Genomic DNA, 60,948 nt, shown 5'->3' on the forward strand with positions numbered 1-60,948 from the left:
TCACATATTCACTCTTCACTCACTGCTCAGATAAAACTGTACAGACTGTAAAATATGTATTTACATTGGAGACAGTGGGATACTTCCATCATCATGTAGTCCATTAACTGTCAGCTGCTGTTTGTTCACTGCAGTGTTGATTTTGACATCTTGTTACAGCATTTGAATATGATTCATGGGCCATATGGTCATAAAACTTTATTTAAAAAAAACTAAAAAAAACTGCAGTTCAAGTAAACACACAAGTTTCACCATGACAGCAGCAGTAACATATCTTACAGCCTTGTCCACAGGAATTGTTTGCAGTTTGGTTGATCACAGACACGTGGCATCTGTGCAGATACGTCAGCAAGCCGCGCTTTATGGGTCATGAAGCCCAACTGTTGTGGTCACCAGGGAGCAATGGAGCCACCTCCCTTTTCTTTGTCTTCTTTTTTTTTTATTATAATACATGTACAACATTTTCCACACAAAACACATGTTCCATATTACCCCCAAGGCTTCTGACAAAAGATCAATTTTGGAAAATCTCAGTTTGGTACAACTGCTTAAACAGGACCATGACGTGGTCCAGAACAGTTTGTGTCAATAGGGTTTGTATCTGTTGACACAAAAATTAAAATTTCCTTTCCAACACCCATCAGGTCTGTGCCACACCACTAATCTCCACATCTTACAGGTTCTACACGAGTAGTTCCCAACCTGTTTGACCTGTGACCCATTGATTGATCAAGTAACTATAAAGTCAATAAAAATGCATGGTTAGAATGGATCCTCTACCACACTGGAAGAGGAAATTTGTTGCTGTAAATGAGGAAAAACTGGGCCTGTTAATTTTTGTAATACAGGCTTTCTAGCTTTCTAAAGGTCGTAGCAGCTCGACCTGGCTTAACGCAGATATAAGCAGGTAAAAAGATTGAGCTCTAGGTGTTGCTCAGTCCGGCACTGTTATCAGTGGAGGAGACGAGTTTGATCGGACACATTTATCTGACCCCTGCAGAGTTTTAGGGGCTGCTCAGCTGAGATAGTGCAGCTAGAGAGAGACTCTGTTGTTAGGACACATTCAGTCCCATGTGTCAGTCTGTCTGAGGCTGAGATGCAGCTGACAGCCACTGAATGCCACAGTTCTACACGTCTATCTTATAATGTAGTGTTAGGTAACATCACCTGAAAACTATCTGTATGGTATGAAACGCTCTGTTGGATATAAGGCAAACAGTGTTTTTGCTCTTGTTTTCCTTTTGTAATCCTCATGACTGTGTGACCATTGGTGCTGCAGGAATGAGTCTTAATACCCAGAAAATTTGTTAGCATTTTAGCATTTTAGCACCTCCTGTTCCCTCGTCCTGAAAATCATGCTTGTGAATCAGTCGTGAGTTTTTACATCTTTTATGAAAGACTGGTTACTAACAAGCAGCTAAATGAGACTCAGAGGTTGTCAGTGATGTTAAACATCAGCATATCAAACATGAAAACTGATCTACTCACCAGTCCACCTTAAAGCCTTGTTTTTGTCAGAGGAAAGGCTTTTGTAGAGGAGGTCAGAGCTAAATCAAGATACAAGTTGAAGTTAGTGGTGGTGATGTTGAAGTCATGTGACCTTGGTTGGTTTATAGCCTAACATTAGCTTTTTATTTCTGGTGATTGTATTTAGGCTTCAAACATCATAAAGTGTTTTTTATTAGTGAAGATGATCCTGCTGAACAAAACTTGTCAGGATCATAAACTGTTGTTTGTCACAGAGTTTATTTTCTGCATTAATCCAAATGTCAGTGTAATGTTGAGGGAACCAAGGTGACGCTAATGTAAAAAAAAAGTTTAAAGTAAAATGATCACCAGTGAGAATATTTCCAAGTCTCAATTTAAGTGTCAGTTCATTTAACTTCACCTTTCCGTTGCTTTATGTACAACACTGTGGATGCTCTCTTGGAAGCGCGTGCCGCCTGCGGCTCGTATCCACTGACATCCCGCTCTCCATAGATTGTGTGACAGGAAATGGAGCCGTGCCACGACGGCACCAAGCCCAGAACGGGTACATGTTCAGTGGTTCTCAGCCTTTTTAGCTGGCAGCCCACAAAGTGAACTAATTCCTTTACTTACAAGGTTGAAGGCCTGAATGTGCAGAGCCATGAGCTGTGACAACCAAAGATCTATTCACCAATTCCAGCCTGTGTTACTGCAGGTAAATTCACAAGGTACTGACCCCAGATCCTACTGTTTTTTTTAATAACTTTTGTTCCCACACGTTCATGTTCTGCAACCTGATACCAAATGAGATGAGATGATTTTTTTTTTTTTAAAGTTTCTGAGTCCTATTTCTCTCTGGCTGAATTTTGTGTAGTTAAGCCGACAGCGTGTATGTAGTTCTTCAGTTTGTGCTTTACAACATGGACACGATGATCAAAGCCACTGCCAGCATTTCATTTTGCAGAACTGGGTGAATCTACAGCTTCTCTTCTGCAGTCCTTCTCAGAGATTAGAAACTGGGCATGTTTTTGTATTAAAACATAAAATCTTGCACAGTGAAGCTTTAATAAATGATCAGAAAGAGGAAACGACGGCATTTACAGTGTTCATGCTTCCTCAGTAAAAAGATTTTTCAGCCATCTGTTGCACCTCCTCAACGAGTTGCTGCACAGATTCAAGTTAATGAGGACAAATTATCAGCAGCCTGGAGTGTACTGATACTGGCAGGGCAGTAAAAAGTCCAACTCATATCCTTTAAGTATTGACAACACAACATCAACACGACAGTCTTGCAATCGCTGTACACATGAAAAACACATGATCAAAAATGCTGCCAGAAATAGCACTAAGCACGTCCCAGCTGTCATGTTCAGGTGCTTAGAGTCAACATACTGTAAGAGCATATTCCTGTTGTTGCACACAGGATATGGTATCAACATTGAATTTTAATGTGCATATACATTATGTTCCTGTGCTTTACAATAATTAAACTCTAAGATGAGTCTCCCAGGTTCTGTGGGAGGTGCCTGTAACACCAATGAAATACCTGCTCTCACCAACCCTCCCCACCCCCCACCCCCACCCGTACATCCACATCAGATTTCTACTCCAAGCCTCATCCTAGATTAATGGCCCAGGAGACGGCCACATTAGATACTGTGTCTCTGCAATCAGCATCACACAGAACTCAATAACAGCATAAGGTGAACAGGTGAAAGATGTGATGCCTGTTCCTATATGTTTGACAGCTTGGAAGATACAAAAATAATGTTGGTAAAGATTAGCTAATTAACCAATAGAGAATATATTGACAATTGTTTTAATTGTTGAATTGTTTAAAGGCCCTGAAAACCTATTTTCTCTTGTAAAATGTGATGTGATAGAACATGAAAATACATTTTTCTGCCAATGTTGAACATTTTCTTTACTTTTCCGGCTGATTTGAAGTGGGCAGGGCTCAGTTGGAAAAAGGTGATGTTACATATTTCTGGTCATCAATCAACATTTTTCATCAAAAGTTGAATGACTGTCAGTCAAGTTTGTTTATTAAACCCAGTGTTACAGACAAACATTAAAGGTCCCATATTGTATAAAGTGAGAAGTCCATGTGTGTTTTGATTATAAAGCAGGTCTAGGTTCTATATTAATACTGTGAAAGTATCAAAGCCTCAGTCCACAGAGAAATGCACACAGCCTGTATTCAGAAACTGAGGCTTAAAACCAGCCATCGGGACTTCTGTAACTTTGTGATGTCACAACAAAGCAGTCTGGAAGCCCTGTCCACCTGGACCCACCATCCAACCTTGCAGGATTTGGTTTTTCTGAGTGTCATCCTGAAATGTACTATATTTCTATTTGATCACTCAGTCAGCCAATCAGAAAAGAGGCTCAGAACCTCTCTTCTGATTGGCTCACTGACCTGTTGTTACTAGAGCTCCAGAGAGAAGCCTCACTGCGATGGTTTTTGGTTCTTAAAACCACAAATATTCTTGGATATCAAAACTTAAAATAAAACAATGGTTAAGTGTAAAATATGGGACCTTTAAGAAATATGACAATTAGCTGCTTCTGTTTGTTTTCTGTTGCTGTAAATCTTTGGGTTTTAGGCTCACACAACACAATGCTCATTTAATTACTACTTTCTAACATGTTCTAGAACAAACAATTAACCACAAAATAATCAACATGTTAAACTGATATTGAATTAAAGAAGTAGTCCTGGTTTTACTGAAAAAAAAGAGCAAAAGTGGACCATTCTGAAGGCTCACTCCTTCATTAGCGCCTGTTTTAATGAGGTAATGTGTGATGTAATACACAACACTGAAACTGAACCATGATGAGCTTGGATCGCCCAGGGGACCATCACACAATGTGTCAAGTCTAAAACACGAGGTGCATAGTTTGAAACCTTTAACGATAACCGAGGAAAAGGCCTGGCCACATTCAGAAAGTGTCCTGAATGATCACGTCTCTCCTCAGGCCTTTACCTCCAACTTGTTAGACTCCATACCATCATGTACTGGACCTTCAGCTTACCTAAAAATGCTTGTTTGTTCATAAGTGAGCTGCCTGACTATAAAACAGATCAATCGATAAATTGATTCTAATGTAGCTGTCATGACTTGTGTAGAGGCGAAAGGAGCAGGTTTTGGCACATTCAACACAAAGTGACACTGACAAAAATAAACAAGCATCTTCGAAAGATGTAAACTCATATCAGATACAACAGATCATCAGAGGAAGTCATTTGACCTCTGAAACAGCACAGCTATTGACTTGTGTACAAGACTTTTTACATGTCAGTTGCATTTTCATCATAACTTTTCATCCACGTGTTACAATGATTGTCCAGTGAAGCAACATTTAGAGGCAGTGAAAAAAAGTGTCTGTGATAATTATGGACACAAGGTGAATACATTTGGTGTTTTAGCCTCATGGGCCAATTGAGCTCCAAGAACTCCTCCATTTTTCTTTTTTTTTGTGTAGGAAAGTTTTCCTTTAATTAGAAAATGACCGTCCATAGTGGCAGCAGTTGAATGTCAAGCTCCACCAGCTTTTGTAACATGTACAAAAGACTGTTCAGCAGGGCGGCAGGACGGCAACCATTATTTCTGTTGTTGGACTTCACCGTGGCGGCAGTAACAGTTCAGAGGCTGTGAGTACGATGATAACCAGCAGCAGCTACTATTCAGACAGTTTTATTTCATCACCGGTGAGTTCAGCCTCCCCACCATTTCACTCAGTCCTCAGAATAAAAGATTTATAGTCTTTTATTCTATAAAGGCCTCTTCTGTTTGCCTTCAGGTGCATCCATTTAATCACAGCCTCCTGCCTCTTGTCGCCTCAGCATTCATCACACAATTTTAGGGAAATAAGCAGTCTGACAGTGTGGCTGTCTGAGTCATGTAGTCTGAGCCCCACTGGGTGTTTTCCCTGGTGGTTGTCTCTGTCAGTGTCTGCAGAAGAGCCGCAGCTTTACGCGTCAGCGTCTGGCTTCTCCACCAGTTTCAAAGCCTCGTGCATGCCAGCCGCAGACAGCTTCCGATTGATGTTCCTGTAGCGGCACCGCAGGAGGTTACTGTATGTTGTCCTCAGATCACGGTTGAAAAATGCATAAATGAAGGGATTAATGAGGGAGTTGGCGTACCCAAGCCACAACAGAGTCCTCTCCAGCCAGAGCGGCACACAGCTGCACTCCACGCCGCAGACGAATGGCCTGGCGGTGGACACCAAGAAGAACGGCAGCCAGCAGAAGCTGAAGGCGCCGACCACGATGCCCAGAGTGGCCGCAGCCTTCTGCTCCCGTTTGAAAATGGATTGGTTTTTCCTTTTCCGGCGTTGGTGGTGCTCGCCGGTCTTGAGAAGGCGGGAGACACGCGTGCTGCACTCCTCCTCCACCTCTCGCTGGAGCTTCAACGCTGCTGCCACGCAGTCCAAGCTCTCCTCCTCTTCCTCCGCCTCCTGCTCAGCCTCTGTGCCTACAACGCTTCCTGTTTCTCCCAACTCTGCCAGATGGTGAGGATCATGCCCTCCTCTCCCCCCTCTTGGAGCCACCCCTGCACCATGCTCCCCTTCCCTGGGAAAGCCAGTGATTGTGTGCTTGGCTGCACTGAGTTTGGCCGCCCGGTAAATCCTGTAGTACATGATCAGCATCACTGACATGGGGATGTAGAAGGCCACGGCTGTAGAGTAGACAGTGTAGCCGAAGTCCTGACTGATGAGGCAGACTCTGCCATCATTGACGTTCTGCGCCCAGCCGAACAGAGGGGGGAGGGTGATGGAGGCAGAGAGGAGCCACACTGACACGATCATCTTGGCCATACAGCAGCCGTTTTGCCGGACAGGATAGGTCAAAGGTTTTGTGATGCCCAAATACCTACAGAGAGAAATATTTCTGAATGAAAGACATCATAAAAGGTGGGAAAAAAACCATCTTATCTTTTTTTTCTACAGTATTTTCCTGCCTTATTCAATCCTGTGTAACTCAAGCAGGGTGCTTAGCAATCTGCGGTTGCCATATGCAGCCCCCCAGGTGGGCAACAGGGTTTTTTTCAATGAAAGCAGCTCAGAAAAACCATATGTGACCAGCAAAGCATTTGGTATTAAGTAAAGCCAAGAGACCCTTAGAACAGTACAGTGCTGCACCCAAAAACCTCCCTGAAAACATAACATTTAACCCAATATATAGACATACAACAGTACAACACATATGCAGGCATGTGTGGTGTTAAAAGGTGGTACAACTTAATTAATTCGACTTAATTCTGAATGCGCTCAACTCCCATTCAGACCCCCTTATGTGATTCAAACAGGGTATTCTGTTAGAAAGGAATCTAGTGCACGGTGGTCACAGGTTCGATCCCCACATCAGCCTCTTTGTCTCACCAACTGCCCTTGAGCTAGACCCTAAGCCACAGTGTGCCTCCGCGCTCTGATCTCCCTCTCACAAATCCCATGTTTCAGCGTGGCGGAGGGCTGAGCGACAAAGTAGGGCTTCGACTGAGTAATGGGATTTTAGTAAGAATATTACATGTGCACAAGAGGATGTCTCCAAAAATGATTTTACTTCTGCATGTGGAGACTCCGGCCATGCGTAAAAGTTCAATAAATCAATCATTTAACATTAAAGGTACTAATATTTTCTAAGTTTGACATCTTTCCTCGTGTCTTTTCTGGCTTGTATAATTAATGCTGTTTAGTGCCGTGATAGAATATGGATGTTTGATATATTGTTTTCCTGCGTTCAGAAAAAAAATCTTAACTTTCAGCCATAAAAGAAGTTTATCTCACCTGTCAATGCTGATTACACACAGAGTCATGATGGACGCGGTGCAGCACATCACATCCATGGCGATAAAAACGTTACAGAAGAACTGTCCGAATATCCACTGACCGCCAATCAGGTCCGTGATACTGACGAACGGCATCACGGCCAGAGCCACCGACAGGTCCGCCACGGCCAGAGAGACGATCAGATAGTTGGACGGCTGGCGCAGCTTCTTGACGAAGCACACGGAGATGACCACCAGTAAGTTCCCGCAGATGGTGGACAGCGTGAGCATGGTGAGGACCCCGCCGATCAGGACCTTCTCCACCCGTCCGTAGCTCAGGATCTGCTCGCCGCACCGGGTCCCGTTCGTCTCCATGACCAGCGGCTGACTGGAGGTGGACGGAGAAGTCGCTGCTGCTGCCGCTGCCGCTGCAGCCTCTGCGGCGCCCTGCGCAATCTTCAGTAGCCGGGGCGCAAGAGCCTCCGAGATCATCATGTTGGTGGAGCCCCCGGGATCTCCACCACCGACTCTGTCCTCTATCATGAACGACGACCTCATGTTGCCGCCACTGAAGGTTCCGTTACTTGCTCCCGCAACAACCATTCTGCTGCCTCCTGTTCCTTTTTATCCATGGACTTGGAGACGTGTCCGGTGGTGACATAGACGCGCACAGATGTGCCGGTGTTGGTGTGAGAAATTAGTAATTCCTTTTCACGGCCCCCCTCAGGGTAACCTACTCTGACATGCTGTCTTTCCCTCCATGAAGCCTCGACTCCTTAATTCTTATATTTAGAGCCACACTCGTCATTACGCACGTGGCGCGCCGCAGGCATATTCCCAAAATACCTGACCTATAAAACCCTTTCTTTATTTCCTGTTATCTGTGGATGCCTGGGATGCCATCCCACTTTTCAGCCCGATGTGCACAAAAGCTGAAACTTAAAAACCGCAGTGCGCGCACATATATCACAAAAAGTTGATGTATGACGTCAAAGGACGCGTTGGACAGCCTATAGGCTGCCGGGTGGTGTGTATCTGAAAGCACGAATGGTGCACGAAGAACAAAATCTCCCGGGCCCAGTTGGAGTTCATGCAACGGCAAATATCTTGGTAAGGACAAAGTGTGTGCATGGAGGACCGTGCGTAATTGCGCAGAATGAAGAACGGTTCTGTCGATTTCAAATGCATTTTGGCATCGCCTGTGTTATTGGACGCTTCTCCCTCCATAAATGCACGCACATGCACACAAACACAAACACAAACACACACACACACACACACACACACACACAAATGCACACAGGAGAGAGAGGAAGACAAAAGGTGAGATTACAAAGAAGGTGAATGGACAATAAATGAAGGCATGGACGAGTGGGTCATCACCTGACAAAATTAACTACTACTATACAAATAATCAATACAGAAAATGCGTGGAAATTTTTGTCATATTTTTGGATGATTACAGCTGTTGGGTTGTATTTGTGATTTATTCTAGAGTTAACTTTGATCGTTCCACTTTAATGGGAAAAGACACTAGATGGACTTTTTTAAAGCCACATTTAATTTCAAAGATCGGTTGGTCCTAAGGTGACCAAGGAGAAGGGGCTGAAGTGCTTTCAATCATTTCTGCTATTTACAGTTCAGGCGGAGGCATTAACTCATGGGTGTTAAGACAAGATGTGCGATCTGCCTTCATCTCGCTTCTAAAACTTATCAGATTTATGTTACTGGAGGTGAGAGCGGGAACTCAAACTGCTCCCGAAGCCTTTTCATCATTTTCTAATCTGAACCCAATTATGCTATGATAACGCCATACGTGGCCTTGATACTAATACCACGGGTATCCTTGGATAGTAGCGCCCTCAAGTGGTCCTCCGCCTCTACTGCATGTTGGTGCTTTTGAGTTAGGACTGATGGAATTCCCTTTTTCTCAGTAAGAGATTATGTTTTTCAGTGTTATAATTTTAGTTTTCAAAGTGGAAAGAAATTGTACAGTGTAATTTGCATTTTTATAAACCCTATAATACAATAATATATATTTTTTAAATACACATTTGCACAGGTCATTAAGGAGTTGCCTGGGGGGACCCTGGCAAATGGTATGGTTAAATTTCATATGAATTTATCTGCTTTCCAGCCTTATTGGTTTGTGATTCCTTAATATAAAGCAACATGAACAGATAACTACACATCACAGATTATAGCAGGTCAACCAACAAGTGATTTTACCATTTTATATTGGTTTTTTTTTAGGATTTTTAGAGGCCAGAAATTTCATTAAATGAAAGTAAAAAAAAACAAACTATAAGTCAGCTCCATAAAGAACCTGAGTGGCCTGGACAGAACCCCGACTTCAACCCCATCCCACACCTTTGGGATGAAGTGAAATGTCAGTTGTATGTCAGGCCATATCTGCCGGCTGCAGTGGCCGAATTCACTGCGGCCAAATGGGAGCAAATCCCTGCAGCCAGATTCTGAAATCTGTTTGGAGGCCTTCCCAAAACCAGAAATGTCTGTCATAGAAGGAGATTAATCTTCATTGTTAAAGAGTGACATATTCAGCTATCAGATAAGTATGCAATGCATGTGTCCACATGCTTTTGACTATGGGCAATAATAGCCACCATAAATATGGGCCACCACAAAAAACATCTGCTGGGGAATTATTATCCACTAAAGGCAGATGGGGCATTAACAACTCACATTATAACAAAAATGGAAGAATGTGTCTCCGGTTGCTTTTGCCTTGGCACTCAAACACCCCTTTCTCTCCACAGACTGTGTATTATGTCCATTTTGTTCTCTGGGTCAGCATAAATATCAGATATTTATCTGTAACTTGGCTTTTAAAAACTTTAGAATTCTTTGCAAGAATTAATCATTAATTTTATAATCAAAGTCAGGTTTGGATGTACCAGAGTAAAAACCTGCCAGGTTCACAGTCAGATTCATCACTCTCATCCCGCTGCAGACCTCAGTTTATTGTTCAAGCCTTTATATTCTCCTTCAGTTTTATACACCTGCTGGAAGTTAACAGAATAACCTTTTAAGAGTTGTTCTTCACCTACCATCTGTGATTCTTGCATTCATTTATCGTCTTTTTTCCCCCTTTTGTTTCCTTATTCTTTTATCGCCCCATCCCATGCTCCTGATAGGAATAGGTGGATGAAGTCCATGAATAAATGAATACACAAATGAATGAATATAAATCATCTCCCTCCCTCTTGCACAAATTACTTACCAAGCACATTAAAACTGTATTTATGAAGGTCATGTTTTTGTTGCCGTGGTATTGGAAATCTTTTTGTTATGAAACTTTGATTAATATTACTGTCTCACAAGTAATTAGAAAGAATTAAGAAACAATTAAAAAAAACATTTTAGGATAAATTTATGATTTACTCAAAAGTGCAGCACAAGTAGGCCTATCATCAAAATCGATAAGTCACACAGTCCATATTCCGCAGATTGTTAGGAATGATCTTTACTTCAGTTCTGTCCTGATTGTCATATAACTTGTGCTATTAGCAGCTCATGTAGGGTCATGAAGATGGCTACATATGTTCATGTCAAGATGTCGAGATAAGATGTTAAATTTTACCCTTAAAAGAAGACAAATTCCTATCAGCCTTTGAGGTTATCGCTAATATAACATGCTAATGCTAAATCTTGCCAATAATGTTGCCATGCTAAAAGTTACATGATGGGAATTAGCATATAATAGCATTAAACTTAACTTTATACATTAACAACCTGTTTTTCATGTTAGCATGTAGCTAGTTAGCGTGCTAAAAATTTCTTTACAAACACACTAACACTGCCATGCAAACATGCTATGTTACATAAGTACCACTTTCTAATAAGGTGCTTATAAAAGGTTTGTAGCAGTAAATAATGGCTCTATTCTATTGGTTAATTAATAATTTAATAATATTTAATTATTTGAACAGGTTTTTATTAATAAGAACAACTTTTAGGTTGCAAGGTTGTGGAAAAACCTTCTCCCAGCATGGCACTTGTGTCTTTTTAGCTCTTTAATTTATTAGGATTACACCCCTTCAATGGACTGTTGGACCCCTCACCTTCTGGAAAAGGGCTGCAGGACATCTGGACCAAAATCTTTTTAGAAACAACCTATTAGCATCTCCAGACTTCATGCATTATTACATTAGGCCTACCCTTTATGGCATACAGACAGAAAGTGAGAGACATAGTAGGCTACCACTTGTTGATTACTTTCTAACATTTCTGCAGACTCCCTATTAATCAATTACATTAATTACAGCTTATAAACCCTTTAAAAAGGGCACCTCCAGAAAGTGGTACCATTGTGTTACAAGGTAAATAAATGTCCGGCTAATTATAAAAACCTGCTCAACATTAATTATTGAGCTTCAGTACTGGAACATTATTCATCAAACACTACATTCTCTTTCTCATGCTAACATTAGCTAACTCTAATTTTCTTTGTTTTGTTGTTTTATTCTTTTTTTCAGGCTTCTACATCCTATGTTCCTGATAGGAACGGGCATAAACAAGTCAAACCAATGACTCTGTGTGTAAATTAACTTTATTTAATCTTTTACAGTCATATAATATCATAACATCTAACATACTAATAGAATGACAGTGATTTTAAGTGTTTACACACATGGACAAATTGTGGCTCTGTATGAAATTATAGCACACCAGAGATGTATTTCACTTTAAAATGTGAAGTGCATAAAATTAAGAATATAACATAGAATTAAAACAATTAAAATATGAGTTAATCAAAAAAATAATAATTTTACTTTATAAAATCATGTGGTGTGAAAAGGCCTTTATTGTGAAGGCTGCCCTGTGGGAGCTTCCTCCACCTGTCGCCCCGCTGGGAGGAAATCCCGTTCCAGTGACTCCACCGGTTCCTGCCGCAGTTTCAAGCTGCCCCACAGAGACGCGGTGTAAACACTGTGTTGCCAGGTTGGAGTGACATCCTCCTTTTAGCGGACGGATCTCTTCATGTGGCGCTGCCGTGTTTTCCTGTTCGTATGCGGGATGGAAGGAACCGGATCTGGATCCGTGCGGAACTCAAGTATCAGCTGGAACGGATTTTCAAAACACGGTGGTGCTGTGGAACAAACGCCCGACGGAAGATGAGAGAAGGGCGTTTATCCACGGAATGAATCCGCCGCTGGATGGGTGACAGTTTACGCTGAGCAGCTGTCAGCTGTCGGGGGATCTCCGCTGACCCGCCCGGACGCCACAGCGGTGGATTCAGGCTGAAACCACCGGCGCTTCCTCCTTCCACCTTCAGAGGATTGACGGCTGGCCTGACATCATTGGCTGCTCGTTGGGAATGAATCATCGCCTTCATCAGGGGGGGTTAAGAGATGCTGTCACTGTCACTGCACCCTTAAAATACAACGCGCAAACCTACGCGGACACACTCTGACCACCCAGCCGGCCGTGCGTCTGCTCTCAGAGATTATTAAGCCGTTTGCTCCCCGGTGCCGGCATGGAGGAGATCCTGCGGAAGCTGCAGAAAGACGCGTCCGGCCACAAGCACAAAGGCATCCGCGACGCCTGCGTCTACGCCTGCGGTGAGTGCACAGCAGCCCCCCCGGCTCTCCGGCTGCAAGGATGAGGGGGGAAACATGCGGCTGTATTCACCTGCTAGCTTTTAATGAAACAGAGAAGCTGCACTGATCCCACAGGCCCAGAAATATTCAAAGGCACCGCAAGAACTTGAAGGAAATCATTGTTCCTCAAAGCTGAGAACTGATTTAAGGTGATCGATAACTGAAGGGAGGGGGGTTTCATGTCCATGTGGTGGTGGGAAGCACCATCAACCAGATCAGGAATACAACCTGCAGCTGTTTTTACGCACAGTCTCTATCGTGCACAGCTGAAAGTGAACCCTGGTCACTGTAATTTTAAATTCACTATTTTTCTTTATTTTATTACTTTATTAACAAATATACAAAATGACATCAGGTTGTTCAGCATCTTTCTGAATGCAAGAAAACAAGGAACAAGGAAAGTCCTGTATTTTTTGGCCACATAAATGCATCAGACTTTTCAGTTAGTCAAAACTTTCACAGAATATAATCTCACCAGTTTGTACTGACTGTAAGCAAACATCCCTTAAACAGCTTAAAAGGACAATGTAAGAAACTGCCCAAAACCCGACTTCAGGTTGCAGGTGTAGGAGACAGTGGTTAAATGTATCTCACATTATGTTGTCAAAACTTTTTAATCATAAATTTGAACTGAAAAATAGGCAAGATTTAGCATCCCGTTCAACTTGAACGGGATGCTAAGGTATAAAATAAAATGCAAATAATAAAAAGTGACCTGATGACACTTCAGTGTCCTGCGGGACAACAGTGAACCACTGATATCACAGAGAACATAAAAAGTGGGATACAGGTCACTATAAACATAGTATAAAGACATGCAGCTCAATACAGGGATATTTCTGAAGTCTGATGAGGATTTCTAAATATAGACCTCTGAGCTTTATGTGCATCATGTGTTTAAGTTTCAGAGCTGCAGCACGGTGCTGACAGATGAGAGAGCAGACGACAGGCTGTTTGTCTTCTCTTTAAACGGGCCCAGTTTTACAGCAGCCTCATAGAAGAAAAGCATAACAGCAAAACAACAGACATCAGGACTGATGTTTTTGCTGACTCACATGCTGCCAACAGGGTCGTTCAGATTAAACAGGTTCTCAGCACCATGCGTACATGGAAACCATGAGGAGCCTTTTTGTTTTAGACCCTCCTCCAATTCTCATCACTGACTGTCTGTACAGTTGAGTGCTTTCCAGCAGGACAGCCTCATCTTTTATAACGGCCTTTATAAAAGATGATTTAAATATGTGGAAAAAAAGTCGTGTCCCCTGACGTCAGTGCGGATATTAATGGTCATGATGGGTCAGGCTGACCTTTCGCTGGTGGGTGAACTTTGTGAGGCAGCGAGGAGACAGTGGGTTCAGATTGTGCTGATGAAGGGAGAATCACGTCATCTTGCACACAATGTATTAATGCACACACATACACACACGATGACCAAAGTGGACCTCAGACCTTGAACTCGTGCTTGTGCCTGCACGCAAAAATTCAAGGTTTATGTATAAACTGTGTCGCATCAGAAACAGACGATATCCCACCGCCTGTATTTGAGTGGTGTCTGACTGGACTGACGGGGACGGACGGTGCAGCTGAGTGCAGTGTCCTGAGTGGACCTCATCGGCCAATCAAATTATTTACAGACCATCCTGAAACATCTGGAGACACGCCCGTAACATCAATCAATGTGAAACTCATAGTTGTCTCTTAATGAGAAGGATGTCAGGCGTCCACCTCACACACACACACGTAAACACAGGTATGGAAATAGTCAGTGCAAGTGCAAGGCCAGTGCACACTAAACCTTGAGACACGTATGCATTATGACAGCCTGTGCAGAGTAACAGGAGATTCATGCTGTGTTTTTCAGACGTCAGCAGGTCTCGTGTTTCAACTCTCTGCTTTAGGAAAATGCAGCAGTTTGTCGCTTTTTAGTTACAAATATGAAACCGAGGTGAAATTTCTCAAGGTTCCTGACTTACAATTAGCTTTGTTAAAGGATTCAGCTGCGGCCAAGCTGCAGTTCTCTTATTTGAAGACATAAATCTTTAAAAATGAGTCATTAATTCATAGTTTGATTATTGTTTTTTTAATTCTTTTCTATTTTTTAAAGGCTCAGCTGTTTGTGCTCTGCTGAGTGTTTTTGAAAGTACAGTGTGTGTCGTTTCACTCTAACACCTCTGGGCTAAATTATTAATCATATACATTTGAAATGCAGCTAATGATCTGTGCTAACTTACTTTCTTAAATACTGTTTTGTTTGGAACCAAATTTTCTTTGGGTAAATAAAACCTCATGTTTTTCCTCTGGTCTTTCTGAGCTCAACAAACAGAATAAAAGTTGTCTTATGGTTTAAGTGAATGTAATTACAGTGTAACCGCATCACAGTGTTTCTTTTCTTTGTCCCGTTAAATTGCAGAAACCCTCGAGTCTCAGAATGGATCAGCTAAGATTTCCCCTTCTCAGCTTCGGTGAGTTAAATGACTTGGATTCATTTCAGCTCAAAGCTTCGACGGCATGAAGTCAAAACCTGTTTTAATCACTGTAACAAAAACCAACACACCGAACTAATGTGGAACTGATAAAATGTGATTATTATAAAATTATAATAAAGTTATAATTAAGAACAGTTGATCGTTTGTTACCAGAATCTTAGTCAGACCAGCTGAGATGCTTGAATTAAGTGGTAAAGCTTTCAGTTTGTAGTGGTTTGGTCTCAGCTGCTGCTCGAACACAGTCTTTGCATTTACTCCACCAGGGAATAGATAACTGATTATTGAAAGTCAAGCTCTTTGAACCCTTTACACTGTGTGTGTGTATGTGTACGATTTGAATGAATTTGAATTATTTCTGGGCTGATAATGCAAATGTGGAACTTAAGCAGTGAACTCAGGCTGCACGGGCCCTTTAAGCAACAGCACCATTATAATATATATGGATTTAGACAGCAGGAGGTGGAGACAGTGACGTCTGTCTGTCCAAGACCAACTGCCCAAGATTTTGCAACCAATGCACAAACCTTGTAACAGATATTAACTTTGTGAAGCTTAAAAAATGTTGAGACTGAGACAGAGAAGCAATGAAGAGGAGAGAAGACCTTCACACTCACACACACACACACACACACACACACACAACAACTGCACAGCGACCCATAAAAGTTGTTATTTTCACTTTTTAGTTTGGCTGAAACTGATTTTCACTCTTTCTCCCCACACACACACTAGTTGAGAGTAAATGAGGCCCTAGTGCAACATGTACAGTTCATAAAATAGTAATACTAATAGAAAGGAAAAGATATGAGCTGTTGATCATCAGGGAAAGAAATTCAGCCTTGGATTTCTCTGCTGGGACCAATGACAGGCAGAGAGAGAGCAGCTGAAAGACTCTGACAGAGCCGGTAAAAACTTAAAAAACTTCATGGATGTTTTGACAGTTCACCGGCTGACCAGGTTTTATCCATAGTAGGAAGCCCTGAAAGGAAAGTGAGTGATTTTTTTGTTTTTTTTTCCAAGCTCATTTTCAACATTTTAGTTGTTTTTTCATCTGTTAAAACCAGCTCTGAGAGGCAAGGGAAAAAAGATATTTTTTTGGGAGGGGTCACATTCCTATTAGTGTATGATTTTTTTCTCTCTCCACAAAAAGTAAAGTTAAAAGTTAAAAGTGTCTGCTGCTGCTGCTGCTGCTGCTGCTGGACTGTGATGAAGGTGCCATAAATTCTGGATCCTGTTGCAGCTCAACGCTCCATAAATAATTCATTCAATAACCTCTTTTGTTTTATTAGAGATTATTAGATGAAATATTGATGACAATGTCTCTGTAATGCTGTGCGATGGTTCTCAGCCAGCGTGCTCCTCTGTCTCTGCAAAAAGGATTTCAGACCACTTACCACAGAATGGGCTCGAACACAGACTCGTACAAACTGGCTGACAGAAAAAACAGGATAAAATGAATGTTTTTATTAATTTTGTCATAGAAATCATTTGAAAACCAATGACTTTGGTGTTTCATGAACATTTCTGATCAGTCGATGAATAGGTTATGAGCCCTCTTTGAGTTGTTTTTGTTGTGCTTAAGATTCCTGCTCAATTTGGTCCATTTTTTTCCATATGAGTTTCCATATATTTGTTTGAGGCTAGATGTGCTGTCTCTTTGTCATTTTCTTTGTTGCTCTCTTAATGCTCATGAATAAAGTCTGAACTCACAGAAAGTGTTGGGAACTGCCGGGTCCCGTGCCAGCCATGGCTGCTCGGAGCTCATTTGAAGCAGTGTAGTAGTGACAGCTCAGAGCCAGCCGCCTGTGAGCGCAGAGACGAAGCCCAGTAGCGTGTTATCAGCAGCAGAGCCCGGTGGTGACTCACTCAACTACAAATAATAGGAGGGAGATGGAGACAGAGCGAGAGAAGGAAGGAAAGTGTGAAGAAAGTTTCAGCTCTATTCTAGAAACTGGTCAGAGGCTGAAAGGTATCTCTTGTAATTTGTAGCTTTGTTAATTTGCAGTGATATTTTGTATAATGTATTTATCTGTTTCCATGTTTAACTCTACTATTGCTGCTCCTGACTGTTCCTGTGTCAGAGCCCAATTAGAGAGGCTCTGCTTGACTCGGTGGTCGATTACATGTGAAGTCAGAGGAGAGAAGCTCACTCAGTTGTGATCTGATATTCTGAACTTGAAGTATTCACAGTTTCACTCAGGAGTTCTCGACGGAGGTCAACACTGCTGATTGGTTTTCCCTTCAGTCGTCCAAAATCTCACTTCCTATTAAATATTGAAGTTGTGGGACAAAAGCAGCTCCCACAGATTTAAACATCATCATATTTTAAGGGTGAACACTTTCTACTGGCTGCAGTTTTCTCTGCAGAGGTGAAGCTAGGCTGTAGTTATATAACACATGTGCAACAGGATGAAGAACAGGTTGGCGCTGGGACTCATCGTGGATTGATATGATTAATGTAATTTTTAAAAACCGGATCTGAGCTTGTGATGTACCTGTTTAGTGGTTTGTGGCTGGATTACGTCCAGACAGATAAGAGCTCCAGTGTTTTAGACCACAAGTCAAATGAATGACCGATTTGAAAACAAAGGGCAGTGGTTCTTTGTCTCTGAATTCTGATCTGAACTTAAAGGTCCCATATTGTATGAAGGTAGATGTCCATGTGTTTGTGATTATAAAGCCGGTCTAGGTTCTATATTAATACTGTGAAAGTATCAAAGCCTCAGTCCACAGAGAAATGCACACAGCCTGTATTCACAAACTGAGCCTTAAAACCAGCCGTCAGGCCTTCTGGAACTTTGTGATGTCACAACTATACAATCACCCCTTGCAGCTATATCCCAAGCCCACCTGGACCCATCACCCAGCCTTGCAGGATTTGGTTTCTCTGAGTGTTTACCTGAAATCTGCAATATTTTTATTTGATCACTTACAAAACAGTCAGCCAATCAGAAGACCCTTTCTTCTGATAGCCAACCTGTTGTTACTAGAGCTCTAGAAAGAAGCCTGAGAGAGGAGATGTAAAACTACACTGAGATGGTTTTTGGTTCTTAAAACCACAAATATATCTTCTTATGGATATCAACACTTCAAATGAAACACTGGAGAAGTTCAAATATGGGACCTTTAACCACTGAGATAATTTCTACCTTCATTGTAATTCTAGACAACTAAAACTATTGCCACACAACTTTGTCACAATGACCATTATGATAAAAACACTAGTCTACTAATCTACTGTAAGTTGCACTGAAAGCATTAATGGTAACACAGTTGTTGTAACCAGTTTGTGTTTCTGTTTGTGTGTCTCCAGAGAGCGCTGCCTGCTGCCTCTTCAGATGGCTCTGGAGTCCAAAAACAGCAAACTGGGACAGACGGCACTCACTGGGATGCAGGTATCACAAGATGCAGCAAAAATGTGAAAAGATATTCATGTGACAGCTGTTTTATTTCACCCTTGTTCCTTTTATTCTTCTTTACTTTAAAACGTGTGGTTCTGCGTAGAATCTGTGGAAAGTAGAAATAACACATTCACGAGTGATCGCGTGATGTTTCGACACAATGCCATGACGTCTTTCTCCCATGTAGAAGCTCCTGTGTGAGGACAGGTTCGTGGGCGGGGTTGGCATGGAGGTGGAGGTCCTGGAGAAGCAGCTGCTCAGCCAGATGTTGGAGGCCATCAGAATCACCCCCTCCCTGCATGAAGACCTGCAGGTGGAAGTCATGAAGGTGAGAAGTGGGGATGCACCGATTGTAGCTCCTACACATCAGGATCGTCTGCAGCGTCTGCCACTGGAGCCTGAAGTGATGTATATTTTAAAATGTTGACTTTTATTTTTATATTTCAGTGCACGATCAGTCTGCAGCAGGCCTACATAGAAATGAGTAAATGAGTGTAAATATGCCTTGAAGCTGAGAAACTCTGCATGAAGCAAATAACTCCTACACTGCAGCTTTTCCTTTGATTGTTTCCTCTTCTCTTCAGACCTCACGTTGCTTTGTCTCTCTTCTATTTGTGCTCAACTTAATGTGGACTAAAGACTAATAAAACCGTGTTCCTGTCTGCTGTGTGCAGGTCCTGCTGTGTATCACCTACTCACCAAACTTTGACATTAATGGAGACTCCATCCTGCGGATTGCTAAGGTAGGACAGCCCGAGTCGAGTTTGATACACAGCAGTATCATCATCAGATATTTGATATTTTACATCTAGAAACAAACAGGGGTTTCTTGTTGCTTCAGTGATGTGCAGAAATGAATATTTTAGACTCCTTGTTCAGCTGCTGTTGAGAACGTTAGAGGCAGGTGTATTTGAAAATGCAAATTTCTGTTGATTTAGACAGATGTGACTGTTTGTATCCCCCAATATATTTATGTCATGCACCTGGTACTAGACTGGAATGATAAGATAGACTAGATGGACTTGACCAAATGAAAATTGATTTAAACTATGTAAAAATATTCTGCTATGATTAATATTTTTGTTTAACATGGTTTTTATATGAAGTGAAAGAAAGAGAAAATTGGGGCTGAAAGCTCATCTACTCTTACTTCCTCAATCTGGATCAGGCCTTGTGCCCCGCCCACCTCCTGTTTGCTCCAGGTCTCCAGGGGAAAGAGCAGAGAGATCAAGATGATTAGAGGAGGAAACGTCAGAGAGACTCAGCCACATGTTTGAGCCTAGCAGACATATCAGAACAGTTACCGTAGTTAGCATCTTTTATTTGTTTATGGTGTTCGTTAGCTTGTAACTGGCAGTGGCTGACACAGTGTTAGTAGCTGTGCTAATGCAAACTCTCGCTCCCTGTACTGACAAGGTTTTGGTTTTAGTTTGCTCCACCCCCTGTCCTCATGAGTTGACAGGATTGGTTTGTTAGGTCATCTGACGTACGAATTCCTGTCTGTCTGAATCTGTTTTTATGAGTCTGTCATTGGTTCACTGCAGTTCGAGGTGGAAATACTCAGCCATTGTGTTGACTGATTATTTCCCTCATGATATGTCTTGTATTATATAAAAAACATCATATGGATGTTAACAAGGTTTAACACTTGATTAAACCTTGATCTTAAAACGCTAAATGGTCTTTAATCAGATATTTTACATCCTCTTGCCTTTACCTGCACAACTGTTTGCTGTCCTCAGTTCTTAACTTTCACCTGATGACAAAGCAAATCCGATGCATATATTTCTTCATGGTCACAGTATTGTTTGGCTGTGGATTGACTGTCGCAGACTGTACTAATGACAGCTAACAGGGAACTGTTAGCAAACAAGCAGCAGATGAGCTCAATCTATATTTAAAGACCCATATTGGCTCAGAGCCTCTCTTCTGATTGGCTCACCGACTTCTCGTTACCACAGCTCCAGAGAGAAGCCTGAGAGAGGAGATGGAAAACTACACTGAGATGGTTTTTGGTTCTTTAAACCACAAATATATCTTCTGATGGAGATCAACACTTTAAATAAAACACAGAGGAGTAAAATAAGTTACCTTTAAGATGCAGAACTGCCACCTGACCAACAACCAGCCACCCCTGTTATCAACAAAGATAAAACTAAATGTGGGAAGTTAAATCACTTACTCAACAGCAGCAGCAGCAGCAGCAGCAGCAGCAGCTCCTGAACCAAGGTGATGTTTGATGTCCATTAACAGCTCATAAAAACCTGGTCAACATGTTGTATTAATGGGCTCTGTGCTGCCAGGCCCAGCCATCTGGTGTATGGGTGTGTGTGCGTGCGTGTGTTTGTATGTGTTTCTGTTTGAGTTGGGTCATAACTCAGGGTGACGGGAGAGGTTGACAGCACCACTCCATTATCAGTAACATCCCATACAAACCGTGCAGCTCTGCACAGGTTTTAATGCAGGGGTTGGCAGTGCTGAGGGATTTATTCAGGAGCTGAAGGCTCAGACGTTACCTTTAATGCCGTCATATTAGTTACATGAAAACACTTTACAGCTATAGACACTAGAGAGCCACAGATCCAATCCCTCCCTCAGCAGTTTAATCCCTAAGATTTCATAATGAGGGTTTGTCTAAATGCTATATCTATATTATGTCCTCCATTGTTAGACACAAGATTGATCCAAACTTATTTGTCAGAAATCCCATATCTGAACCACTAAAGCTAGAAATCACTGTCTTGGTCTTTCCCACTAAATCCAAAGGAAAACTGTTTGTGAAGTGTCCCTTTGTTTCGAAGCTGAAACTTGAAAATTAATCATGAACCTAAATCAAAACTAAACCAAACTGCAGTCTGCAAGTTTTCAGTGCCAGGAAACGGCCAGCTCCCATAGACTGTAAATAAAGATGGACCTAGCCTTTAAGGCGCCACCAACAGGTTTCTGAAGAGCGGTTTTGAAGCTCAGAGTGGGCTGCTCCGACTTCGCCATCTTGGCAGTGCCTGACTCCGCCCCTGACTCCCGGCTAATCAAAAAGTGGGCAAAGAGGTGGAGCTTGTGTGGAGCTGGGGCTCCGGTGCATTCCTGTTTGTGACAAGCATACAGTCACCCACCTGTCACTCAAAGAGGCCACACCTTCAATTATACATAACTTTAAGCCTTAATAAAATATATAAAAATTCACCCGTAAATTAGCTGTAGAGTCCAAAACTGTTTTTTTGTACCAGGCTGTAAAACTTGGTATATCTGCTGTAAAGTTGAACATTTTAACATGAGTCTATGGGGACTGGCTCACTTTTGTACCCAGACTCTAGTGGTCATTAGAGGAACTGCAGGTTTTGGCTCTTCACTGTTGCCAGAGGTTGCTGCTTGGTGGCACCAAGAGCAAAAAAAAGTAATGGCAGCAATGACCTGCCGCGTACAGCCCCTGAGTGCTAGAGCTGCAGGTTCTTCCATTCAGAATCAGAAGATAAATTTTCTAGCTGCTTCTTTCATTGTGTCACGTTTTACACTCAACACTCAATAAATGTGTAATTTTCTCTACATCCACGCCTCTTTACCATCAGATGAAAAATGGTAAAATCAAAACAATGATTGCAAATCACCAGCCTGTTCAGTATGAAATACTCCAATCCAGAGTCCAGGTCAAATGGGACCTTTAATAAACCTTGACCTTAGTGTCTGTGGTCTTCCTCTTCAGCTGTGTATCGATCCCAAAGAGCTCCAATCATTTAAATCCCAGCAAACCACCTGTAATCTTTCGCCTAAACTAAACCATCTTTAAACTACTTTTTGGAGCTAGTTTGTGTGGAAGTGGCCTGTGAGGTAAGAGCTACCAGGGCATGAAAGTCCCATAAGAAGGCTGAGTCTCCAGTGTTTTTAGATTCCTGCCACTGCTCACATTTACTGTGTGTCAGTGTGTGTGTGTGTGTGTGTGTGTGTGTGTGTGTGTGTGTGTTAACTCTGTTGTTTTCTAATCTGTCTTGAAGATGTTCACCCTCCTGCCCCATCCCTCTCCTTAGTCTGGTCACCATGGTAACGTATGACACCATGGAAACCTCCCATGACTCTCCCTGATAGTTCAGTGTCTGGGCTGCTGTCTCGGGACTGCGCGTCACGACTTTCAGTTTTTGTGACTCAGACATAAGAAAGACTACACGCTGACAGATGTAATCGTGTAATGTGTGTGTGTGTGTGTGTGTGTGTGTGTGTGTGTTCAGGTGTGCATCGAGACCTACGTGTCCAGCTGTCATCTGCGCAGCATCAACACGGCGGTCAGGGCCACGCTGAGCCAGATACTGGGAGACCTGACGCTGCAGCTGCGACACAGACAAGAGGTCACACACTCGTACAAAACACACACACATTGCAGTGTATACACACATAAACATTACACAGCTGTATGCACACGTGTAAAGTAAGGGAAGTACGACTGCGGAGTGTGGGCAGAGTAGTTCAGGGAACCCGGGAGATTGAGACATTCACAACAAAATCCAAGCTGAGCAGAAGTAAACTAACATTAACAACCAGTTAATCTTGAAATATGTAATTTATTAAACAGACATGTCAAATATTCTCTTTTCCTGCTCATTAAATGTAAGAATTTGTGTCAAATATCATCATGAATTCAATATCTTTTGATTTTGAACTGTTGGTTGAACAAAACAAGCAATTTGAAGATGTATTGATTATCTGATACTCTGCAGCCACTGAGGTAAAAATAAGCTGCTCTCTCGTATTGGCATATGTTTATGATGCACAATATACACAATACACACACAGTGTACTGTACATGCACATTACACACATTAATCAGCTAATTCCCTAAATACCCTACAAAACTGGCAAGCAATAGCAGATCTTCAGCTTTGTACCAGTTCTACCTCTTTGTTATTTTCTGTGTGGATACAAACCCACAAACGACACACTCACAGTGAACACGCCTCCTGCTGTGTGTTCCTCCCCAGGGTGCAGATGGAGAGGAGGTGACTGCGCTGCCACTGCAGAGAAGAGGTACGTCACCACCAGCAGCTCCACTCATCATCAGGACAGTACTGGATTGCATTAGATTGTACAGGTGTCCCCAATAAAGTGGCCAACCTGTGTAATAGTTTCCAACGAGCACTATACATGAAAACTTTAAGGGTATGATTCTCCAACCAGAGTCTCTTTATCCAGGTTAGTTTGAGAAATCCTCACAGGTTAAGGGAATATTTCAGTACTTTCATACATTTTTTCTGAGAACAGTCTGAAGTCTTTGAAGATCCACCTCTGACTTAACAAGCGCACACTCCCAGGAAGTCTGAGCAGTTTCATTTAGCCTGTGTCCAGCTGAGTTCAACAAAGCTCAGCTTAGACCAGTATGGAGATGAACCTGATGGGGAGCTGGGACGTTCCAAAGTGGGCACCCATGGCGGATTGGGTGCCACCTTCAGGGCAATCTTTACATTTTTCAACCCAGTAGTGGGGCAGTAAAGCTTCATATATCTGCCAGGGGCAACTGTGTGTCCCTGCAGTAACTGAGGCTGCAGTTTTAGCTGCCAGCGCCACCTAGTGAATAGGAATGCAGGAGGCTGATATGAGGACCACAGTTTCAGGACAGTATTTCTAGGACCCAGGACCACAAATCTGCCTAGCTGCAGTTTCAGGACCACAGTTGTGTATTATTAATCATAACATATAATTTTATCAGTATAAATATGGTCAATTAGTAAGAGCTTTCATACTCACTTCGATTGTCGTCCATCTTCTTACTTCTAGTACTTCTTCGAAATGTGGTCCTGTTGTCCATTTGGCAGTGTCACGAAAAATTAGGGCCCTGAAACAGCTGCAGGAGCGCCCCACTCGCTAGTGGCTGTGGACTTTCATTCATGTTTAGTGTGCAGCACAAACTGTTTTATAGCTGTTTTAAAGCTACTGTAATCACCAGCCTGTAGTTTGTACGACAGAGCTTCACAGAGAGATGGGCTGGGATTCTTTATGATGCTTCACACACAAGTGAATGATGGCTGCCTCTGCAGGCAGAGAGCCAAACAGGTTCACAAAGAAAAGTATTGATTCATTTTATTTATTACACAGAAATGGGGAAGTGAGAGAAAGCAATAGGTGAAGGAAGTGATGAGAAGAAGTGGGTGCAGGGAATTAACCTTGTTATTGTGTGTGTGTGTTTGTGTTACAGATATTTCCCCGACCAGCCAGGCTCTGTGTGAAGATGTGGTGACGGTTCTGACAGTTTTCTGTGAGAAGCTGGAGTCGGTGGACAGGTAACACACATCAGCGACACACATCAGGCGTCGCTGCAGCATCACTAATCGCTTCACATACCACACAGACAACGTGCAAGATAAATTTAAAGATGAACAGCAAATTAAAAAAGATGTGCTAACTGGAGTTTACAGATGCCAAGTGACACAGCAACAGCTGTACACTCACTGTGTAAAAATAGACGGGGTTTTGAAGTGCTAAAGAACAGCTGCTTGTTTCTTTCACCTGCTAATTAGATTAGACTGATTAAATCTCACTGGTGAAGATTCCTGATGAGACTGGACTTACAAACAGTGAGATTCACCAGAGGCTGATTTCTGATTCTCTTTATTACTAAAAGCATTTTTAATTTTGTACATTTTCACCTTCCAGTGACAACCAGCTCCTGCAGCTGCTGTACCTGGAGTGCATCCTGTCCATGCTCAGCAGCTGTCCTCCCACAATGCACCTGTCCAGAGGCTTTACCGACCTTGTGTGGTAAGACTATAATCCTACGCTAATGGCTGCCAAAACTATGAATAATCGCTGATCTTAATCCCCAGAATTTGTTTTCAGATTGAGGATTGAAATCTGAGAGTCTCACACTGGGCCTGTGGAGCCGAGCGTCCTCCATTTAGAGGCTGCAAGGAACAAAATGAGTCATAACAAAAAGATGATTTTGATAGTAATTTATTCTGTTTACCCTGCCGAGCTTTCTGATATTCATCTGTACTAAATTGTGGAATTAAGAACAAGATTCTGGCACAAAAAGTAGATGAAATGGGGTCAATGAACTTATTTAATGGGAAGATTTACCTGACATATTTTGAGAGCTCAATGTTCAGGTATTGATAATTGATTTGATTTTCAAAATACCTGAATTCACCTTTCCCCTTTTTTTGTAATTGACTGTATATATTGTGCACACTGATTATCATTTTAAAAACCAACAACAATCCTCCCTCTCAGGAAGCAGCTGTGTCCGTCGCTCGTGGCGATCATGGGAAACCCCGTCAATGACAAAACCATCGCTTCGCACCACGGCTACACAGGGGCACCAGACCGAGACCGGCTCTCAGATAGACTCAGCTTAGGTAACTGGGGGGGGGGGGTGTTTTGTCACAGTTTTTTGCATTTAAACGCTTAAGTCAAAGATAAGCAGATAAGCAGTTGCAGTTACAAGGCTCATGTCAGCTTTGTTAGAATTACTTTGGAACAAGCTCATTAACCGAAGTTAAATAATTAACCAGGTTCACAGTCTTTGTCGATTTTGGACAAAAGAAATCAGGACGAGGTTATTTTTATCCAGAGCTTCCTGCCAGCAGTCAGCCTGATGGAGTCTTTGTAATTGTAATTCAGAATTTTTTTATTTAGACATTAGAGATCATGATCATTGACTTTAAACTGTATTTCGTTCTGGCTCTGAGGAAAATGTCAGAGGTCAATATGATTTTAAGGTTTCAGTTTTATATCACTCCTGATTTTTCTCTGCCAGGACTCAACCAGGAGGTGGACTCCAGCAGCGGCGGGGTGTCCGATCAGGGTAGGGGGTCTGGCTGCTCCTCCAGCGCCCCCGCCAGGATTGCACCAGTAGTGCGTACGGTGTGTTACATCGCGGCAGAGCTGGTGCGTTTGGTGAGCTGCGTGGAGTCAATGAAACCGGTGCTGCAGTCGCTCTACCACAGGATCCTGCTGTACCCGCCTCCTCAGCACCGCACCGAGGCCATCCGCATCATGAAGGAGGTGGGAGGGGGGACACGTCGTTCCTCACCAAACATATTATACGACGTTAGACAAGTTACTTCATGTGTGACATGGTCTGACAATGTATTAAGTTTCTGAAATGAGAAACCAAATGAAAGTGGAATAAATGTTTGTGTGTCTCCGTGTGTCAGATTCTGGGCAGTCCCCAGCGGCTGTACGACCTGGCCGGTCCGTGCGTGGCTGAACCTGAGACCAGGAAACGCTCCTTCTCAAAGAGGAAGTCCCACCTGGACCTGCTGAAACTGTTCGTAACTCCTCTCTCTTTGCTCTTCATTTAAGTCGCTGGAAAGTTAGAAACAAAAAATAATCAGAATTATTACAGCAGAATTATTGCAGTTGAGCTACGAACTCATGTAAAAGTGCACATATGCATGTTAGCCGTACAATGACTGAAATATCCACAAGTGGATTAAAGGTCATAGAAAAAAGAATCCTTGGAACCCAGACCAAGTAAGGTTGAGGAAGAACCAAGACGAAGGCCAGAAAGCCGAAATTCCGGGGCACAATACAGTCTGATATGATTAGCTCCCAGGTCAACGCCTCTTCTTCCCATTATGTTCAATGAATGGTCCCAAGATCTTTAGAGATGTAGGGTGGTCACTGGACAGAATATACTGGATGTTTTCAATGTCTTCCTGTTGTAATGCAGGGGGAAGAGTCAAGCAGTAGCTGGAGTAAACCAATTATTGGCTGTCTGCTGTATATGTCGCGATTCAAATTAAAGGTCCCACATCTTACACTTTGCTGCTGTTTTATTTGAAGTGTTGATCTCCATAAAATTATATATTTGTGGGTTTTAAGAACCAGAAACCATCTCAATTGGCTGAATGTTTTCTTAGTGATCCAATAAAAATATAGCAGATTTCAGGTAAAGCAGTGACTGCTTTGTTGTGACATCACAAAGTTACAGAAGTCCTGACGGCTCATTTTAAGGCTCAGACTGAGACTTTGATACTTTCACAGTATTAATATAGAACCTAGACCTGCTTTATAATAAGAAAAAACATGGTCATCTCACTTTATACAATATGGGACCTTTTAAGTAAAAAGCTACATTCACACTTGAACTCTGACAATAATGAGCACAGATAATGATCGGTTAAAAAAAAATCAAATAATTAACCAATATAAAGTTTGAAGCAAAGCAGTTGAGATCCAATGGATTGTATGTTTGTATGTTTCTGCCTCCTCCGGCAGAGTGATGGATGGGATGACAGAGGCCTGTGTGAAGGGAGGCATCGAGGCGTGTTACTCCTCGGTCTCCTGTGCCTGCGCTCTCCTCGGAGCTCTGGATGAACTGTCACACGGCCGCGGCATCCAACCTGAGCAGGTACGCTTCTGAGACACAAACATTAAGAAGGCTACTCCAGTGATTTAATGCTGCAGTTAAATAAATAAATGAATGTGCAGGAGAGATGAAATGATGCCCCTCAGTGAGCCAGAGCTGATTTGGAAGAACCAGTGGTTTTCAGGATAAAACAGTAACGCAGCAGCTGTGTTTCTCAGGCTCGACTCCTCCTCAGACGACTGGACGATCTGAAGGACGGCACTGAGTCCACACGCGAGTCCATGGAGATCAATGAGGCCGACTTCAGGTGGCAGAGACACATCCTGTCCTCTGAGCAGGCTCCGTGGGACCCCAGCTCTTCTTCCTCCAACATGGCTACCACTGGGGCCACCGAGCGCAGCCCCGACATAAGCATCAGCATCACCACTGAAACAGGCCAGACCACCCTGGATGTGGAGGCGGCGGGGCTCGGACTGGGCCTGGGCCACACCACTCCTGAGGAGTGCGGGGAGGATGCTCGCCTCCCCTCGCCCTCATCCTGTGGAGCCGAGGAGGGGACCACAAGTGAACAGACTCTGGAACCGAACCAGGTGAACCAACGGGAGGAGGCAGGAGCTACAGGGGAGGGCGAGGGAAGAGGAGAGAAACAAAGAGGAGGAGGAGGAGGAGAGAGAGGAGGAGAGAGAGGAGGAGGAGGAGAGAGAGGAGGAGAGAGAGGAGGTGTGGTTCCCCCAGATGTAGTTCAGCGGAGTCATGGCCTCGTCTACCCTGACATTACCAACTTCCTGTCTGTGGAGTCCCGGACCAGGTCACACCACGCGGGAGGGTCACGATACAGCGAGAGCAACTTCAGGTACTGTGTGTGTGTGTGTGTGTGTGTGTGTGTGTGTGTGTGTGTGTGTATGTGTGTGTGTGTGGCATGTTCTGTACTTCAGGCTGTTTGAAGCCACATTTCTGACCTTAACTAAGTCTGGAGGCAGAACCCAAAATGACGCTTATCTTGAAATTGTGATAATATTCTAATAATATTCTAATAATTGATCATATTTTCCTGAACGCACCACAGGTTTTTAGATTCATTCCCTTCTTCCTTAGAGGCAGACATTAACTAAAGATCTAAAGATAAGAATGAGATAGAAATGACCTGCTGACCCTACCTGTTGGTCCACCAGCATGGAGGAGCAGGACCTGTCGCGGACAGAGTTCGACTCCTGTGACCAGTACTCCATGGCTGCTGAGAAAGACTCGGGCCGCTCCGACGTCTCTGACATCGGCTCTGACAACGTCTCACTGGCTGAGGAGGAGCAGCAGACGCCCCGGGACTGCCCAGGCCACCGCTCCCTTCGCACCGCCGCCCTGTCCCTCAAGCTGCTCCGCAACCAGGAGGCGGACCAGCAGAGCGCCAGGCTGTTCGTCCAGTCGCTGGCAGCGCTCCTGCCGCGGCTGCTGGGATTGGCCACCGCCACCGATGTGGACCTGTCGCTGCAGAACTTCTCCTCCACCTTCTGCTCCGGACTGCAGGCTGGTGAGAAAGGGAGAGCGGGGGAGTGTGTGTGTGTGTGTGTGTGTGTTAGCTAGACAAACACAGGTTATTTGCTGAGGGTGGAGTGGTCTGTGCAGCAGCCTCCTCTCTCTGTCTCTGCCGCTGGTCGAGTCTCAAAACGAAACTGTTTGAACAAGAGTTGTTGTGTAGAACATCTTAAGTAAATATATCACTTTGTGGGGATTTCACAGGCTGAGTGAAAAACACAATAACATGGAATAAAAGAACAAAACAAACGACTAAAGCTGGTTGTGCAAAGAAACTGTTGATTAAAACCAGAATTCACATGTGAAGCTGAACATACAGATGATTTAAATCAAACCAACTGAAAGATAAATTAAATTATCTTCTTTGCTCTGGATTATAGCCTCTTATGGTTTTGATCTTTGCAAGTCAGCAGCTCATTTTTAATTTGTTAATTCCTGATGACGGTTTTTTTAAAATTGTATTAAAGGTCCCATATTGTATAAAGTGAGATTTCCATGTGTATTTTGATTATAAAACAGGTCTAGGTTCTATATTAAAACTGTGAAAGTATCAAAGCCTCAGTCCACAGAGAAATGCACACAGCCTGTATTCACAAACTGAGCCTTAAAATGAGCCATCGGGATTTCTGTGACTTTGTGATGTCACAACTATACAGTCACTGCCCTCAGCCATGCTGGGTTGGTGGGTCCAGGTAGGTCCAGCATGACCCACCTGCTAGAGCTCCCACAGCAGTTACCCACAGAATCACTCCACTCCTTTTTAGCAATTTAGCCTACAAAATAAAAGTGTGAAGAAGTTTTTTTTTAGATATAAATAGCAGACATAAATTGTGTCATGAAAAATAAAACCACTGCAGTAAATCAGCCAAATGTATAACGTGTGACAAAGTAAATTCCAGTTGCATTTTCATCAGTCAATTTCTCAAATTAGCCTCTGATTTTATTCTGGCCACCATTTAATGAATTAGAAAAAAATTGGCCTGAGGTCAAACTTACTTGCTGATCCCTGCTCTAGACACACAAACAGGAGGCAGTTGTCAGCCACAACTCCCAAGATGCATTTCAGCCAGAAACATCCAATTAAAGAGAATAAAAATCTGTTGCAAGTGCAGCCAGATGTCCCCTGAAGCTGAAGTAGAAACCTGATAGAATATTCAGCCGTTCACTTTCAGATTGGATCAATTTTCTGATGAATTTAGTTACTATGGTGATGGGACTTGTTCACAAAAGCATCATCTGGGCTTTCTGAATTCAATACAGCTCTGATTCCGACTTCCGACTGGGTTCGTCTCCATACCAACGTTTCCTGAGGCTCGTGGGTATTGTAATATTTTTTTAGCCATATACTTTACCAAACTCTCAGAACTGACGTTAGAGTTAGACATGCAAATGAAATAATTAAAACCGATGACCATTTTGCAAACCTGAATTCTAAATGAACGTCTTTTCTTACTGTGTTGAAGAAGTTTGGGAACATCATGAAAACAAAAACCTTCATATGGGAATTTACAGTCTGAAAGTCTCCACCCTGCTCTATATTCAGATCATCACCTTGGAGCAGGAACCATTTAATGAGACAGTTTGCCTTCAAGGCATGGCCCATAATCCATCTGTAAAAACAGAAGGCCTGCTGGGAGATTTTACATCAGCAGAGAAAAATTAAACTGTACGGTTAACTTGAGTTAATTAATTTGGTGGACGATGTAAATCTCCAAGGTGAGTTTCTGACTGAAACACTTGACTCCTCATCAGCTCACAGATCATATCTCACCGTCACCTGTCACCTGTACACCTATCTCCTCTCTCCACCTGTCTCTCTGTCCTTGTTTCACCTCCTCCTCCACCCCTCCCCCTCCCTCTTTTTCCTGTCTTCCATCCCTCCTCCTTTCCTTGCCTCTTCTTCTCTTCCCTCCCCTCACACCCAGTCTCCCTCTCTCAATCCATCACTTCCTCTTTCCCTCTCACCTTTCCCTGTCATCTCTCCATTTCTTCCTTCTCTCACCTGGACTCAGCTTCACCCTTTTTCTTTAATATTTTAACTGAGTTCTGGTTGATACATTTTTTAATGTCAAAAAGTGCAATAAAACCATAAAACACACACAGTTTTTAGCCTGAAGTGTTTGTAGTTGTGTGCTTGTCCAGTGTCAGTGAATCCCATTAAAAACCAGGTTTGATTCCCCCCCTCCCTCTGTCCCCAGGTGGGATCCACTCCCCGGGTTTCGAGGCAGGCGACACTCTGAGCTGTCAGTCTCTGATGAACGCAGACGGTCTGTACCTGGTGTCGTACTACGCTCTGCTGCTCAATCTCAAACTCTGCTGCTGCGACTACTACAGACGACGGACACTCGCTCCCGTCCTCAGCCTGGTGAGTGTCACTTCCTCCGTGACATCAGATCCTGCAGGTGTTGATGACGGAGGCTCAAAGGCTCTTCAGGTGCTCCGTGCTTCTTTTTCCCAACCAGTTTTATGCAAAACAAGTTTGTACACCCCAAGGCAAATTGCATATTATGTTGTTTTATGAAATGTGAAGAAGTACATACAACCCCTGCAGCAAACAGACATAAAAAATGCGCCTTTCGTTACCTTATTGTCAAATTATTACTGTTGTTATTTCATGATCTTAAAAGATAGAAAAGATGAAAAAGTAACTGTGGCATGTTCAGATGTTTGGGTCTCAGTCAGTACTTAGACCTACAGCGAGCCCCCATCTGCCAACTGTAAATCACTGGGGGGGAAATATTCTGCTTTGGGGGGTGTAGCAGTCAGTGACACAGGAAACACTATATCAATATCAGCAGAATCTGGAGGCAGACGTCCTGCAGTCAGTCAAGAAAGTGACAGTGAGAAGAAGCTGGTCTCTACAACAGCACAATGATCCAAAGCAGACCTCATAATCGACCATGAACCACTTCAAGAAACACAAACTGAGGCTGCTGGAATGGCCCACACAGCCCCCTGAGCTGAACATCACTGTGGGTGGATCTTAAACCTGCTCTGTGAGCAGGACAGACCAAAATATCCCAGAACCTGAGGTGATCTGCAGGAAGAGGCTGAAAATTCATCAATGAAGATGATACAGGAAATCTCAGAAATGAAGAAGTGGAAGAGATACAAGGTTAATTAATTTAGGAAATTATTTAAAGGTCCCATATTGTATATAGTGAGATGTCCATGTGTTTTTAATACTGTGAAAGTATCAAAGCCTCAGTCCACAGAGAAATGCACGCAGCCTGTATTCAGACACTGAGCCTTAAAACCAGCCGTCAGGACTTCTGGAACTTTGTGATGTCACAACAAAGCAGTCACCGCTCTCAGCCATGTCCCAAGCCCCGCCCACCTGGACTCACCATCCAACCTTCCAGGATTTGGTTTCTCTGACTGTTTACCTGAAATCTGCTATGTTTTAATTTGATCGCTCAGAGAACAGTCAGCCAATCAGAAGAGAGGCTCAGATCCTCTCTTCTGATTGGCTGACAATGTTATTAGAGCTCCAGAGAGAAGCCTAAGAGAGGAGATGTAAAACTACATTGAGATGGTTTTTGGTTCTTTAAAACCATAAATATTTATGGATATCAGCACCTAACATTTGGAGATGTTTGCTGCAGGGGTTCAATTTACTTTTCATTTCAACAGTCAATAAAATATACAAACTTTTGCACACAACTCTCAACCTGACACAGAACAGTTGAGCATGCAAGAACATATAAACTTGGAAGTTTAGACAATAAGCAAAGAGAGATGCACCAAAAGTGAAATGGAGCCAAGAGAAATAGAAGAGACTGATGAGACAAAAAATGTGGCAGAAAATTAGAAAATCAAAGGGGTAGAGCAACACAGAATACAATGCAGTTCAGTCTGATACAGTGTGATATGTGCTTGTGTGTGTGTGTGTGTGTGTGTGTGTGTGTGTGTGTGTGTGTGTGTGTGTGTGTGTGTGTTTTCCTGTTGTGCAGAAGGAGTTTGTGCGTCTGATCCAGAGCAGCGGGGTCCTCGTGGTTCTGTCCCAGGCCTGGATCGAGGAGCTGTACCACCAAGTGTTGGAGCGCAACCTCCTGGCCGAGGCTGGGTACTGGGGCTCGCCAGAAGACCACACCCTGCCGCTCATCACCATGCTGACAGGTACACACACACACACACACACACACACACACACACACACACACACCTAATATAATCCAAATGTTAGAGTCACCTGGATGAGTTGGTTGCAGTGGAAACTCTAAATCTGTTGACATGGCAGATTATCCGCAGACTAAGAACACATGTTGACCCCCCCCCCCCACCCTGTCGTCTTCCCAGATATTGACGGTCTGGGCAGCAGTGCGATCGGCGGCCAGCTGATCAGGCGGGCGTCCAACCAATCGCCACTCAGCTACAACAAGGTCGGCAGTGACACCGTGATGGCAGGTCAGTGCGGCTCGTTATCATCACTGCTCAGCTCCTCCTGTCAGAGGCTCACTCAGCCTGTCAGAGCTGCTGGAAGGTGAAGCATCCCAGAGCCCTGCTACACGCTCAGGTGCTCCAACCTTTTTGTTTTTGTGGCGCCTCTGAGAAGGACACAGATGAGCAAGGCCATAAGAGGGAACATGATCTATTCTCAAGTGAAATACGGAGCTGTGCAAATGTTCGAGGCTCTGAAAGTAAAGTGGGGATACTTTGCTGTCTTGTTTGGTGGGATTTATCCTACAGATGAACAACTGTGTCAGAGTTTTTAGGGCTTGAAACATGCATCTCAGTTTAACATATAAAATCTCAACACACAGCTTATCACACTCTCAGCCACACCCTGTAATTTTGTTTATGTAACAGCTTTTGTGTCTGTGCTACACATGATATTTACTTATATATAGGTCACTATGGTCATTCATATAAGAGCTCCTGTTATAGCATGCTACATATTGAACAGTCACCTTTAGAACTATAGTACTGTGAATAATGCTGTAAATAATTTTAATTCATCAGTTAACTTCTTTAAAAAAGCAGGAAAGAGGAAAAAAACTGAATCAGATCAGTTTTTGCTTTGACCCACCTTTGGTTTTAAAACGACTCCGGTTCTCCTCAGTACATTTGCACCTACCTGCAAACAAGCTACCTGCCAAGGTTCTTGGCATCTTGGAGAATCTGCCACAGTTCCTCTGTCTCTTCATGTGATCCCACACTGACTCCATGATGCTGAGATCGGGTCTCTGTGGGGGGCAGACCATCTGTTGCAGGGCTCCTTGTTCTTCTTTTCTCTGAAGATAGCTCTTAGCAATCAGTCTTCAGATGCATCCCCTGAATTGGGAGACAGCCCTTTATGACTCTGGCTATATGTTTGGGCTCATTGACACCTCTCTGATGGGACTGTGAGATGGATAAGAATCGTAACATCCAAAGTGCCTAAAACTTTTCATAGCAGTGTATAGAATAAAAAACATCCAGAAACCCTGGAGGATGAGGCCCTGTAAACTGAAATAATGTTAAGTATCATATGTTAAAGCTAAATCCAGTTGCCATGATCATACAAAATAGTCAAATTAGTGTAAATTGGTGGATTTGACTACATATTTATAAAATAGTGAAGCACTGAGAATAAAGATTAACAATTGTTATGTCACTAATTCTGACTTGGTGTAACTGCGCTGAGGAAGCAGAGAAAGATGAGGTGAAAGGAAAACAAAGGGTGAGAGAGGACAGACACAGAGAGAGAGAGAGAGCGAGAGAGAGAGAGAGAGAGAGCGAGATGGAGAAAATGAGTCAGTGACCACCTGCGCTCCTTCTGTATCCCCCTGAAGGACAACAGGATTGGCCAGCATCTCCATGGTAACCGCTGCTGAGTCACCCCTGATGATAGTTAAGCCCTTTGTGTGTGTGTGTGTGTGTGTGTGTGTGTGTGTGTGTGTGTGTGTGTGTGTGTGTGTGTGTGTGTGTAAAACACCAATGCTCCTGTTTGACTTGTCAGTATCATCAGCCACTTGCTGAGTAAACGCTCAGCTACAGACTGAAACTCTTGGGTTTTGCTGATCTGATCTTAAAGGTCCCAAATTGTATAAAGTGAAACTTCCACGTCTATTTTCATTATAAAGCAGGCCTAAGTTAATACTGTGAAAGTGATCAAATAAAAATACAGAAGATTTCAGTTAAAAACTAAATCCTGCAAGGTTGAATAGTGGGTCCAGGTGGGCGGGGCTTGGGGCATGGCTGAGAATGGTGACTGCTGTATTGTGACATCACAAAGTTCCAGAAGTCCTGGCGGCTGGTTTTAAGGCTCAGTTCCTGAATACAGGTTGTGTGCATTTCTGTGTGGACTGAGGCTTTGATACTTTCACAGTATTAATACAGAACATAGACCTGCTTTATAATCAAAAAATCACTTTTTATACAATATGGGACCTTTGACTTCTTCCAGCAGGTGGTGCTCAAGATAACTGGCTACTAAAAATTTGATTTTTAGGAGCTGTGTTCTCGCGCTTCATCCTCACTGGCGTCTGGAAGAACCTGATCGACGTGCTGTCCACGCCGCTGACGGGCCGCATGGCGGGGAGCTCCAAGGGCCTGGCCTTCATCCTGGGAGCAGAGGGGGTCAAAGAGCAGAGCCAGAGGGAGAGAGACACCATCTGTCTGAGTTTAGACGGCCTACGCAAAGCTGCTGCACTCAGCTGTGCCCTGGGTGGGTGAAACATGTCTTGTATTAATAAGAAAAGTGAGATGCATCACACTTCCCTGCAGGGAACGAGAAATGCAGATTCAAGTGTAAACTGTATGAAAGGTAATGTGCTGTTTGTGATTTCAGTGTCATCACTTCTTTTCAGCAGCTTCCACTAGAATCAACCATGACTCCTCAGACCTTTTTTCAAAGCTTCTTTTGTTGCGTGTGGAATTTCAGTACAAATGACAAAAACCTTTCATCCTGAATACATTTTTAATTAGTGGATCTTCTGAACAAGCACTTCTGTTAAAGCCCCTACTCAGCGCTGTTTCACCCACACAGGAATTTTCAGTTTTTGTGCTGATTAGACCTTTTTGAATTGTTTGGCTGTGCACAGATTGTGTTTAACATTTCTCTTTACTCTCCTTTTGCTTTTGTTGACGGTAAAGGCAGCTTACAAACCTGTCCCTTTACCCAATCACTAATTCAGCTGTTGGCTTGTGTAACATACTACCATCCCATAATTGCATAAAAACCTCCCAGAAATATCAGCCTGAGTTGTTAAATAATGCAGCAAGAAGCAGCAAGAGAGCACTTAAAGTCTGTGTCATGCTTCCTACGTGCAGCGCTGTGTGCATGAATCATTGACTGGACATAGCCTCCGTGACGTCACCCACAGGTTTCTGAAGAGCAGTTTTAAAGCTCAGAGTGGGCTGCTCTGCTGTCGCCATCTTGGCAGTGCTTGACTCCGCCCCAAACTCCCAGCTAATCCAAAAATGGGCAAACCCCCCCCCCCCCCCCCCCCCCATACAATTCAGTCATGAAGGAGGAAATTAGCTCTAGAGACTAAAACAGTTCTTTGTACCAGACTGTAACAGGAGAGTCTATGAGGACTGACTCACTTTTGGAGCCAGACTCTAGTGGCCATTTTCAAATCAGTCACCACCCTCAGCCATGCTCCAAGCCCCGCCCACCTGGACCCACCATCCAACCTGCAGGATGTGTTTACCTGAAATCTGCCATATTTTTATTTGATCACTCAGAAAAAAGTCAGCTCACTGACCTGTTGTTGCTAGAGCTCCAGAGTAAATATGGATATCAACGCTTCAAATAAAACACAGAAAAAGTGTAAACTATGGGACCTTTAAACAATCAGCGGGGTTGGATTGCTGGAGGTAAAGTGGACATTACACCTTTGAGGCGTTCACAATAGTTCTGGTTTGCCCCAGATTTTACTGAATATTGTTGCTCTTTCTCAGCTTCATTCTGCTTCACATTAATCAAATCTAACACTTTGTCCAGTGGCTGCTGCATAATAACAACCTGAGCCAGCTCCACAGGAGGTTAACAAACCTTCCTACAAAGTGTCAACTGCAGACTTTAGAAAGAATATCAGGGGAAATTTAGTTTTATGATCAAACCCCTTTCAGAAGCCTGAATGTTTCAGTTACAGGCACAACGGCATGACCGACCAGGGAGGAGTTCTGATTGAAATTATCAGCACAGAAGCACTAATGAATATAAATGGGCACATACTGTACAGCCTCAACTGTGGAGAGATGCACAGAGAGATGATACAGTTTTTTTACTGCCAGTTTAAATTTAAATCCCCAGACAGTGTTTAAATGTTGTATCAGAGTCAAAGTGATGAGAGAATGAATGAAACGCAACAGCACAACCTTACACAGTGTGTATATGTGTGTGTCTGTCAGGTGTGGCTGCCAACTGTGCATCAGCTTTAGCGCAGATGGCTGCAGCCTCGTGTGTGCAGGAGGAGAAGGAGGAGAAGGAGGTGGGAGAGACGGGAGACGCCATCACACAAGGTACCAACAGCAAACAGTACAAATAAACCTTAGATAAAGATGAGGAGAAATGTCAAGTAGCTGATGAATACACACACACGCACAAAAACACACAAAGAAAGACACAGATCATTAAAAACATCATTTTGAAAGACAAAGGTTGTAATTGTACTGTCAGTGCTCACAGAGACTCTGATGTAGAATTGTTTAACGACAGGTTAAAGGTGCTTTCGGTGAGAAACAGGCCTTCACTGACATCTAGTGGCAGCTGCAGGGAAACTACAACCACATCTTCTCAATCATCTTCTTTTACAGTCCCCATGTTGAGATTAGACACAGATTTAATCAATAATAGTTGAACGTCATTTATTCTCATTACAGACTGAATCTAGATTTGTTTTATTGTAAGTTTGTGAAGTTGAATGGTTTGTTTCTTGTACTGTGTTTCCTTGTGTGTATGTCATACTTCTGGGTGTGCATTTGTGTGTGTGTGTGTGTGTGTGTGTGTGTGTGTCCAGTGAAGCAGCGGGTCGAGCAGCGTCTGGAGCAGATCGGACGTCCTCAGGGAGTTCGTCTGCACACGGCTCACGTCTTGTGCATGGACGCCATCCTCAACGTAGGACTGGAGATGGGGAGCCACAACCACGACTGCTGGCCACATGTCTTCAGGTAAACACACACACACACACAAACACACACACACACTACAATATACTGCGAGATGTACTTGTCAGTTTGTATGTTTAGGGCATTGATTACTTGAATCCACTAAGATAAATATCCCGTCCGTGTGACACAGCACTGCTCTGTTTCCCAATCTCAACTCTTTGAATAATAAAAAAAAAAATTATATTAACTGTCCAAACTGTCTCAAAACCCTAGGGAAGATTCAAAAAGTACATTTTCTTGTTCTGGTTTTTATAAAAGCTCATGTTTTTTTTCACTTGAAGAAACAGTGAAGAGACGCCGTCTCAAAGGCTTTGAATACAAAACCCTTTAAGTCAGTTCTGTTTCTGTTCACGTTCCAACGAGAACAAAAAGACATTATTACATTTTGAGTAAGTTCCAGTACCTCTAGGCTCTTTAAAAGTTTTTGAAAATTATCAAAAAAAACATGAAAACAATCTGAAAATAAAGTTGTTTTTCTTCTTCACATGATGGGATTCTTTCTTGAACTCAGCTGTTCTGTTGCACCTCCTTATTGTTTCTCCTTCTGCCTCACCTCCTTGTTCTCCGGCCCCTCTATCTCCTTCTCTCTCTCTCTCAGAGTGACCGAGTACATCAGTTCACTGGAGCACACCCACTTCAGCGACGGCTTTTCACAGCCGTCGTCTTTGACCACCATCACCCAGCACAGCCAGCAGGCGGCCGGCGTGGACCTGGGGCTGGAGCTGAGCTGCGAGCCCACCCCCGAGGCCTCGGAGCTGGCCCTGAGCCAGCCGGTCATCCAGCCGCTGTCCATCCAGGAGCTGCTGAGGGAGAGCAGCAGAGGAGGCCGAGGTCTGGAGCTGAGGAGCGGAAGCCTGATGACAGGGACCAGCGCGGCCAAGGCTGTGTGTACACTGTCAACACAGGCGGACAGGTAGGACAGAGACATAATAGGCAGTAGGCAGACACAATAATATCATACATTTAACTCTATCATCATAAGTATCATATGTATTTCTAAAATGTGTAGAAATATCTTTCTGCCTGTTTTGTTGTTTCTGCCTCCGCAACCTTAAACTCACTTTAAATGCAGATAAAACAAAGGTCCCATTCAGACCTGATACTGACATCTGTCTCAGGTGAGTTCAGGTGTGAGATCCAATCACTCAGACCTAAGAGGTGATCTGGGCTACATGTGGCCACTTTGTTTTAGCAGTGTGAACACAAATGCGCCCTGGCCACATTGAAGGACCGCCTACTCTACTGACATCATCTGCCACAGTCTGATTAGTACCAACATCTTCATAATGAACCAAAATTATTTCACTATTTCTAATGGCTAAACTCTTATTTCACTGTAGAGTCGTGCACAGCGCATTGATTCACTCAACCTTTCCGTACCACTCAGAACAGCACCACATACCTGTTTATTTGCCTGTAAAGCAGGGGAGTGGTCACTCGAGACGCATGTGGAGACGCATTTTAAAGCCAGGTGTGACCTGACGTACTCAGAGCTGACCGCTTGTGATGAGATCACTGAAGACACATGTTAATACCAGGTCTGAACAAGGCCATAGTTTCTTTTGTTTTTTTCCAAGAGTTAATGAAACTGACACAAGCTCTAAACGATACCCTGATCAAGAAAGTTCCTCATCATAAATACCTAGACACAAGGACTGACTTTTAAAACTCACAGAGAGACCTTGACTAATCATTGTCTATATAAAGACGTCCGCTTGTTTACATGAATACATATCTGAATGTATATTTAAATCACTGTAATTTTATATCTATGTCATTAATTTTTCTCTTTGTTATTTATTTTATTTTTATTTTCTGTATTCAAGTCTCACTTGTTGAGACCTTGATCTCAGTGTAACTGCCTGATTAAATATAATCAATTGTAAGTTACATGTTTTTGCTAGAAACAAGTAATTCTGCAAATGTTGCCCTGAAACAACTAGAAGATTCATCAGGAAACTGATCCATCGTTGAAGTCATTCATGAAGCAAACGTGGAAACATTTGATGGTTTCAGCTTCTCAGATATTAAATGACCACATTAAAGGACCACATTCAAAGTACCTTTGTTATATGCAAACCTTTTACAGACACCTTTGTTAACTGTCGGTGGGTTTCTCATCTTATTATTTGACTATTTTTCTTTTGGTTAGAGCATCAGGCACAAATTTAGCAAATTAAGCAACATTAACAAATCAGGTGATAGATTCAGTTCAACTGTTATTTAAAAGTCATTATTATATATTATTGTAAAGGTGAAAGTGTGAATACTGAGTAGATAGAAAATAAAAGTTCTTATTATCTAAATCACTAAATACATCTGATTTTATTTTAAACAATACAGGCTGCCTGCTCCTGGAGATACACAGTGGATTCAGTCTGTAATTCATGTGCTACAGGCCAATAAATGTCTGTTCCTCTGTTATCATCTAGTTACATGAGCAACCAGCATGGTGGTGACTGCTCCTGCACTTATCTGCCAAGACCCCCCACTTCACTGGCATTTGGTGGCTCTGCAGGATTTTAACATCATGACTTTTTATAAGAGCCACAAGATGGCAGCAGAACAGAGCCATGCTTCACAAATATATGTTTATAGTGCAGTTATTAATCTCTGTATATCAGTATATATTGTATTGCTAGAAATATCATAATACTTTATATAATGATATAGGATAGAATTTTATTTTGTAAAATTTTGTTTCGACTAATTTAGTTTTTGGACACTCAGTGTGGGGATATTTCTGAAGAAAATTTATATATATTAATGAAAGGTTTAGTGAAGGTTTGGATTACTCTAAGGGTCCTCACATGCATAGAGATACAAATATATATATATATGTGTGTGTCTTTGCGTGCCAACAGTTGTGCAATTATTAAAGATTATTCCCTAGGTCAACCAAAACACACACGCACACACACACACACAGAACTGCAGTAAATATAGAGTATGTGTGTGTTTATTCCAAGGATCATCTCTTATGTAAACAGTTATCTATGCTGCTTTTAGGAGCGAATAAAAAAACTGTTCCCTCTGATCTTTTGGAGCAGATGGACTGAACACATTTACAAGCTCAGAGAGCTGCCAAAACATAGTAAATACTCCTCTGCACTGTGCTGTCCCGACTCGACTTAGAGGATGCTGCTGCATTTCAGCCCCCTGCACTCACAGTCTTTTTTTTAACTTTATCAGGGAGAATTCTCACTTCACACAATTTCACTTTACATAAATGGGCCTTTAAGGGAAACTTGTGTTGTAGCCTTTTAAAATCTGTGATCTTTTGATGATTTCTAGTGATTTTATGTAGGTTATATATCTGTAATGAATCTCCTTCTCTGTGTCTGTGTGCGCGTGTGTGTGTGTGTGCGTGTGTGTGTGTGCGTGTGTGTGTGTGTGTGTGTGTGTGTGTGTTTGTGTGTGTGTTCCAGGTTGTTTGAAGAAGCAGCCACCAAACTGAACCTGGTGGGTCTGGTTGGTTTCCTGCAGCAGCTGAGAAAAGCTTCTCAGTCTCAGCTGTTTGACTCCGTTACTGAGACTGGAGACTATTCACTGGCAATGCCAGGTACAAGTAACCACCCACATGCACACACACACACACAGACACAAATGCCTACACTGGATACCCTCTTTTCCTGAATTATAGCCATAACTTTAATTTTTACCAATTACCTCAAGTCTCAAGAATTTTGAGATTATCTTCCTGTCGCAACTTAAAGGTCCCATATTGTGTAAAGGTAGATGCCCATGTCCTTTTTTTATCATAAAGCAGGTCTAGGTTCTATATTAATACTATGAAAGTATCAAAGCCTCAGTCCACAGAGAAATGCACACAGCCTGTATTCAGAAACTGAGCCTTAAAATGAGCCGTCAGGACTTCTGTATCTTTGTGATGTCACAACAAAGCAGTCACCGCTCTCAGCCATGCACCAAGCCCCGCCCACCTGGACCCACCATCATTGCAGGATTTGGTTTCTCTGAGTGTTTACCTGAAATCTGCATTTTTATTCAATCACTAAGAAAACAGTCATCCAATCAGAAGAGAGGCTCAGAGCCTTGTTGTTTTTCCTACATTTACAAACACAAAATCTTTCACTGTGTAAGTGATTTCAGTACAAAACATTTAAGAAATTAATATAAGATTAAACATAGACTTGATTCAGTCTGTTTGTCCCCTCTGTGTATCTGTAGGAGAGGCCAAGTCGACGCTGGAGCGGCGCAGTGCGCTCCATCTCTTCCGTCTGGGCGAGGCCATGCTGCGGATAGTAAGGAACAAGAGTCGGCCTCTGCTCCACATGATGAGGGCCTGGAGCGTGGTGGCGCCGCACTTGGTGGAGGTAAGCAACTGCAGCAAACTAAGTATGTGTGAAAACTGTTTAAACAATCCTGTGTAATGAATTTTCTCACCGCAGACACAGTCAAAGTTTCTTCTACTTCTAGGCGGCCTGTCACAAAGAGCGCCACGTATCCCAGAAGGCTGTTTCATTCATCCACGATGTTCTGACGGAGGTGCTGACAAGCTGGGCGGAGCTTCCACACTTCCACTTTAACGAGGCGCTGTTCAGGCCCTTTGAGCACATCATGCAGCTGGAGCTCTGTGACGAGGACGTACAGGACCAGGTAACGTCGGATCTCATTCTAAGTGTCACATTTTAACACACATCAGTCAGTAAATCACTGCAGCAGCTTCACTCTGCCTCACTGGTTTTGAAGATGTTTCTCTGGCTGCCTCCCTGCAGGTGATCACATCAATAGGCGAGCTGGTGGAGATGTGCTCTCCTCAGATCCTGTCAGGGTGGAGGCCTCTGTTCAGCGCTCTGAGGACTGTCCACAGCAGCAAGACCGACATTAAAGACTACCTGCTGGGAGAGTATTCCATGGGTACGTCCAACACACTGTTCCAAACAGCACACACACATTTTATTAAAGGTCCCATATTGTATAAAGTCAGATGTCCATGTTTGTGATTATAAAGCAGGTCTAGGTTCTATATTAATACTGTGAACATATCAAAGCTTCAGTCCACAGAGAAATGCACACAGCCTGTATTCAGAAACTGAGCCTTAAAATGACTTCTGTAACTTTGTGATGTCACAACAAAGCAGTCACTGCTCTCAGCCATCCCCAAGCCCCGCCCACCTGGACCCACCATTCAACCTTGCAGGATTTGGTTTCTCTGAGTGTTTATCTGAAATCTGCCATATAATTATTTGAATGCGAAGACAACAGTCAGCCAATCAGAGGTGAGACTCAGACCCTCTCTTCTGATTGGCTCACTGACCTTTTGTACTAGAGAAGCCTGAGAGAGGAGATGTAAAACTGCACTGAGATGGTTTTTGGGTCTTAAAACCACAAATCTTCTTATGGATATCAACACTTCAAATAAAACACTGGAAAAGTGTAAAATATGGGACCTTTAAAAAAATATCTGAAGTTCATGGTCTGACATATATCATATATATATCATATGTCTTTTTTCATGTATCCTTCATCTCTCTTTTATTGCTTTCTTCTTCACCTCCTCCCACCCTCCATCCCTCCATCTGTCTTTCTCTCCTCCAGGAAAGTCCCAGGCTCCAGTGTTTGATGTCTTTGAGGCTTTCATCAACACCGACAACATCCAGGTTTTTGCCAATGCGGCTACCGACTACATCATGTGCCTCATGAAGTTCGTCAAAGGCTTAGGTTTGTCTCACAAGACTTTAGGGATTTCATTTCTCCTGGAATCAGGCAGTAAACTGTGTGTTTGATGTAAGACACTCATGATGTGCTTGTACAGTTTGTATTTACGTCACTTCTTTAATACATGACAAGGGGATTTATGTGTAAATGTGTAAAATCATTTTCTTCTTGCAAGCTTAAGGTTTCAGCAAAAAAATCAGTTTAAAGATTTGATAAACATGTGGTAAAATATTGAAAACAAATTAGTCAGTATTAAAATGTTTGAACCTTTATTATTCCCAACAGTCTTCTTCAGATTTATGTATGTACGTATTTAACTTGGGTTGAGAGAAAAATATTTTTTGACATGTTTTTGGACCTAAATATTAATCTCTGTGTGACTGTCTGTCTGTGTGTAGGAGAGGTGGACTATAAGGAGATCGGAGACTGTGTCCATGTGTCGGGTTACAGCTCCACCGACCTCTGCCTGCCTGCTCTCGACTACCTCCGCAAGTGTTCACAGGTGGGGAACCGCCCCACCCCCACGGTTCATAAATACTGTTTCAGATTGTTTGAATTTTTTTTTTAAGTAGACACAGATGGCAGAAACACATTTGCAGGTATTTGTTCCTCTTCTTCCTGTGAATCAATGAAGCATGGTGTCTTTGATTGACAGCTGCTGGCTAAGATCTACAAGATGCCGTCCAAGCCCGTGTTCTTGGGGGCGCGGCTCGCCAGCCTGCCAATGAGATCGCAGGAACGCTCCATCAGCAGCGAGGACGGGATGGACTGTGTCCTCCAGGAGTTTGACGATGACACAGGTAAGGACAAGCTACTGTCCCTCTGCTTGTCTCTGTCTCATCCTCCCTCCACTCTCTCTTTAACCCAGCTGTGGTGGATTCGGTCCTGCAGGTCTGATCCAGGTCTGGATTTTGTTACTGGAGCAGCTCACAGCTGCAGTGTCAAACTGTCCTCGACAACACCAACCTCCAACCCTGGACCTGCTCTTCACTCTGCTCAGAGAGGTCACCACTGTACCAGGTAACACACGCCTCCCCTGCTGAAGACCAGACTGAAGGGAGAAAGCCCCTGAAACAAGCTGGGACTCAAGCTGGCTTTGTTTTCTTACTGTGCTGATCCTCTGTCGCTGCCAGAAGCTTTGTCCAAACAAGCAAATATAGTCTAACGCTGCAGTCACAGTAAAATCCACCCAGCTAAATTTAGCTGAGTGGTGTTGCCAAAAGCAAGGGGTGCAGCAAAAGAGGTGGGTGGAGGTCGCTCAGTTTCTGAATACAGGCTGTGTCCTCTCCTCCCTCCAGGTCCGGGGTTTGCCATCTTCTCTGTCATCCAGCTGTTGCTTCCTGTGATGTCACTGTGGCTGCAGCGTAGCCACGGCGACCACTCCTACTGGGACGTGGCGGCAGCAAACTTCAAACATGCAATTGGCCTGTCATGTGAGCTGGTGGTGGAGCATGTGAACAGTTTCATACACTCAGGTGAGACACAGCTGTGTGTGTGTGTGTGTGTGTGTGTGTGTGTGTGTGTGTGGGTGGAGTTATAAACAGAGAAAGTTTAAGCTCCTCCCTCACCCTCACCACTTCCTGAAGTTTCCCTTTGTGATTTGAAGATTCACTTCCTGTAGTTTCTTCGTCTTTGATCGCAGGATCGAGTAACAGCGTGCCCTGACTGATGGCCGAGCCTGTTGGAAAGGACATTACTTTGATCAGTGATAAACACTGAGCTAACTGCTGCTGTTTGGCTCCTTGAGACAAGCACTGAACGTAGAAGAAGCCATGTTTGCAGAACTAAGCCTTACCTAGCCCTAATACATCAGAATGTTCAAATATTTTCCTGCAAACAGTGCCGAGTTTGATTTCTGATTCTCCACTGTGCAGTAGTCTGTGCTCATTTCAGTCCTCATAGTAAACAGTGAAAGGAAAGGGAGAAAATATGAAGAGAGGTCAGGTAAATCTGTGATAAAACATCCTGAGCTCACGGTGCAGCGACACATATGTGATGACTTGTTGTTTTTCTCGTGTGAAGTGGAGCGTGACTGATGCCTCGTTGTGGAACAGTCAAATTAAACTGTGGCCACTGCACCTCTAGCCCATGTGCTCACGGGATGTGTCCTGTTGTTGTGGTGTGTGTGTGTGTGTTTCTGCCCTTTCTCCCTGCAGATATTGGTTACGAGTGTCTGATAAACCTGATGCTGAAGGACCTGTTCAAGCTGCTGGTGGCCTGTGTGTCCGAACCTGCAGAGACCATCTCCAGAGTGGGCTGCTCCTGCATCAGGTGACCACACACAACTCCTCAGTTACCGGTTACACATGTGTCACCACAATGAAGACAACAGTGTAGCGTCCCTCTTTGTGTGTGTTTGTGGGTTGAGTTTAAGAAACAGTCTAACACATTGTTGGATTTAGTGATCTCATGGGATTTGTTGATCCTAATAAAATCTAGAGCAGTGTCAAACATAGCCTTTTATGATATTGTGTTTATAATTGTAGAGAGTAGATTTTTGTGTGATTCATTTTTTTCTGGCTCATCCATCCATCATTTCCTGTCTCTCTGATGTTCCCTCCCTCCAGATATGTGTTGGTGACAGTTGGTCCAGTGTTCACAGAGGAGATGTGGAGGTTGGCCTGCTGTGCTCTGCAGGATGCTTTCTCTGCTACGTTAGAGCCTGTCAAGGTAGACACACACACATACACAACTGCATGCAGATACCAAGTTTTGTGTAGAGATGTAATGGCAAACATGAGCTCATGTCTAATGTTTACACACAAATGTAAGCAGGCAGGAAGAATGAGAGAGATGAGTGAATGAACAAATACACACATATAGAAACCTTCTGTCACACACACTCTCACACACTTTCACAGTCAACAGGCCAGTCCACTGTGGTGACCACATAATCCATCCCCAATCTGAAGCGGCTGGTTGGAACAGAAGTAATCTAAAAGCCTTCGCAGTTAATACTGTCAACATGCTGACACTCCATGTTAAGCTTGATAACCCCAGTTAACCTCTCACACACACACACACACACACACCAGCAGAGGCCTGCAGCTGTGAGCAACAACTGTTTGTCTCCTCATTGTGTCAGGGTTTTATTGTCTCACCTCTCCTCTCTCCATTAAACTGATTGAACTGGGAGGAGAAGGGAAAAACGGTGCTTTAAAGCTTCCACAGCTGCTGGAGTTCACTCAACCCTGCAGCTGGACATCTTCTGAAAATGTCCAGCTGTTGCCATGATGTCTTGAGTTTTGTTAACAAAACCAAAACAAAGTAGTTTTTTTTTCAGTGCATGACTTAGATAGAAGGTGTGTAGGTAAAAGTCAAAACTCATTAACACACAGTCTAAATAAAACTGGCAGAATTTATCTGTCTGAACGAATAATAAGTCAACAGCAAACAAATCTGTTTGTAAACAATAACTGTTTAAGTATGGCTGTTTATCCATGATGACACTGTAGCTGCGTGTGAGCACTGAGGCACTTGTCAAGTGTAACTGTTCTTTTTGTTTTCTTCTGTACAGTTACACTCGTGTTTAAGTCTAATTCATTTGCCAAAAAAGAGACAAAACAGACTTTTTAAAAAGCTGAATTTGACTGACAGCACTTCTTTAAAAAATATGATAAAAATATGTTCTGTAAATATTGTTATAATAATGTATAACTGATTCTTTGGCCACAATAATTAATATAACAGCCCTAATACGCAAATTGCCAGAAGGGAGAGTAAATGCAGAAATCTGATTGGCTCTTGATGGAGGATGCTCTTCAGAAGTTGAGCTGTGGTTTAAAAAAAAAAATTGCAGATTGTTTGACACCGTTTCCCAGCATGCTGAGCTTCACGAGGAATGAAGAGGCTTGTGTTAATTTGTTGATGGCGGTACCTGCTGCGTGGATGTAGTGTTTAAAGACCGTGGGAGATCACAGATTTAGAGCGGGAATCCAACCCCTGCTGTTCCATTTCAGCTACAACTCCTACCCTTTGCTGTGTGTGTGTGTGTGTGTGTGTGTGTGTGTGTGTGTGTGTGTGTGTGTGTGTGTGTGTGTGTGTGTGTGTGTGTGTGCGCGCGTTCAGTCAGTAGAGGTGACATCGCCGGCATTTTATTAGTGGATGTTGTGCGTTCCTGCAGTTCTGTGGCAGTTGCCTGACAGACTGTAGCTAAGCAGCTTTGCAGCTTAGAGCCACGAGTGTGTGTGTGTGTGTGTGTGTCAGAGTTAGAGATGATGATGATGATGATGATGATGATGATGATGATGATGATGATGATGATGAAGACCTTATCACTATTGATAGATTTTCTTAGCTTGTTTCCAGAAAATCTGACTTTATAGCTTGTTACACACCATATGAGTTGTGGTTATTGGCTGCCGTTAGCAAAGTGTTAAAATTAAAACATTGTAGTAAATTGTGTAGTATTTGTTGTAGTTTTTGTTTCATGTGAAGTTTGTAGTTGTATTGATCTCACAGAGGAACAACAGAGTCAGAGATGATTAAAAAAAAAAACCCTTATGTCACAGACTTGTGTTTATCTCTACGATGTATCAGGAGTTTTTAGGGCTTAAAACCTGCATCTCAGTTTAATGTGTAAAATCTCAACATATAGCTTAACATGCTCTCAGCCTCAATGACAGACATGCTGTGATTATATAAGAGCTTTTGTGACTGTGCTGTGTATTGGGGCTAACAGCATTGTTACATGTGGCACATCACATTTATTTAGGTCTTATGATCATTTATATAAGAGTTCCCGTTAGCCAGTGGTAAGTTACATACAGAGCAGTGACCTTTAGAAATATGTCGGTCAGTTTTTCATGCTTTACCTACGACACCTACGACATTTACGGTACCTTTGGTACCTTTGGTACTGTAGAAAAACAAGTACCGTCACATTTTCAGAATTTTGGCATCAACCTGGTACTGAATTATGGCTCTCGTGACATCCCTACGTGTGTAGACATATTACATGTCTCATAGTCAAATGGGGCCGACAGTCACAGTTTTGTTTCCTTTCTTGCTGTTGTTGGATTATGTTCTCTGTGAGTTTCTGAATTGGGTTTCTTAGAGTCATTATTTAAATGAATGTATGATATATTATAAGTAAAATAATCTCTTTTTATCCCTTGGAGGTCCCTGAATTAAACACTAGAATGTAAACAAATATTAAATTCATGTGTCAGCGTGACTCATTTCTTATTGAGTTGTTTTTAGAATTTTTGTGCCTAAAAACTGGAGTCCTGGTCCAGATTGATACAGCTGAACACATCCACATCAACAAACAAAACCACATTCCTGGTTTATGTGAAATGTGTATTTTGCTCCATGCTATATTTTGAGATTTTTTAAAAATGTTTTTATTTTGATTCATGGAGGAACCATGCTGCTTTAAATGCCAGTTTCTTAAACTTCCTGCTTTGCCCTTTACATCCATCCTTTTTTAAAGTGAGGGAAAAACTAAGATTTATTGTATCTGTAAAATTTCTCTGTATCCGGTCACCAACAGTTATTCTTTAGAGAAAATGTAGAATTGTCAGAGCTGCATGAATAAAAATGTGTACATATAATGTAAGTTTCTTTAAATTAGCTTGAAATGAAAAACAAACCTCATCCAGGAGAGCGTATAGTGTTTGTAGGACTCTGACGTCCTCGACATAAAGCTGACAGTATGTAGGCATCAGTCCTTAACATGAAGCTTATGCTTTCAGACACATTAGCACATGACATTTGACTGGGTTTATAGAAAAGCTGATTTTATTTATAAGCAATGCATTTAATGTATAGGCTGTATTCAAATATAATACTATAATACAGGAGGGAAACCTACTTTTTCTTCATCTGCTGGCCATAGTGTGGAGGTGGATTCAAACATGAGTTCAGCATCAAACTTCAATGTCTTACTCACAATGGAGAGCAACACCAATGTTAACTCTCATTTTGCTTCTAGTTCAATCTTCTTTTCTTCTGCTGAAATGGGAGAGTGACAGTGAGCCACCTTTTGTCTGGTAAATGCAGTGATGGCTGAAGTAGTCAGCTGGTAATGCTAATGCTGGCTATGTAGCAATAGCAAAAACTTACATATAGCACCTTTAAAAATTAGAATAAATTAGTTCACGGTTGCTGGAAAGGCAAAACTTAAATATATGAATAAAAATAACAGTTTTTTTATTTGAAGCAAGTCAGTCTCAACATCTCTCTCCCTGTGCATGTGTGTGTGTGTGTGTGTGTGTGTGTGTGTGTGTGTGTGTGTGTGTGTGTGTGTGTGTAGAACCTGCTGGCCTGTTTTCATAGTGGTTCAGACAGTTTTTCCGGAGACGCCTGTGAGGTGAAGGTGGCGGCTCCGTCTCATTCGCCCTCAGCTGAGGCGGAGTACTGGAGGATCAAAGCCATGGCTCAGCAGGTCAGTATGACTTAAATACTGTATGAGACTAATCACCATGACACTTGGTGTGATACAGAGTAGGCTCGGGAGATAACCAAAATTTAATATCTCGAGTCCAGCCCAAATATCATAATATATGATATCGTGATATATGATAATATAATATAATGTCATATATGATCATGGTATTTAAAATATGTATTATATTACAGTGGGACAGACTGTGCAAAGCCAAATACCAATAATGTTTGAGTTCAGATTTGTTGCACTGATTTACCCCAAAATCTAAATCTGTGTTTAATGTGAAGCTAGAGAATAATCTTACTTTTCTCTAATAAAAAACAATGTCACTGGGTGAGAAATAAGGGACTCACTGGTTTCCAGTGTGAATGCTTGTTTCACTTTTCAACTTGGTCATATGTGCATATATGTGTATTTTTTAATATTTGTTTACTGACGTATTTCAAATAATTTGAAACAGGTGCTGGTTGAGTCAACATCATTATTTTGCAGTTCTGGGCGGGGATGTGTCAAAAAATAGGATTTTAAACTCAACTTAAACTATGGTCAAAACAAAAATGACATAGACTATAATAAGAAAAACTGACCTGTGCATTGTTGCTGCTGGCTGTGGTGATGCTGAGGTACAGCTCTAATGCTGTTAGTGCTTTAATTTGTTCTCTGTGTTGCAGGTCTTTATGTTGGACACCCAATGCTCTCCAAAGACGCCCAACAACAAGGACGGCTTTGAGCACGCTCAGTCCTGCGTTCTCATCATTGAGCTGCCGTCTGACCAGCAGTCCAACGGACACACACAAAAGAGGTGGACAACACACACGAACACACACAGAAGCATGGGTTGCTCTATGTGTGATGACAATTTACTGACATGCTTTCATTTTCTAACCTCAAACCCAAACTAAAGCTGCGTCCCAATCCAGGGGCCACTTCCTTCAGAGGACACGGTCCACAAAGGTCTGTCCCTACGTAGACCGTGAAAGATGAACAAAAATGAGACGGGCTGGTCTATGGAACAGTTTTGCTTTGCGTCACCGTCCCAAAGTACAGGTCACGTCGCCTAGCCACCTCGGCATCACAAAAGCTTGAGGTTTTGACAGTTGTACCGCCAGCTGTTGAACTGAGCTGAAACTCAATACTTATATTTAAAAGTGTTCCTGTGCCATATTATTTTCATGACTGGGTCTTGGGATAGGTTGGGCCTTGAAGGATCCACCTGTTGGATCCTTCATTGACAGGAAAAGGAGGAGGCATTTCTCGGCCACATTTGAAGGAGCCTTGGGACAGCCCAGACGCACCACTGTAACACACTCGCTCTTCAAATGCAGCTTCTGAAGGATGCGGCCCCTGAATTGAGACACAGCTGAAGACTAGAATGTAGAGCGCAGACCATCGTACATGTCAAATCTAGATTATGATCTGGATCTGCACCAAACTAGATCTCAACACCATAAATATGTCTGATTTTTTTTTTTAACATCAAGATCCAAAGTTCATTGCAGTTTTATTTAAAAAAAACATGATTGGGTGAAGTTAACTCTCACTGTTTTTGCTTGTCTTTCTGCTGCTGTGGTTACAGGAAAATAGGGTAAGGCCGTTTCCTCTGACATCGGTCACACTCTTTATTTACAGTGTTTAACATACAGCACGGCTCTGTGGCTCTGTGGGTCTGTGGCTCTGTGGGTCTGTGGGTCTGTGGCTCTGTGGGTCTGTGGGTCTGTGGGTCTGCACGATCAAACGTCCACCGACAGAACTGCACGATGTGGAGGAAATACATGACGTCCATTAGTTATTACTCTGTACATGTTCATTACACCTTTAATAATATACTGTAATAGCACAACACAATCAGAATCAGAATCAGAATCAGGTTTATTGCCAAGTATGTTTTCACGTACAAGGAATTTTTTCTGGTGATTGATGCAATGAGCACACCAAAACACCGAGGCAGCCATCCACGGCGCCATTAAAAAAGGGGGGGGGGGAGAAACAAGTGGAGAGGAGAGGAGAAAAAAGAGGAGGGGGGGGGGGGGGGGGGGGGGGGGGTACAGTGTGGGATTAGGGAAAAAAAACCTCGGCAACATAAGCATATACAAACACATTTTACAACACAATGACTCAAGACAATTTTTGTGATGTGTCCACTGTGCCAAATCATATTACTGTAACTGTACAAATGATTCATCGTGCAGCTCTGTCCACATAATGCAGTTTAACACATTGTGTTGTTTTTGCAGCGTTGTGTGTGTGTGTGCGTCACATGTAGCATGTTCACCATAGCATGACATTAAGTATGAGTCCTGTTAAAATGTGTGTGAGCCCCTGTTGTTCGTTACTTGTGTAATGTTAAACATGCAGGTCTGACTGTAACAGATATGGCTACAAACTCTTGAGATGTTAAAACTGACTTCCTCTTAAATACAGTCAAAGAACTAGAGTTAGCACCTTGTGGTTGTTTGCCTCTGCTAAACTGTAAAGTTGCAGGAAACATGGTCACATTCTCCCCCTCCTGTGTTGCAGCATTGAATAATGGCCAGAGGTATTTTTGCAGAACATTATGATGTCACAGTGAAATTGACCTTTGACCATTTGGATATAAAATTCCATCACTTAATTTTATCCTTATAGACATAACAGTTAAATTGTGTCATAATAGTGTATGAATTCATGAGTTATGGCCAAGTTATGGATCATCAAATATGCATCAGTCTGTTCTCATCAGTCCCACAGCAAATAATTAATAATAACCTTTATAATGTTAGATAAAGCTAAATTATTTTATTCTTAAGCCACAATACAGTAGCAATGAAACTGATCGATCAGAGAGTAATTACAGAAAATAATTGGTTATTTTGTACTTCAGAAAAGAGATTGTCCTTATTAATTTAAAACTGGATGCATGTGATTTGACCGTCCTGATCCTGGAATTCTGCAGGATCCCATTCCGGACCATCGTGGTGAGCCTGCTGTCCCACCAGGTCCTGCTCCAAAACCTCTACGACATCCTACTGGAGGAGTTCGTCAAACAGCCGGAAGGTCACGAGAGGGTCACGCCTGTGACCTCTGACCCCAGCAGACCCACAGCAGGGTTCCTGCGCTACATCTCCATGACTAATTTAGCCATAATCCTGGACCTGCTGCTGGACTCCTACAGGTGACTGCAACAAGAAATTTGTGATGCAAAGAAGAGTAACTGATAGTAAATGATAATATTGATCAGTTTTACAAACAAGAACCTGTTGGTCTGTGCCTCTGCAGGACAGCGCGTGACTTCGACACCCGGCCGGGTCTGAAGTACCTGCTGATGAAGGTGTCGGGTGTTTGTGGAGCAGCTAATCTTTACCGTCAGTCTGCCATGAGCTTCAACCTGTACTTCCAGGCCCTGCTGTGTGCCACGCTCAGCCAGGCTGACAGCATGACTGCACAGCAGGTAGAAACCAGTCATCAAAACTTTTCAGCACTTTTTAATTCAGTTTAATTGTCATTTAGTTTTATCTTGGATTCTTAAAAAATTCTGCTTTTAGATTAAAGCTGCACTAATACATTTTTATTAAATTAAAGGGTGGGGGGGTCACTTTTATTGACAAATCTACAGAGAGTCTTTTATAAATTAACTTTATAAGGCAACAATATGTCAAACATGTTCATGATCTTCAACTTAAAAATGATAAGTGCAGCTTTAAGGTAGTTTTCATTTTGTTTTAATTTCAGTTTTATAACTGTACCTTTTGTGTTTTTGGTAGGTGTAATGAAAGAAGTTCAGAGCAGGTATTAATGTTTGGAACAAATGAAAAAAAACACAAACAAACATAAAAAAAATCCATTAAAATTAGCCAGTTAATTTTTTTATCTAATAACCTGCAGACCATAGCACTTCAGGCATCCACCTACTAAATACAAGATGATCACATATTAACATAGAAACGCCATGACAACCATGTAGCAACACAATAGCGACAACTAACAAGTCATTACCAATCAAAATTCAGTTTTCACATTTGACCCTTTCACTGTATCCAGGTGAAGAGGATCCTGTATGAGGAAGAAGAGGGGAGCTCGGACTCCTCTCACCCCGGGTCTGCTTCCTCAGAGGATGAAGACATCTTTGAAGAAACAGCACAGGTGAGGCACCAACACAACAGCTTCTGTTTTGATAATGATAATGATTCAATTTACACTAAATTAAAAATCCCATGTTGTAAAAAACGGAGATGTCCATGTCTTTTTTGATTATAAAGCAGGTCTAGGTTCTATAGTAATACTGTGCAAGTATCAAAGCCTCAGTCCGCAGAGAAATACACACGGTCTGTATTCAGAAACTGAGCCTTAAAACATGCCGTCAGGACTTCCTTAACTTTGTGATGTCACAACAAAGCAATCACCACCCTCAGCCACATCCCAAGCCCCCAAACCTGGACCCACTATCCAACCTTACAGGATTTGGTTACTCTGAGTGTTTACATGAAAGCTGCTATATTTTTATGTATTTTATTTAATTATTTATATTATTTATCACTCAGAAAACAGTCAGCCAATCAGTTTGCCAATCAACTAAATCTGACTGGCTCAATGACCTGTTGTTACTAGAGCTCCAGAGAGAAGCCTGAGAGAGGAGATGTAAAACAACACTGAGATGATTTTAAAACTACAAATATATCTTCTTATGGACTTCAAAAAAAAGTGTAAAAAGTGTAAAATATGGACCTTTAAAGAAAAAAAATCATCAGCTGCTCAGAAAGTGATGTTTCTTCTTCTCCTTTTTATTTAAAATGAAAACCACTGTACCACAAAAGCTGGATAGAAAAAGAAAACAGCGCAGATCGACTTCTAAGTGCACCACAGACATAAAACAACAACAAAAATAAAAGATTTCCCTGATTATTCCTCTTGCCGCTTTCTTCTTCTATTGGTCAGTCCTCAGAGGTCTGTACTGAACTTTTCACCCTCCTAATTTAACAGCAAGGATGAATTATTCATGTTTCTTAATATCAAAAGATCAGATCATCCACGCTACTTTCTGTCTGTTCGGCAGGTCAGCCCCCCTCGCGGCCGGGACAAACGTCACCAGTGGCGAGCCCCCATCCCGTCGCTGAGCGTGCAGCCGCTGGGCAGTGCCGACTGGGCCTGGCTGGTTAAACGCCTCTACAAGCTGTGCATGGATCTGTGCAACAGCTACATCCAGATGCACCGTGACCTGGAGAGCACGCTGGAGGAGACGGCACTGCTGAGAGGAGCAGCTGCAGGAGGAGGAGACCACGTCTTCTTCCTGCCTCTCTTCCAGTCTGAGACTTCCACTCCATCGTCAGCGGGTGGGCTTTCGGCGAGGGGCACGCCCTCTGAGGAAAGCGGGTACAGATGTCAGGCGGCGGACCTGAGTGCAGCATCACCGGGAGACACGCCCACACCCAGTCCTGGATTCAGGTCTGACTGTAGTCACTTTACACTTCAGATGAGGCAAATTTATTGCGTTGCTCTGGTATAACTGTGACTTATCTGACAAACACAAGACGAGATTTTCTTTTTCATGTGCATAATATTCGCCACCAACACCAGTTACAGAGCAAAACCTTCAAAAGCCACTAGTTTGTACAAGGTAGTGTGGAGGATGAAGAACAGCAAACAATCCTGGATCATCAACAGGAGCAGAAAGTAGCGTGAACCTGTCGCTGCCTTGATCTCTGCCTCCCTTCGTTTTCAGTTTATTTGGCTGCAAACTCGTGGAAAAAACTAGTGAGCAAAACCATCTTGGAGTCTAGTTTGATTTTCACAGACAACGTGATCATGATTTTATTGATCCTCTCCCTGAAGAATCTCTTAATTTTGTCACACTACCAATACAATGTAGGAATGTTCTTAGAACCTCATTACATTTAAAGCATATGTCAGATATATTTCTGTTATGTTTGCAACTCTTTGTTTGATTGAAAAAAACAACAGCAGAACTACAGAAGTAAGTTCATCTGCTGCCTCTCGCTCAGTGTGAGGTAACACTGCTGTTTCCCCTCTCTCCACAGCTGCACAGGCAGTCTGCCCCACCACTTCCGCACCGGAGGAGAGCGGAGGGACTCCAACATCACAGCAAGCTCATTAGGAGCAGGTCCCGGCAGCATCGGACCAGGGAAGAGAAAGGAATGGTGGGAAAGCGCCGGGAACAAACTGTACACCATCGCCACGGACAAAACCATCAGCAAGCTGATGATGGAGTACAAACGCAGGAAACAGCAGCAGCAGCAACCTCAGCAGAGCCACGTCAACCTGTTCATGAAGGAGCAGGGCCGGGCGGCCACAGCAGGAGGTGGGGGTGTCGGGGAGAGGAGGGGTCCGGTGGAGCCAGGAAGAGCCCCACAGAGACCGCAGCAGCTAGTGGACCAGCAGGGGCCCCCTCTGAGGCACTCAGTCAGCGCAGGACCTGAGGTCCTGAGGCAGGAGAAGAGGCCACGGTCTGGATCCACCATCAGCTCCCACAGCATCTCACTGAGGGACTCTGAGGCTCAGATACAGGTACTGTGTGTGCAGGTGACTAGAACAGAGAAGACACATTTTCTTCATCTCAGCTCATAAACACTTCATAAACACAAAAAACTGATATGTTTTGTGCAACAACAACAACATAATACACTTGAGACAAATAAATCATGTAGAACGGGAATCAATTAACTGCAGCTTTTGTCAGCTAATTTCAAAAGATGAGCTGAGATTAACATTTATTATTAAGATTTTACAGGTTTGAAAATGTTTAAGTAAAGATTTTTGAGTTTTTGGTTAAAGTAACATTTAAGATAAGGAAAAGAATTTTTTCGCGCTACCATTTACCTCGTCCTGACGTCTGTGGGTTTTTTGAGTGGGTTTTTGGTTAGATGACTGAAATAAGGTCTGTTTTACTCTGTGACATAAAATACATCAGTAAATACCCCAGTAGTGATTTGTTAAGCTTTTACGTCTGTTGCTAACAAGTAGCTGAATGAAACACAGAGGTTGTCGTCCGCTTTTACAGCCTCATTGTGTTTCTACTCGTGCTCTTACAAACTGTTACTTGTTGAAGTTGAAGTTTAGTGGTGGTGACATTGAAGTCATGTGACTGTGGTGTAGTTGGTTTAGAGCCTAACATGGTGACTGTATTCAGGCTTCAGACATCATCTGTCCTCTGTAGTGAAAATTACCCTGCTGAACAAAATGTGTCAGGATCATAAATTTTGTTTGTCAAAGAGTTTATTTTCCAAAAGCCGATATAAAGATCCTACTGGCTTCTTGTGAGCGGACCAGGGTGACGCTAACGTCTGGGTCGGTCTACAAAAATACGTCATCCCTGCAGCGCCGTATTATGGGCCAGCGAACATGTGAATTCAGACTGTGTTTGTTTTAAGGCAGATTTTATTAATAACAGACGTTTTCTTTAAGTTTAGAGAAAACGTCTGTTATTAATGAGGGACCTTATATATGTGTGTGAGACAAGCCTCTGGTTCTTTTTCTCTCCCTCCCTGCAGGCGTGGACCAACATGGTCTTGACTCTCCTCAATCAGGTCCTCCTCCTGTCAGACTCCTCCTTCCTGGCGCTCCAGCCGGCGCTCTACCCCTGCCTCAGCCAGCTCTCCTGCCACGTCACCGACGCCCGAGTCCGCCAGGCGCTGCGTGAATGGCTGGGCCGCGTCGGCAGACTCTATGACATCATCGTGTGACACTGCAGCGAAGAAAGCGCCTGATGACGGTCGGTTAGTGAAGGACGTAAACACACAGAGCGTAAATTAGATTGTTGCAGTAGACTTGTCTGACGCCATCTTGTGTTGGTATCACTATGTGGTAGATTGTTCAAAGGAAGAGAAAGAGTAGACATGGTGACATCATCATGTCACAATGCAGCTGATTGGTGGAATGATGATGGGTTTGATTGGCAGCCTCTGATGGCACCGTTTGAAGAACAGGAGGACACTGGCAGACGTCATGTGACGTAGCGCAGACGATTTGATTGGCCAATGAAGGCTGTGAAGAATGAAGGGTGTTGTTGGTTTGTGAAGGATTTGATTGTGAACTCATCATTTCTATACACACACACACACACACACACACACACACACACACACACACACACACTGTGTCAAAGCTTTTAAATGTGATTTGCTTGTTTGCAGAATTTACCATAATTTTGACATAATATTGTCACAATATAAATTATTATTGTTTAACCCTAATATGGATGCAGACATAAACGCAATGAATTATGGGTACTGTAGTTCAATTGCATATCTTTTCCCTTACAGTATCAACATTGGTGCCTGTGGAGTTTCCTTGTAAAGAAACAGTTATATTTGCATTCACTGCACTGCTACAGTTCTCGGTCTACGTTCAACAGGTTTCACATCGACATCTTCTCCTCCCTGTTTTATGGTTTTCACATGTGCATACTGCGTTCTGCAGTCAGCAGGTCTGTATCACATCACTCTTGTGTGCTAGAAGAGCATGAGATACAAACAAAGCAGAGTCTAGTCCATAGCTCCACAGGTGGTCAAAAACGCCACAGTGTACCTTCAGGATTTTTTTGTCGTACAACCTGAGCCACTTGTTGTGGCCACTTCTGGTTGTGATTATGATGTAGAACAACAGTAACACCTGGGGGTGAGCTACCAGTTCACATTCTCCAATGAAAGTCCAGGGAGGAAGACTAGACTTTAGCTGTGTCCCAATTCAGGGGCCGCAGCCTTTGGAGACCAGTTTCGTCACAGCAGTGCACAAGGCTGTCCCATTTCCAAGGTTCCTTTAAATGCGGCTGAGAAACGTGTCCATCTTTTCCTGGGCAACAAAGGACCCAACGGGTGGATCCTTCATTGCCCAACCTATCCCAAGATTCATTGCGCAGTGGTGATAAAAGCAGACAACAACAACAGAGAGCTGAAGGATTACACTTTTAGATGTAAGTTCAACAGCTAAAGGTACAACTATTAAAACCAAGGGCCGTAAAACGTGTTGTCAAGGTTGCTAGGCAACAGGACTCGTGCTTTGCAACACAACGGAAAGGGCTGGTACAGCTGGTGACGACAAGCGAAAATCCTCTATTGGCCATCATCTCATTACGGTTCGGCCACATCTTCGTCGACCGCGTCCTCCAAAGGTTGCAGCCCCTAAATTGTGAGTCCTGCCTCACAACACCACAACTACAAGCTACAGCTACAATCCTGGAAATCACTAGCATCAGAAATCCACACTAAAATTAACACTGTGGTTAAAGTTGAAAATGCAAACTTAAAATACAATATTTATTTCTTCCGAATCAGAGAATGAGGCCACTTTACAGCCGATGGAGACATGGGGCCATTGAGAATCTGTGTGTTGTGTCTAATCAGACTGTATATGAATGTTCTTTTTGTATTTTCTATATCCAGCTTTAAATGCTGTTGCAGTGTCTTTTCGATCAAATACCTACAACTGAATGTCTTTGTCATTGATTCACTCCTAAACCTTCTGGAAAGAGTGCTTTTACCAAAACGGGGCAATCCAGTATTTATTTTGACCAAATACCATATACAGTATGCATATGTTGATGTCGCCCCACTGTATAAGCTCTACTTGTTATTCTTTGCTGTTTATGTGTGTACATGTATTTATGTAAATGGTTTCTTATTTTAAATATTTCAGGTGTCAGATTTGAGCATATTCTATTTTTTGTGAGAGCTGTTTTTCATATTTTGTGTTTATGTGTTTATGCGGTCTGATACTGTGCTGGTGTGTACTACTGACACTGTCGGTGTTTGGGGTTTGATTTCTGCTGATGCTAAAAATGCAACTACTCTAACAATGGCGATGTTCCCGACAGAGACCAGTGTGTTGGTGTCAAAGCTGCTGGTTAAACGTCAAGAAATGCTTCATGTGTTCACAGCATCATCAGTTTTACCCACTCATTATTGTCATTCACTTAATATATATTTGTCTTATTCTGTAATCCATTTACCAAATACAACATTAGGTTTATTATTATCCATTTCTCTTTTTTTGATCAATTGAATCATCTTTCAGTCTATTGAATATCAGAAAATAGTGAAAATGCCAACCGTGGTTTCCCCAAAGATATTCAGTTTACATGTTATAAGCAGAGGTGCAGTGCTGCCAGAGCACACCGAAATGACGCTCCGCCCCTTTTTTTCCTCCCAGTGATGAAATAAAATATCCGCAGTTCGCATCATCGGGTTTAAATTTATATATATATTTTTTTTTCAATCATG

The 60,948-nt window shown here is 42.8% G+C and overlaps 2 protein-coding genes and 1 long non-coding RNA gene across 4 annotated transcripts; 1 reads left to right on the forward strand and 2 right to left on the reverse strand.

The window, feature by feature from the left end:
• Positions 1 to 4,956: 4,956 nt before the first annotated feature.
• Positions 4,957 to 8,169, reverse strand: htr7a (5-hydroxytryptamine (serotonin) receptor 7a). Its single transcript, XM_071479938.1, has 2 exons — positions 7,258 to 8,169; positions 4,957 to 6,343 (listed from the first exon to the last, which is right to left on the reverse strand). Exons 1-2 carry the CDS (start codon positions 7,839 to 7,841, stop codon positions 5,443 to 5,445), a joined length of 1,485 nt encoding a protein of 494 aa, XP_071336039.1. The 5' UTR covers positions 7,842 to 8,169; the 3' UTR covers positions 4,957 to 5,442.
• A 4,055-nt stretch (positions 8,170 to 12,224) lies between these two features.
• arfgef3 (ARFGEF family member 3) lies at positions 12,225 to 60,703 on the forward strand. Of its 2 annotated transcripts, XM_071479940.1 has the most exons (42): positions 12,225 to 12,820; positions 15,270 to 15,321; positions 18,659 to 18,740; positions 18,934 to 19,074; positions 19,421 to 19,489; positions 22,967 to 23,083; positions 23,714 to 23,759; positions 24,925 to 25,009; positions 25,383 to 25,487; positions 25,959 to 26,083; positions 26,485 to 26,732; positions 26,885 to 26,997; positions 27,951 to 28,083; positions 28,260 to 28,894; positions 29,214 to 29,566; positions 31,770 to 31,936; positions 33,525 to 33,690; positions 33,871 to 33,978; positions 36,005 to 36,220; positions 37,912 to 38,022; positions 38,520 to 38,670; positions 39,269 to 39,583; positions 42,099 to 42,232; positions 42,859 to 43,004; positions 43,108 to 43,287; positions 43,407 to 43,548; positions 44,230 to 44,352; positions 44,748 to 44,851; positions 45,005 to 45,149; positions 45,241 to 45,369; positions 45,648 to 45,824; positions 46,506 to 46,620; positions 46,917 to 47,019; positions 50,606 to 50,737; positions 51,412 to 51,542; positions 52,317 to 52,325; positions 53,673 to 53,891; positions 53,996 to 54,167; positions 54,758 to 54,859; positions 55,770 to 56,158; positions 56,752 to 57,238; positions 58,222 to 60,703. In XM_071479940.1, exons 1-42 carry the CDS (start codon positions 12,736 to 12,738, stop codon positions 58,411 to 58,413), a joined length of 6,954 nt encoding a protein of 2,317 aa, XP_071336041.1. In that variant the 5' UTR covers positions 12,225 to 12,735; the 3' UTR covers positions 58,414 to 60,703. The 2 variants fall into 2 exon arrangements, with proteins under 2 accessions (XP_071336041.1, XP_071336042.1); XM_071479941.1 differs by lacking the exon at positions 52,317 to 52,325.
• Positions 18,925 to 24,903, reverse strand: LOC139622568 (uncharacterized). The gene is made up of 3 exons (XR_011691316.1): positions 23,679 to 24,903; positions 22,985 to 23,065; positions 18,925 to 19,053 (listed from the first exon to the last, which is right to left on the reverse strand). It is a non-coding gene; the product is annotated as an uncharacterized lncRNA (long non-coding RNA).
• Positions 60,704 to 60,948: the final 245 nt, after the last annotated feature.

The sequence above is a fragment of the Trachinotus anak genome, unplaced genomic scaffold, assembly GCF_046630095.1.
Source record: "Trachinotus anak isolate AG129_WGS33_773 ecotype Australia unplaced genomic scaffold, CSIRO_AGI_Tana_v1 ptg000007l, whole genome shotgun sequence".
In the NCBI taxonomy this organism is placed as follows: domain Eukaryota; kingdom Metazoa; phylum Chordata; class Actinopteri; order Carangiformes; family Carangidae; genus Trachinotus; species Trachinotus anak.

What these genes read in the sequence shown, in the direction of transcription:
- htr7a (XM_071479938.1), bottom strand. Translation starts at nt 7,841, where the DNA reads ATGGTTGTTGCGGGAGCAAGTAACGGAACCTTCAGTGGCGGCAACATG. An exon ending in TGTGTAATCAGCATTGACAG is followed by an intron (nt 6,344 to 7,257) that starts GTGAGATAAACT and finishes TTCTCTCTGTAG; the next exon opens with GTATTTGGGCATCACAAAAC.
- arfgef3 (XM_071479940.1), top strand. Translation starts at nt 12,736, where the DNA reads ATGGAGGAGATCCTGCGGAAGCTGCAGAAAGACGCGTCCGGCCACAAG. An exon ending in GCTGGGAGAGTATTCCATGG is followed by an intron (nt 43,549 to 44,229) that starts GTACGTCCAACA and finishes TCTCTCCTCCAG; the next exon opens with GAAAGTCCCAGGCTCCAGTG. An exon ending in GAACAGTTTCATACACTCAG is followed by an intron (nt 45,825 to 46,505) that starts GTGAGACACAGC and finishes TTCTCCCTGCAG; the next exon opens with ATATTGGTTACGAGTGTCTG.